This window comes from Eulemur rufifrons, chromosome 17 (genome assembly GCF_041146395.1).
Source record: "Eulemur rufifrons isolate Redbay chromosome 17, OSU_ERuf_1, whole genome shotgun sequence".
Taxonomy (NCBI): Eukaryota; Metazoa; Chordata; class Mammalia; order Primates; family Lemuridae; genus Eulemur; species Eulemur rufifrons.
In genome coordinates, this window is record NC_090999.1 from 25,341,593 (window position 1) to 25,413,681 (window position 72,089).

General features: G+C 40.5%; 1 non-coding gene across 1 annotated transcript; it reads left to right on the top strand.

Moving 5' to 3' along the window:
* The first annotated feature begins 27,634 nt into the window (after positions 1–27,634).
* On the top strand, positions 27,635–27,786 carry LOC138398526 (small nucleolar RNA SNORA62/SNORA6 family). The gene has a single exon (XR_011236005.1). It is a non-coding gene; the product is annotated as a small nucleolar RNA SNORA62/SNORA6 family (small nucleolar RNA).
* Positions 27,787–72,089: the final 44,303 nt, after the last annotated feature.

Genomic DNA, 72,089 nt, shown 5'->3' on the forward strand with positions numbered 1-72,089 from the left:
TATTATGCAATCATTAAAAAAATCAGAATCTTTGCTTAAATGCTCATGACACAGTGAGAAGTAAAAAGGGGTAGATATAAGAATTGTACATATATTAGACAATATGATTTTGTTAAAAATATCTGAAAACAGAAGAAAATACATGAAACATAAATAATAGTGGACTCTAGGTGTGGAGTTGTAGGCAATTTTAATTTTATTTTCATACTTACTGTTTCATTAAATTTTTATAGTTTTAAAATTTCTAAATGAATATGTTATTTTAGTAATAAAATAAAATATTTAGAACTTCTTTATAAAATGATTTTTACCCTTGATGTTTGTCCACTTATTAAATATCTCTATTTTTGTCAAAAATAAATAAAAGGTAAATAAATATGCTTATTTTCTCATCAGGAAAAGGCACAGTAATAATTTATTTTCCCAAATTCTACAGCCTTGACTGGTGCTTGCAGCCTCACTAAAGTCACATGCCCAGCTCTTTTAAATGCTACATAAACCTTTTGAAACAAACCGAAACTGCAAATGACATGGAGCTAAACCAGTGCCATGCATTCTTGTTATTTTCGCCCTCTTGAAACACCTTTCCACCATCAAGGAAATATTCACTTACTTCAGTGTGGGTTTCAAAGGATGCAGGTCTTTGTTTTATAATCTCTAATTGGTTTCTAATTCTTCAAAAATTGATCATCTGCACGGCATATACTTGGTAATTTTCAATCAGAACACCCACTCCCTAATTATTTTTGTTAAATAGGAGAAAGGGTTAAATTTTTTTCCCCTTTGGCCATGGAAGCCCACACCCAGCTGAGGCGAATCAGTCTGCTTGTCCAGGGGTGGGTGGTGGTGGTGGGAGGGTCGTGGACTCGGAGCTGAGTTTTGCAATTTAGCAACCTTGAGAAAGTGAGCCACCTCTTTGTGCCTTGCTTTGTCTCTAGCAAACGCAAGCCCAGAGATGCGCCTGTGCTGAAGAGCTGAAGTGAGCTGCAAGGGTGTGGATCATGTATGTTTTAACAGAGGCAGACATGGAAAGAGAGCCCTGCCATGGAGTGTGCTGTGGGAGGCAGGGTTGGGGGGTGGGTCCCCAGGCGAAGAGGCCTCCCAGCAGAGAAGACGACCTTTGGGTCACAGTGGAGGGGACATGGAAGATGGGTGGTTTTTTCTTACAACTGTAGAATGCTAGGACTCAGAATTCTCAGCAACCATCTCACCCAATAAACTCATTTTAAAGATGGGGAACTTGAATACAATACAAGATAGAGACTTGGCCCTGGGAAGGATCTAGTTAGCAACAGAGGCAGGACTGGAACAGGTCTTCTATTTCCAACCCCAGTATTCTTTCTTCTCTCCATTGTCTTGGATCAGGGATCCATTCCAAATGGAATGACTCTCCAGGGGTGTCAGTGGGAAAAGCACTTCTTTCCCCCAAACCCGACACTTTATCAGGTAGCACAGCCTTTCAGCTGCTTAATCCTTGTGTTTTCTTAGGCCAGTCCCAAAGCTTTATCATATAGCCAAAGAGTAGGAGGGACTGGTTATTAAGAAATACAAGGTTTGGGGGATATTTTAAGGCTTTGGGGTTCCCTAGGAGCAGAATGTGAAATGAAGAAGTTAGAGCAAGTAGTTTATTTGGTAGGTGATTCCAGAAATCACCACCTAGGAATGGGGGTAGGGAAGTGAGACAGAGAAGAGGAGGAAGCCAATAAATGATGTGTTATAAAACCAGTTAACACTGTGGGCAACTGGACCTTAGTTCTGCTGGGGAACTCTGGGAGATCATGTAGACCGCACACCTTACAGCAGGGTTTTGAAACCTCAGGACTGTCAATATTTTGGGCTGTATAATTCTTTGTTGTAGGGGACTGTCCTGTGTGTTATCAGATGTTTAGTCACATCCTGAACTCCACTCACTAGATGTAAATAGCATCTTCTCTCGCTCCTCTCCCACCCGTTGTGACAATCCAAAAGTTCTCCAAACATTGCCAAATGTCCCCAGAGCAGAAAATTTGCCCAGGGTAGAGAAAACACTGTACTAGACTTATCCCATTCAAGGAAGCTGGAGTGTAATTATCTTCTGACTCCCTGTCTGTCTTCAATAGAGGCTGTTTCTCGGGGCACTGATTCTCTGGAACTCCTTGGCCAAGCATGCTATCTTGGTCAGGAAAAAAACATCCTCAGGCAGAGATTTGCAGGGAAACAGCTCTTACTTAGCATTTAGAGGTGAGTTCTGGGTGTATATGTGTGGGGCACAGATGACAACTGTGAGATGTGGTCATCTGGGGATCTGCTTTATCATTCATTCATCTAGCCATTATTTCTTCATTCATTCTATTAATACCAATGTTTACCGAGTACCTGCTGTGTGCTAGGCACCAGGCATGACACAGGAGATTCAATTGTTCAACGCTGAGCAAAAAACAGATACAGTTCCTGTCCTTTAGAAGTAATAGTATTGAGGAACAATGAACATTAATCGGATAACACAAATGAGTTTTTAAATTGTACCATGGTCTTCAGAGCCTTTGCACTTAATATTTCCTCTACGTGGAAACTTTTTCTTCCAGGTAGCATAGCTTGGTTCTTCTCTGCTTTTAGGGTGTGGTTAAGTGTCTCCTCTTCAGACTCTTCTTTGACCACTTTATTTAAAATAGCATTCTTCCCTTTCACCCTTTACTCTGCATATTTGCTGTTCATAGCACCTATCATACTCGACAGGGTTTATATTTATTTATTGCCCCTCTCTGCCATGTCAATTGTTTCATTGCCTTTATATTCTTAGCAACTAGATCAATGCCTAGTTGCCAGGGATATAGTCAATATTCAATAAATATTTGCTGTATGAATAATTGAGAGAGATTTACTTGGTGAGGAGGTCAAGGAAAACTTAAGGCAACGGCCATAGCCATGATCTAAAAGGAGTAGGAACTACCTGGATGATGAGGGTAGGGAAGAGCATTCCAGACAATGGGAATAGCCTGTGGAATGGCCCTGTGGGTGGAAAGAAGCACGGAGATCCTAAAGATTTAAAAGAAAGTCAGTGTACCTGGAATAGGGAGAGCGTGGAGCTCTTACTTAGGATTTTAACCTTTAGAGTAAAAACAATGGGGAGCTATTGATGTGTTTCAACCAATGGAAAGCTGTACATGGGAAGGTGGAAGAAGGGTGGGCAAACAAAACAAGATTTTTGTTTTAAAAGATCATCTGGTTCCAGGATCCGGAATGCTGGAGGGAGCAGGAGCAGGAGCAGACGCCATCTTGGTGATGTGTTTCATTTTTAGGATATGAGACCCATCTGGTCAAATATTTGTGTATATATAGAAAATTTTGGCTCATTCGTTAAAAGGAGCTCATGAATATTTGTCCTTGAATTCCTAGGCATGGAAAAAACATTTTTCTCCCCTAAAGAACTTCCACTGAGCTCTTCTGGTCTGTGTTCCTCTTGGGTGTCCATGTCTTCCGTATGTCTCTGGTTTTGCTTGAGAAATGAGAAGCTGTGGTTGTTGACTTCTTTTATTGGATGATTTGTTTGCTGGGGTCTTTACTCCTTAGCTAATCGGGGTGAAACCAAGCTTTGTCCTGGGCCTGGGATTTTGTGGAGGACTGTCTTACTGTTTATAAATATTCTACCTTTTCCATGGAGGTAATCCATCACTGTCTGTCGAAATTGGGCATGACCAGTGAGTTGCTTGGTTGTCTAATGAAATGTGAGTAGAAAGGATGTGTGTCATCTCTGGGCCAGAAGCTTTCAGGTTGGCTGTGTTTTCTTTTGCCTTTGCAGACACGCAATAAATGTTTGTTGAAAAAAGAAGAATGAAAGGAAAGAGCCCCGAGTAGGAGTTGGGATAGCCAAAGCCTATTCCTGGAGTTTCCACCAACTAGCTGCAGCATAATCGTTTTGCTATTCTAGTGGCCATAAACATTTCTTAAGATTTGTTTTATTTATAACCCCCATACATGACATTGTAGAAGTAAAGTGATGATTTTTGGATGCTTATTGGAAGTGTTGCTCCTGCTGGCTAATGGAGAAAAGACTTGGGTTGGGGGGAGCACTGATTGGCAAGTTATTTTGTGTTTCTAAAACAAAAATGCTCTTCAGGGTGGTACACTAGTCCCAGGTTTCTTCTGGAACCTGTGTTCCATCACCTTTCTCAGACTCCTCTATACTCCCCTCAGGAGATGAGGGAAAGGGCCAGCGAATCCAATCTGCAGAGAAGAACCTCAGGACTCTTTCCTGAGACCAGGAAATGAGGGAACTGTTCCTACAAATTGCTGTCAAAATTTATTCTTAATATGTGTTCTCTGGAGTCACTGCTTTGGTGACCTCAGCCCCTGGAGGCGCCTCCCGGGGGCGATAGGATGCCTTCAGCCAGGAGTTGACAGGCCTGGGTTGTGTCTGAAGCTTGTAGGGGGCCGTCGCTATCTCCACTGGAGCCAGATGTTTTCCCAGCCCTTCAGCTGCTGTGGCTTCTTAGCGCAACATCTCCCACCAGAGTGTCCAGCAACACCCAGGGCCATCTTGCAGCCGCGCCGACGCTTCCGCCCGTGGTTGCCCCTCCGGGAAGAGTGTTCTAGGCAGAAGAGGAAGTAAACTTCGCACTTAATTCATCAGCTTAAAACTGAGCTGTGGTGAAAGGCACAGGGTGGAGTGAAAGGATCACACACGCGCCCCAGAAGACCCCAGTGCCTTGCTGCTTTTCAGCTTCTCCTGCGCTTTCTGCAGCGCGTGTCAGATTCCAGGGACGCTCAGCTCCGCGCACGTGCGCCGGGGGCCTCCGCGGTGGGGTGCCTGTTACCCAAAACCAGGCGCTGCCCCTGAGGTCAGGAACTCCTGAGTTTTTAATCTCTCGGCTGTTCATGGCTAGCTGGGTGGCCTCTGAAATATTATTTAATGTCTCAGGGTTCTGATTTCCTCAACTGTGTGGTACCCGGTGACCTCATGGTGACATTTCACTACCTATGAAAAATGGCGCCATCTGAATGTTTAGTCTTTACTTAGGAGCATGTAAGGAGGGGTTTCTTGCCTGGGGATGATCCTGTGAACCTGGGGTCACAGTTTATCTCCTCGACTAAGGCAGGGATTATAACCACAGAAAGTGACTCCTCAAGAAAAAGAAAAGCTCCCTTTTCAAAAATGAAAGTTGTGAAACTTCTATGTCATACTTTTCCGTGATTGCTCAGAACCAAATACAAATTTAATTGGCAAGTATGTTATGGTAGCGCTTAATATTAGCATATTTTCATTTTCCTTTTATACCTTGGTCATAATTTTTTATTTTATTAACAGTATTGATTTGACAGTAAGGGTGTAAATAAATTCAGTAGCAAAATAAATTTCTGCATAGCTTGAAAGGACCTTGCAGATTGTTAAATTCAACTGTGCAGCTTACAGATCAAGCAGTTAAGATCCGGAGGGGGCACTGGACCAAGTGCCCTCAGCTCACTAGTTCCTGAGCTGGGCCTGAGAAGCAGGGCTTCTGATTCTTAGACCCCTACTCATCCCTCCCTTCCATGACGGCTGTTCTTCTTAGAGTGGACCTTACCTGTCACAATGGGGGCAAAGCAAAACAATTTGTCTTTGGCTTCAGGAACAGACTTTTTAGAATTAAATAGTTTTTGGTACTTGTTACAGGGAATCCAGTTCGTTTGTGCTGGTTAGAAAGCATTTTGGTCACACCTGTGCTTGTGACTAGGTTTTGAGTTCTTCTGGAGTCTCCTGAACCTGGTGGACATTTCTGCCTGGATGAAAATTATTAACAGTCTATTTTTATCATGATGAAAATTAGTAACAGTTCATCTTAGTTTAATTGACACAGTGTGCAGCTATGATAGTACATATATTTTCATTCATCTACTTGAAATATTTCTGGAGTCCTTATTACATATCTAATACTAGGGGTTCAGTAAATGTACCCATATGTTATATATGTGTTAATTATATATTAGTAAGCTTAATATATATCTAATGTTATAATAATGTGGGCAAATGTAGTACATATTATGTTTATGTAGGTAAATGTAATATATTTTGTATATAGATCTACAATGTAGAATATATAACACAGACATATTATCTGTGTAAACATAGCTTTTGTAGGCATTCCATTGCCTGGCTTCTTCATATTTCCATACATCCTCAATTCCCATATTCTCTTTTCCTCTAGTATGAAAGTAGAGTAAAGGCAGCCATATATGATGGAGCAGGTGGTAACAGCGTAATTTTCAAGGGCTCGTTTATACCTGTACAGCCATAAGCAGCAGCCTTGCAGTTCAAATCATGAAATTACCATCCTCCTGGTGATATCTTGCCATCCTAAACTGAAGGCACAGTTTTAGATGAAATAAACCATCTTTTGAGTGCTTAGTTTGCAAATATATATAAAAAATAACAATTTGGAGTCACAAAAATGAATCGAACTAATTGGTAATGTTTTTCCTCTTCTCTAAGTAATATTGTAAATATTTAAGTATGGTTAGCATACTTAAGTATGGTTAACCATATTTAAGTATAATTAACATGACGGTAATACCATATATTTATATATCACCCTATTTCCAAGGAACGCTAAGTAATTTACAAATTATTTTTGATCTTGTTATAACTCCCAGATTCTCTGGAAAGCAAGCAGGGACAGGTTCTATCAGTACCGTTTACATCAAGGAATTTGAGATTCATTGAGCGGCAAATCCAGACTCATCCAGTATGTTAACATCTGAGTTAGACACTCTTGGCACCCACATCCTTCCTGTTTTGTTATTTTTAGTGAGGGCCTAGAGCCTTCATTCTTATTTGACCAATCTCTTCCTTTAGCTTGCTTCCTAAACACTATCACATCACTCTCTACTGCATGAAGTTCAAGGCAGAACAGAATCTGTACTGTTTTAGTCAGGGATTGAGACTTCCTTCTACACTTCCAGAAAATGTTGCCAGCAATCATAAATAACTGTTCTGGGTGAATCTATTTTAAATATTTGGTGGATAGCAAAGAATAATGTTTCACTGGATTTTCGGATTTTACCAATGGAAGGGAGGTGATGGGGTGCAGTGGGCTGAACATGCACCTGAAATTCAGGGATCTAGGTTCTAGTCTTTAGCCCAGAGGCACTTAGGCAAGTGTGACCTTTGCCAGAGGCCTGTGAGCTGAGCTGGGGGCTGAGGACCTTCCCCAGGAGACGGGGCTTCAGGAAGTGATCTTGACTTATAAGGGCCCTTTTGTGCCAGATCCTTTCTGTAAATGCACAGTCTTTTCCTCTTCGCCTGTCACTATCACAGACTTTTGGAAATCTAAAATATAAGAACAGACCTAGTAATAATTGCTACCATTCTTAAGGTCTTTACTTGTGTATAGTCATTGTTGCCTTTCATCTTATGATCTAGGTTTTAGCTGTGTGACTTTGAGCAAGTGACATAAGCACTCTGAGTCTTGGTTTCATCGAATGTACAAATGGAGGGGCTTGACTAGATCTAGTGGTTTTCAAACTGGGCCCTGTGAATCTAAGAATTAAGAGAGAGCCCTTAGGTTCATCAAAGCAGCAGCTATGTGAGCAGGTCTCCTCAGGCTAATAATCCTTTCCCCCACGTTCAACCATAGCAGTGTTGCTTTTTATCTGTGTTAAATAGTGGCATTATTTGAAAAAAAGCTTCTCACACTAAAAAAGAAGTTTAGCTTTACTCCTGTTAAGATGGTGTAAAAGAGACTGGCTTTACCCTCCTTCCTGAAAGAAACACATAATATATGAAATACAGTCACGTGCTGCATAATGGCATTTTGGTCAATGATGGGCTGCATAGACAATGATGAACTCATAAGTTTATAATGGAGCTGAAAAGTTCCTGTCCTCTAGTGGTGTTGTAGCTGTTGTAATATAGCGCAATGCATGATTCACGTGTTTGTGTGATTCTGGCGTAAAAAAACCTACTACACTGCCAGTCATAGAAAACTAGAGCTCATACAATTATGTACAGTACATAATACTTGATAATAATAATAAGTGACTATGTTTCTGGTTTATGTATTTACTATACTTTTTAGAGTGTACTCCTTCTACTTATTAAAAAAAGTTAACTCTAAAGCAGCCTTAGTTTGATCCTTCAGGAGTTAGTCCAGAAGAAGGCATTGTTATCATAGGAGATGACAGCTCCATGCGTGTTATTGCCCCTGAAGACCTTCCAGTGGGACAAGATGTAGAGGTAGAAGACAGTGATATTGATGATCCTGACCCTGTGTAGGCCTAAGCTAATGTATTTGTGTCTTAGTTTTTAACAAAAAAGCTTAAAAACTACAAACAGAAAAAAATTAAAAATAAAGCTTATAGAATAAGGATATAAAGAAAATATTTCTGTACAGCTGTACAATGTGTTTGTGTTTTATGCTATGTGTTATTATAAAAGAGTCAACAAGTTGAAAAATTAAAAAGTTCATAAAGTAAAAAAGTTACAGTAAGCTAAAGGTAATTTATTATTGAAGAAGGAAAATTGTTTTTGAATAAATATAATGTAGCCTAAGTGTACGGTGTTATATAAGCACTATGGTAGTGTACGGAAATGTCCTAGGTGCTCATAATTTACTCACCACTCACTCACTGACTCACCCAGAGCAACTTTCTGTCTGCAAGCTCCATTCATGGTAAGTGCCCTGTACAGGTGTGCCATTTTTTATCTTTTATACTATATTTTTGCTGTACCTTTTCTGTATTTAGATATATAAATACTTATCATTGTGTTATAATCACTTACAGTACAGTAACATACTGTACAGGTTTGTAGCCTAGGAGCAATAGACTATACAGCCTAGGTGTATAGTAGGCTACCATCTAGGTTTGTACACTATGATGTTTGCACAATGACAAAATTGCCTAATGGCACATTCCTCAGAACATATGTCTGTTGTTAAGCATGCATGACTATAACAGTTCTCAAGACAGTGGACATTAGCCCATGCCTAGGAGGAAACTACCAGAGGCCAGGAAAAGAACCACCCCAAAAATTAGAAAGAATGACATCTGGTGTTCACACTGGGCCAAGAATACTGCCTGTTCCCATCAGTCAGACTGAAAAACCTTACGATTTATGAAGCATTGAGTAGAGTACTCAGAAAAGTCTTGTCTCAGTGGTGGGAAATAATTAGCCCTGGGATAAACACTGCTCTGGTCCAGACTAACAAGACTTGAAAGCAAGAACAAAAAGAACCAAACTATTTCTTTGTAATTTAATTGTATATTAGAATAAAACTGAAAAATATTAGAATAAAAAACTATCCAATACTAAATAAGGTGCAATTTATAATGACTGAAATTCAATAAGAAATTATGAGGCATGCAAAAAAAAAAAACAAAAAAAAACAAGGAAATATAACCCATAATGAGAAAAAAATAAAAATCAACCTAGGATTGATGCAAATGTTAGAATTAGTGAACATGAACATTTATCATAACTGTATTTCACATGTTCAAAAAACAGAGACACAGAAGATACTAAAAAAAGAGAAAAAAGTCCAAATTAAACTTTTAGAGGTGAAAGCTACAATCTCAAAGGTGAAAATTACATTAGATGGGATTAATGGCAGATTAGACATTGCAGAGGAAAAGATTAATGAATTTGAAGACATTGCTGTAGAAACTATCAAAAATGAAACACACAGAGAAAAAAATTTAAAAAAATAAAGAGAGCATCAGTGAGCTATGCGGCAACTTCAAGAGGCCTAATATATATGTAATTGGAGTTCCTGAAGGAGAGGAAAGGGACGTACAAAAATATTGGAAGAAACAATAACTAAAAAATTTCTATATTTGATGAAAACTATAAACATACATGTATTAGTTTCTTATTGTCACTATAACAAATTACCACAAATTTAGTGGCTTAAAACAACACAAATTTGCTATCTTATAGTTCTGGAAGTCAGAAGTCTGAAATGGATGGGTCTTAAAGGCTAAAATCAAGGTGTCAGAATAGTTGTATACCTTTTAGAGGCTCTAGTGGAGAATGCATTCCTTGTCTGTTCTAGCTTTTAGAGGCTGCTTGTATTCGTTGGCTTGCATCACTCTAATTTCTTCTTCTATTGTCACATCTCCTTTTCTGACTCTGACCTATTGCTGCCCTCTTATAAGAACTCCTGTGATTATACTGGGCCTGCATAGATAAGCCAGGATAATCTTCTCATTTCAAGATCCTTAACCTAATCACATGTTTAGAGTTCCTTTTGCAATGTTAGATAACATATTCATAGGTGTGATAGGTTGAAGTATGTTCCACAAAAGCATATGTTGAAGTCCTAACCTGTGGTACTTATGAATGTGACTTTATTTGGAAATAAGGTGTTTGTAGATAATGTGTAAATTAAGATGAGGTCAAACTGGAATAAGGTGGGTCTTAATCCAATATGACTGGTGTCTTTATGAGGGAGGAGAAGAGAGACACAAAGAGAGGAGGAAACCATGTGAAAACACAGACACAGAGAGAAAATGGCAACATGAAGACAGAGGTAGAAGTTGGAGTTATACTACCATAAGCCAAAGGATACCTGGGGCCACCAGAAGCTGGAAGAGGCAAGGAAGGATCCTCCCTTAGAGGTTTCATAGGAGCACAGCCCTGCCAGCACTTTGATTTTGGTATTCTAGCCTCCAGAACTGTGAGAGAATAAATTTATGTTGTTTTAAGCCACCCAGTGGCTTTGTGGTGATTTGTTATAGCAGCTATAGGAAACTAATAGAATAGGCATTAGGAATTAGGATGTGGAAATTATTGGGGGATGATTATTCTGCCAACTATTTTTTTCTTTTTTATTTCAGCATATTTTGGGGGTACAAATGTTTAGGTTACATATATTGCCTTTGCCCCACCTGAGTCAGAGCTTCAAGTGTCTCCATCCCCCAGATGGTGCACACCACACCTATTAGGTGTGTATATACCCATCCCCTCCTTCCCCCTCCCACCTGCTCGACACCCAGTGAATGTTATTACTATATGTGCACTTAACTGTGGATCAGTTAAAACCAGTTTGATGGTGAGTACATGTGGTGCTTGTTTTTCCATTCTTGGGATACTTCACTTAGTAGAATGGGTTCCAGCTCTATCCAGGATAATATAAGAAGTGCTATATCACCATTGTTTTTTATGGCTGAATAGAACTCCATGGTATGCATACATCACATTTTATTAATCCACTCATGTATTGATGGGCACTTGGGTTGTTTCCACATCTTTGCAATTGTGAATTGTGCTGCTATAAAACATTCTAGTGCAGATGTCTTTGTTATAGAATGTCTTTTGTTCTTTTGGGTAGATGCCCAGTAATGGGATTGCTGGATCAAATGGTAGTTCTACTTGTAACTCTTTGAGGTATCTCCATATTGCTTTCCACAGAGGTTGTCCTAGTTTGCAGGCCCATATTCTGCCTACTATAACACAGATCCAAGAAACTCAAGAAACCCCAAGCCCAAGAAACTTGAAGAAAATATCACTAAGGTACATCAGAATTAAATTGTCAAAAATCACTGATAAAGAGAAAAATCATAAAAGCAGCCAGAGAAAACAGACACCTTATATACAGAGGAAAACAAACAAACAAACAAACAAACAAAAAAAACCTTTTAACAACAGATTTATAGTAAGAAACAATGCAAATGAGAAGACAGTGGAACAACATCTTTAAAGTACTGAAAGAGAAAAAAACAAAAGCACCCTCTCAACCTTGAATTCTATACCTAGTACACATATACTTTGAAATCGAAAGCAAATAGCTATATTCAGACATACAGAAACTGAAAGCATTCATTACCAGCTGAACTTCACTGCCAGAAATGTTAAAGGAAGTCCTTCAGGCAGAGAGAAAAGGATGCCAGATGGAAATCTGGATCTACCCTAAGGATTGAAGAGCACCAGAAATGGCAACTACATGGATAAATATGGAAGACTTTACCCCTTATTATTAATCTTTTCAAAAGAAATTGACTGTTAACAACAATGATAACAAAGTTGTTATTACATTGTAAAATACGTAAACGTAAGATGTGTGACAGCAGTAGCACAAAGGCCAGGATGGGAGAAATGACAGTATGCCATTGTTAAGGTTCTTATGCAATATATAAAATGGCATAATATCACCTGAAGGTAGGTTGTGGTAAGTTAAGGTTGGGTACTATGTCTTCGAGCAACCACTAATATAACAAAACAAAGACGTATAACTAAAAGTCTAATAAAGAAGATAAAACAGAATCATAAAAAATAATTAATCCACAGGATGGCTGTACAATATTGTGTGGGAATATGACTTTATTCTTAGAAGATACTGATGAAGTGTTTGGGAGTGATACTTAAGAGTGTATGAAACTTACTCTTAAATAGTTAAGGAAAAAATATATGTCGAGAGAACACATAAATTATAAAACAAATTAAGCAAAATGTTTACAGCGTGTCAATCTGGGCAAAGGATATATGGGTGTTTTTTGTCCATTCCTATGACTTCTCTGTGTAAATTTGAAATTCTTTTTTAAAAAAAAAATTAAAAAAATTATCCATTCTTGGCAAAGGACTTGGATAGACATTTCTCCAAAGATGATATGCAAATAACCCACAAGCATATGAAAAGATACTCACCATCACTAATCATCAGAGAAACAAACCACAGTGGGCTATTACCTCGTACCAATTAGGAGACTTCTGTCAAAAAGACAGAAAATAACAAATGTTGGTGGGGATGTGGAGAAATTGGCATGTTTGTGCTTTGTTGGTGGGATTGTAAAATGATGTGACCACTATGGAAAACAGTATAGAGATTTCTCAAAAAATTAAAGGTAGAACTACCTTATGATCTGTCAATTCCTCTTCTGAGTATATATTCAAAAAAAATTGACAGCAGGGTCTTGAAGAGATATTTGTACATTATGTTCATGACAGTATTATTTACAATAGCCAAGAGGTAAAGCAACCCAAATGTCCTTCGATGAATAGATGGATAAACTAAATCTGTCATATACATTCATGAAAATATTATTCAGCCTTAAAAAGGAAAGAAATTCTGACACGTGGTACAACATGGATGAACCTTGAGGACATTGTTCCAAGTGAAATAAGCCAGTCACAAAAGGAAAATACTGTGTGATTCCATGTATATGAGGTATCTAAAATAGTCAAATTCATAGAAATAGAAAGTAAAATGGTGGTTACATGGGGCTGAGGGCAAAAGGGGAATTGTTGTTTAATGGATATAGAATTTCAAATTTGCAAGATGAAAAAGTTCTGGAGATGTGTTTTACCACAGTGTGAATCTACTGAGCTGTATATGTAAAAATAGCAAATTTTATATTATGTGATTTTTACCACAATAAACTTTTTAAAATAAAAAAATTAATCTCAGAAAAAGAAGAGTGAATAGATAGATTGTAGTATATTCTTACAGTGAAATACTATTCAGCAATAAACAGGGATATACTATTGATATATGCAACAAGATGGATAAATCTCAAAATAATTATGCTGACTGAAAGACCAGAAAAATAGTGTAAGTACTATCTGATTCCATTTATATAACATTCTGGAAAGTGCAAATTATTCAACAGTGACAGAAATTAGATCAGTGGTTACCTGGGGATGAGAGAGTGAGGCAGACTGGGGTGGAGAGAGGAACTGTAAAAGGATAGAAGGAAACTTTTGGGGTTGCTGGGTATGTTTACTGTTTTGATTGTGGTGACGGTTTCACAGGCGTATATGTACGTTAAAACTTAGCAAATGATACACTGTATGTACAATTTATTGTGTGTTAATTATACCATTATAAAGCTGTTAAAGTTTACCAATAGACTACTTGATCTCTAACTTTTCTTTTTGTTCTAAACGATGAGTAAAAGAACTGCTGATGGTGGTATAAATTATTATAATCCTTCTAGAAAGCAATTTGTCAATATATATCAAGTTCCGTGAAAATGTTTATATACTTTGCACTAGAATTTCATTTTTGGCAATCTGGCCTAAAGAAATAACTGAAAAAATGGAACAAGTATTGTAGAAATCCTTGCAACCTCTCCCTCTGTGTTAGTCCACTTTGCATTGCTATAAAGGAAATACCTGACACTGAGTAATTTATAAAGAAAAGAGGTTTATTTGGCTCATGGGTCTGTAGGCTGTACAAAAAGCATGGTGCTGGCATCTGCTTCTGGTGAGGGCTTCAGGGAGCTTCCAGTCAAGGCGAAAGGTAAAAGGGGAGCAGGACTGTCACACGGTGCGAGAGAGAGCAAGAGAGGGAGGAGGAAGTGCTAGGCTCTTTTAAACAACTAGCTCTTGCGTGAACTAATAGAATGAGAACTCGCTCATTACCACGGGGAGGCCACCAAGCTATTCATGAGGTATCTACCCCCATGACCCCAACACCTTCCACTCGGCCTTGCCTCTAACATAGGAGATTGAATTCCAACATGAGCTTTGAAGGGGAAAAAATATCCAAACTATATCACCCTCCCACCCCAAATCCCTAGAAATGGCAAAAATATTTCCAGCATGTCTAAAATCATGCTGGAAAATAATAAAAGAGTCTTCAGTTGGCCATAAATTTGATGCACTTCAAATTCAACAGATTTCACATTTGATGAATTCCAGAAAGATGGAAGATGGTTGGGATCAGGCTGGAGAAGGAAATCACAACTCAAAACCCATGCAGGAGAGAACGTCTGCAAAGGTGGACGTGGCTCCCAGGATGCTTCCAGCCCAGAGAGGTCTGGCAAGATGTCCCCTGGGGCCACTGACAAGGTGATTAGTTGGGATTCTGCAGGAGAGAATCTAGATCTGTGGACCACATGCACCCTCCCCCTCCTCTGCCTCTTCCACCTCAGGCAATGAGCTGCTGATGTGTCGTGTCTGCCTTTAGGCAGGAACAGTCAGGGAGGAGAGGCTGGGTGGGGCCTTTGGTGGCCCTGACACGCAGGTGAACCAGTGAGCCCCCACATCAGGGGACTGACTGAAGGTCTGCCCTGAGGAATAGCACATTCTGTTCCTCACTCAAATTACAGGGGACAGGCTAGAGATCACACTGCCCAGAACGGCATGTCCTGCTCTCTCCCACAAGCAGGCTGAAGCCACACAAAAGTTAAATGAAAGGAATGGGAAAAAACATAAAACAAATATGCTAACCAAAAATAGAGCAAATTTGGTAATACTATTAATAATATCAGACAAGAGAATTCAAGGAAAAAGAGGAGTGTTTCAGAGTGATAGGAAAGTACATCAGTCAAACCTTTATGACACTGACAACGTAGCTCCTAAACATATAAGGCAAAAACAAAGAGAAAATATAAGGATAAATGGATAGGTCCACAATCACAGTGAACTTTAGCATACATTTTTTTTAGAAATCAATGAATCAAGTACACTAAAAATAAGTACAGATAGGATTTGAACAGCACAACTGATAAATTTGACATATGTAGCCAACAAACATGTACTTTTTTTTAAAAAAAGCACATTAAGCATTCAGAAAAAAATTGATTACATGTTAGAAAATTTTAACAAATTTTAAAAAAGAAATTACATAGGTTATGTTCACTGCTCATGATTAACTAAAATTAGGAACTGAGAGGGAAAAAAACAGCAAAGACAAAACAAAAACTAACTATACTCCTAGAAATTTAAAAAAAAGCCCACTTCTTTGTAACACTTGGGTTAAAGAGGAAATAAAAAACTATTTAGAAAGTACAATAGATTAAGACCAATGATATGGCCAAGACAGTACTTGGAGAAATATTTTTTATCGTAATTGTACTTATTAGGAAAAACAAGATTGAACACCCAGGCAATGAGCAAAAAATAAATGAACTAATCTCTGAAATGAAGACACTGGATACATCTGAGAAAAATAAACTCAAAGAACAGGGAGTGATGAAATTAATAAAGATAAAATTAAAAATTAATTGCACAGAAATTTAAAAATAAGTTAAGAAACAGTAGAATTGTTCTGTAAAATTAAAATCTGGTTCTTTGCAAAGGTCTGTGCATTCTGGTTTCATATTCTAGGGCCTTCTCCACCTGTGTCCCAACCTTCCTCCTTCCACCCTGAACAGTCTCAGGTAGCAATGGGGAAGCCCAGCGGATATCCTGTTACATCTCTATTACTCAGAGGCCTTGACTATGAATTTAACATACTTAATGTGCTTGTGGCAGGTGGCGTGTATCGGTTTGTTTTATGGAAGTGTACACATGACATGTTAGGAAATTTGAATGCAGCCTGTAGAACCGTACACACCAGGGATGGTGTACTAACCCCAGCAATCTGGACGCTTTCTGAATATATTGTCAAAAATCTCGTGCTTAACAAAAAAAAAAATCTTGTGCTTGTAAACCCATGGATTTCTTCCCCATTTCTTCTGTGAGTGAGGCTTGAGAAAAGAAGGTGCATTTACGTCAGAGTCCATGAATCCTGCCCATGTGGTCAAACGTGTTTAGCTGAGTGGGCACTCCTGCTTTTATTTGCGTTCTAGGTGCTTTGCGTCGTACCTCCACTTCATGCTCTGTGAAGCAGCAGGCCCTAGGAAAATCTGTGAAGGTCACTATTGCATATATGGTCCCATTCCCTGCCCTTTTCAGCACCACCAAAGTATTAAATACCTAGCATTTCCCGCCCGCTTTGATCCCACTGATCCAGAATGGGACCCTAAATTCCAACCACTTCCTCCACCATTGGAATTATTAGTCCCATGACCTTATATATCCAATGTGCTGATAACTGATTAGCTAAAATGACTTGAATGTAGAATTCCTGGATCTAAAAAGAGTCTGAGAAATCATCAAATTCACTGTCCTCAACTACTTTAAACCTTTACATTTTATACAGGGGCCTTTCTCACTTTCATCTTTGGAGTATTACCACCAGCCAAATGGCTTTTGTTCAATTTATGAATAAAACAGTAAGAATGTTGGATTGCCCTGAGCCTGATTCTGATGCACTTTTCTTATGGAGGTGTGTTCTCCTGGGGAGAATCAATGACACACGATGCAAGATTTGGGATTGCATTTAGTTGTGTGTAAGAAGCACAAATGCAGTGGCGAAATCAAATAAGTCTTTGCTATTAATATTCAGGTAATAAGTAGTCCAGAGGCAGAGAGTCAGGCTGGAGCAGCTGCTCAGACAAGTCAGGCTTCTCACCTGGGTACATTGCCCCCCTAAACTAAGTGGGAGTTCTGCTAGTATGGAAGATGAAAGGGATAGGTACCTGGGTAGGAATTAGCATAGTCCGAACTGCCCATTTCATAGTCAAAGAAACTGGGATCCATACCATTTCAGTGACTTGCCCAAGATCGTGAAGCTGTTCAGTAACAATGCGGAGATGAGAACTCAACACCCCAAACCTGGTGTTCTTGCAGTTCCCTAAACTTGACATGTAGCACATGCCTCTTTGCATTTTGCACATGCCGTTCCTTTTACTTGGAACCTCAGGCCAATGTGCCTTCTAACCATCTGGAAGCCTCCTGTCCCTGCTTAACACTACTCATCCCATCTGAAGCTTTTCTTGACCTCTCCCCAGGCTCCAGTCTAGGTGATCACTGCCTACTTGGGGTTACATCCTGTATCTCGAACACATCTATTATTGTGGTAATTCTTCTGTAATGCAATGATTCATTTCTGGTCAATCTTCCCAACCAGATTGCATGAGATTATATAGATAGAGCATCTAGGGAACTTGATCAGACTTTTATGAAGTGGCAGCAGTTGTTTACACAGTTCTTATTAGATTCTACCATTATTTGACTGTGCCCTCCTTGAAAACTGAGGCTGGATCTTGTTCATCTTTTTTATCTTCGGGTCCTAGCAGCATAGTTCAGGGGCATTGTTTAGACTTGCCTGTAATTTAAAAAAAAAGGCCCCTTATTGCCTGTATTTGCAATAGACCCCCCACCACACCTTGGTGCAATGCTGCTGTGGCATATGTTGAAGAAATTGATCAGATCTGGCCCATGAGCCCTCTGTCTGCCTCCACATCATTAATATTCCTAAAGGACTGACTTGAGTGCAGCAGTTTCAAAAACTTGGTGAGAGTGGTGTTGGGGGGTTGTGTTTGGTCTGAGGCTGAATTTGAATCACGTAATTCTTAAGCTTCTTCACGATCTGCATTAACCTGGTGATATTTCTCCCCACCCACCTCATTCTCTCCTCTATCCAGTCACCATTTCCTTCCCGCTGCTCACCAGGACCTGCTTTGCTTCTTGAGCTGCATGAGATAGCACTGCCTTTGGAACCCAACTATCCCTACTGTGCCTCTGTCCTTGTACCTCAGCCCCCGACAGGTGAATTAGAGAAGATTTTGGGCTCATTATTCTTGTGGGATTCACAAATCCTTCATGGGATTTAAAGGTCACCAGGACACGGCCCCTTGTGTTTTTTGTCTTTGCATTCCCCATAGCACGTCACTCAGGTATTCACATGTAGTAACTCCTCAATAAATATTTGTTGGATCATGGCCTCCTCAGAGGTTCTGGATGTGATGTCTTAGGGTTTGCAGAGATGTGCCTTGTCTAGTCTGGTACTTAGTAAGCCCCTTAGTCTGATGTGTGCAACTTTCAAACATTTCAACATCAGCAGTGTCAAATTATCTAAGCAGTGGTTTAAGCGGCAATCTAGAAATGATCAGCTGCTCTGATCAGGAATATACTAGGAGCACTTTTAGTCAGAAAAAGTCACACTTGAAAGGCACCTTCAATAAGCCATCTCCCATCAGTACCAGAAGCTTTTCTAATTCACATAATGACTGTTATGTTAGTAAAGATAGTGGTGTTGCAGATAAGTGGGTGGCTTAAATATATTTTTGAGACATTTCCCACTGTTGTGTGAATAGGCTATGAGAAGCCAGTAGGTTCTCAGAGATGGTGCCATTGGTGTGCTGGTAAATGTTTAACAACAGGCTCTCTGGGGAAACCTGAAGTATTTGCTAATTTCTGTGGTATGAATACTCTTACCATGGCCAAACTGTCAACATGAAGCCATTGAAAAAGGAGCTGGGAAGAGATGCACACCATTGGCTCTGGTCACCAGGTAGAAGCCTGAATGAACCGGCCCCAACTCACCTAATCCGTGTGTTCCTAAAGGGTCCTGTGTCCAGCCACTATGCCCAGGCTTGCTGCCGCCTCACACCAATCAAGGTTAACTGAATCCCACTATGGAATGTCATCCCATTAGTCTCAGGTGAATGTTTCTTGCCAGGGGAGGGCAATGCTCTAAAAAGCACAGATAGCTGGGGCATGTTCAAGCTTACAATCCTACTTGTTTGACAGTTTTCTGCCTATTTGCTAATAAATGTGTGTGTGGCCAAATTTGGTCTGAGATTTTAGTTCACTAAAACTAAAGAAGTTGGGGGTGGGCAACTAACCTTCCCTTCTAACTGTGGGCTACTACTGAGATCTACCAAAAAGAACCTAATAGTTGTGCATGAAAAATGGTGTAGGACAATTTACAATGCCCTTGGTAAATATTTGTTTAATGAATACATACTTCCTATCCTTGGAAATCAGCACTATGGTTAGAGGTGATCTCTCAGACCTCAATAGGTCACTATGCTGCTGTTACTTGCGGAGCATTTTACCATGTGATTGTGTGTGAGCTGGACACCAGATACTCACCCTGAGTAACTTTATGTAACATGGAGTTGCTTAGAGCAGGTGTTTTAGTTTAGATTCCCCTGCAAAACAGACTCTGAGACAAGGATTTGGGTGTTAGATTATTTGGGAGGTGATCCCAAGAGGATAGGGAGTGATAAGAGACAAAGAAGGGAGAAGAGCCACTAGAAGGAACATTAATGGGTGCATTACTACTGTGGGCAGTTAGTCCTGCAGCAGACCTTCTGAGAGACTGGGGAGAACATACTTAAGAGTTGTTCTACCGAGGGGAAAGAAAGCTGAGGTGTTCATTTACCAACTTCCGTGCCTCTTGGTTGGCAGAGCCAAGCATGCTCCTGAGTCCAGAGAGAGATGCAGGTGCTCAAGGGAGGAAGGCTTTGGCATGTGTGGGAACTGTCTATGAAGCAGATGGCCTTCAAATGGGCTGAAGAAATATGGGTGGGGCCAGACCTACAGCAAGAATGACTGGCCTGCTTGGGGCGAAAGAGCCTCCCCAGTATCATGGCAGGCCCAAGGGCTCCACTCCTGCCAGGGCTGTATGGGAGGCAGTGAACTCTTTGGTCTATGATGACCAGCCTTGCATTGGGGGTAGGGGGCTGGACCCCAAGGTGTAGGGGGACTGAAGGGAAGTAGTTATGAGCCTCTTGGCTAGCTCGTCCTTTCTGACTATACTCCCAGTGCATTTGGGAGAGAATGTCTGCCTCTGGGTCCTCACCATCACCACTTTTTCCTATGGAAAAGAGCAATCCAGTTGTGGTCCCAGAAACTTCCCCAAGATTCCGAACCCCAATGGCTCTACTGAATCCCAAGTGCCGCCACCGTAACTTCCTCCTCATGCCTCAGCCACAGTGAAGATCATCACACTTCATGGAGAGCAGCTATGCACTCCATGTATTCAGGCTTTTGTCTCTTCAAATAATATTTGTGAGTTCTTTATCTTAGCTGGTGGTGCCCCTAGGCTATCGAAGGGGAAGACACCATCCTTAAAAACTGCAAAATAAAAAGAAATACCTCAGCAAACCCAAAAAGCTTTAGCAGTTGGCTGAGGTCAAATTATTTAAATGAACATCAGCTTCTCTACCATGAGGAAGAACTGAAAATTAAATCAGCCTAATAACAACCATTTGTTTTTCCCTCTTCACATGCTGGTTGGCAAAAGTGCCGTCTGCTTCCAACCAGTACATTTTATTCATTTGTTGTTGCATTCTTGTCATCCCAGTTCAGTATGGAGATTTTTGTCCTGGAGCTAATTAGTTTCAGCTGATATTTGCTCAGCATCAAACTCTTTGGAAATAAATTTCAGTAAAATGTCACTTAGTGTGATAGAGTCTCATTTTTTTGGTGCCATCTTTTTTCTTTTTCCACATTTTTCTGAAGAAGATGATAAAGAAAACCCAAATCTTATAAAATGTGTCAGCATAAAAGAACAAGAGCTTCACAGGAAATATAAAAGAAAAAAAAAATCATTTGCCAACCCTAGCAGCAGGTTCTTGAGGAAATATACAGCCTTGTTTCTATTGCAGGACTATGTTGGCTGATGAAAAAAAAGATCCTACGCTGGCATAATGGGCCCTGTTTGCAGCTTATAGCTGGAGGTTTTTGCACCGGGGTCCTGAAAAGTTGTCAGTGTTAATAAAAAGGAGTTTTCTTGATAATGGTTTTGGTACACTGTGTGCAAGCGTGTGCTATTCCTAGTGTCTGGTTAAAAAGAGACTTTAATATGGATTGCATTATACAGAAGAGCCAAAAATAACATCTGTCTCGCAAATAAGGGGAACGATCTCATTTCATATCTCTTCTTATTTGACAGAATCTTTTTTTCTTCTTTACTGGAAAATTACAGTTTTGTATAGTTTACAGAAATAACATTTAAACATTGCATGTGATTTTAGACTCAAATGGGATCTACTTAATAAAACACACAAGCAATTAGAGAACTTCGTTGTAATCACTTCTGAAACCCCAGAAGGTTCACGTCGACTGTGCTTAGTCGCTGCCTTCCCAGCCACTCCCGTTTCGGAAGCTTAGCAAAGGAAATCACCACTGCCCACATTGTGTATACAGATCATCTTTACCTAGCAGGACAGATGTTTCTGAACTTTGTGCTGCTACTGCTTGGGCAGAGGTCTCATTTCTCCAATGAAAATTATATTCACCAGGGATTAGACTTTGGTGGACACAGATGTTAAGCACGTTTGGCAGCTCATCCTAGAGATCGTAGGGAAGAAAGAATGATTAGGAAAGAAACCCCAGTATTCTGTTTTAAATTTTATGTAACAGAGGAGTTACCTGTTTCAGCTGTAAGCTAAGCCCACCTACTTATATTTTTTACCCTTGTAAAAATATGAACTCTTCTACAAGTCCAAATGTGGTTATGTGAATGTGGCTATTTTGGCACATGTCTGCTGACAAGTAGGTTATTTTCATTCAAATTTGTCTTGCTCTTGGATCTTATTCTATGCTTCAGCTGTTTTGATCAAATAAATGGGTCTTCATATTTCAGAAGGAGCTGGGGTTCCCTGCTGTTATAACTGTGCTTGAGGAACTGTCAACCTTCAGTTATTATAATTGTTGTTTGGTTAGAGGTCACAGTCTTTGATTTTAGTGCTCTTATCCATTGGTTGAATCATCTCTTGGATGCCAAGGAAGAGTCTATTTGGATAAATAAATGATCTATCATTTAAGTAATTCTAATGGTCTGCAATGGGCAATATTGAGGTGGTAGAGATGGTAGTGGTGTTAGTGGTGTTAATAATGATGCTGGTGTTGGAGATGTTGGTGGTAGTGGTGATGATGGTGATGATGGAAGTGTTGACAGAGGCAATGATAGGAGTGGTAGTGATGGAGATGGTAGTGATAGAGGTGATGGTGGTGGTGGAGAAGGTGGTGATGGTGTAGTGAGACTATTTTGTCAAGCTCAGTTTTTGGAGGAGTTACATATAAGAGGCACTGAAAGCCTACTATTAATGATGGTGGTCAAATCCCTGCTATTTAAAATCGGGTGTATAGACCAGTAGCATTGGCCACCACCCATGATTTGGTTAGAAATGTAAAAGCTCAGGTTCCATCTCAGACCAACTGAATCAGATATGTAGTTTAACAATATTCCCAGGTGATTTGTATGCCCATTAAGGTTCCAAGTACTGGTCCAAAGGAGAAATAGCCACAAACACCTGGCACCTTTGTGGCCCCATCTTCCTGCCCTGTATTCTTCCCATGAGGAAATCTCAGCCCTTCTCTGCACATAAGATAAGGGAGGTGAGAATTTAGCTGACCGTTAGATGGTTATGTGGTCCAAACTCCAGGGTATTGAGTCAGGTTTAAGTATGGATCGAAAAGAAAGCTGTTTATGTTATGGTTTGAGACATGAAAAATGACCACCTAAAGACCGAATTGAGCCAAATCAGAAGTTTTTATTAGCTGGCCAGTGAGTACCCTTTTCCTGGTGGGGAAAGCTTGTCTCTGCTCCATGCAGCTTCAGCTGGCTTGGCCCCACAGAGACTGGAGAATAAGCTTCCAACAGGGCTCGTTCACATGGCTGGAGGATTGGCGCTCAGCTGGGGCTGTCCACCAAGTCCTTGGTTTTTCTCCATTTGGGCCCTTTGGCTTGGGCTTCCTCCCACCGTGGTATTGGAGTTCCAAGAATAAGTATTTCAAGAAACTTGTGCAGAAGTTGTAAAGCTTCTCATGGTCTAGCTTTTGAAGTCCCAGATGTCACTTCTTTGTGATTATCATTATTATTATTATTTTTAGGGCCAGAGTCTCACTCTGTCACCTACGCTGGAGTGCAGTGGCACGATCACAGCCTCCTGGAAACTTGAACTTCTGATTCAAGTGATCCTCCTGCCTCAGCCTGTCAAATAGCTAGGACTATGGGCATGTGCCGACATGCTTGGCTAATTACAAAAATTTTTTTGTGTGGAGACGGGGTCTCACTATCATGCCCAGGCTGGTCTCAAACTCCTGGCCGCAAGAAATTCTCCTGCCTTGGCCTCCCAAAGTGCTGGGATTACAGCTGTGAGCCACTGCTTCCAGCTCTGATTATCATTATTTTGTGTAGCTGTCTCTTTTATATCTATATCTAAGTGGCTGTCATGTAGTTTTGGACAGCACTAGTGTGGCACTACCTAAACAATCTTCTTCAGCAGTGATGCTATATGAGAATTTTTGACCTGGACTTCACCAGCTTGCTCAGGTACTATAAAATGAAGGAACAAAAAGCACTGTGCAAGTAGTGAATGAATAAGCTAAACTGTAGAGGACTGGACTGTGAGGAACAAGTTCATCTGAGGTCAAGAAGAGAAAGGTCAAGGTGGTCTCTAGCTCAGGCTGAGATCACAAAGATCAGGACTCTGATTGATCAAGCTACACTTGATCTCACAAGGAAACTGCACATAGAAATAATTAGCAGTGTTGGAAGTTAAGTAGCTGTTCCCCATGGTGAGAGTAGTCCCCGAATAGCACTTTCATCAGGGACTTTCCCAGCATGACAATCTATAATGGCCTCCTGCTCCCGTGGCTGGCTTTCAAAGTTCCCCAGAAACGGACTTCACAATAACTACCCCATGCTATTTCCCACAGTTTTCCAACATTCTTGGTCTAAGGCAGCTCCACCCTCTTCAAGACCTTGACTTATCAAACTCCATCAAGCTTCCTTGTCTTGCTGATGCTGTTCCCCCAGACAGAAAAGCTCTCTCTGAATTTTCCACTTAATCAAATCACATTCCTTCAAGGTATAGCTTCAGTGTTCCTCCTTTCACAAAGCCTTTTCTGGCCATTGTAGCATGGTTTTCTACTATACTCAAACATGTGAGAATTCCAACAACTTTCCATGTTCAACTCTAACCTAGTATTCTACCATTAGTTGGGCTACTTCTGGCAGCAACTGGTAAATCTAGCCACCAAAGAGCAACTTGTTCTCTGAACTCTGATAGCCCTACAAGCAATGTAAATAGGAGTCCTAATTGCTCTTGACTTTCCACTTCCCCCAGTCAACGAGAGGTTCCCTTTTTCTCCAACTCCTCTTCTCAGTACCGAGTTTTCCTTTTGGTCTTCTCTCTATTAGTCCTATTGCAAATGCCACAACAAGGAGAACCATTGAGGTGAAAGGCTCATGGTATTATCTTTCTCAGGGACGTGCACCTTTTAACGAGTGACTATAGCCTTTTTTGACCTAAATCAAATCAACATATATTTATTCAGCACCTGTTACATGCAAGGCAGTGTGTGAGGCTGTAGACATGCCAAAGCAGCATTAGACCTGACTTGTCCCCAAGGAACTTAAATTTTAGCTGGAGAGAGGAACCTGATATATATTAAGAATAATAAAGTACAAGTTTAATACTATTGATTTTGAACATAAGGTATCTTATGAAGAAATGTCTTAGGAAGAAATATAAGAAGCACCTGGTAGGTTATTCTTCTGTCACCAGGCTAGGCTGTTGTGGTTCTACTTGTACAGTAGGAATGGTTGTGAGGTCTCAGGGAAGCTGCGGCTAAGAGATGTTTAGGGTGGAGGTGGATGAAGAAGACGGTGGAAATTCTAACTCATAATGGCTGCAGGTGCAGTCAGGTGACTGAAGAAATTATAAAGGAGGTGTGAGGACATGGGAGATGTCATTGTGCTCTGTTTTAGTTAAACGGCCAGGTTTCTCAGGTTTCTTTGCCATGGTAATGTACCTCATCTCCAAATAGTGCTGTTGGTGTTTGGAGGATACAACCATTTCCATTTTCAGAGAATGGCAATCTAGATTGAGCCACGCTGAGAAACTGCTAGCAGGCATATCTTCCCTTGGGCTCTAGAGTGCAACAGAGGATATTGTGGTAGGTCAGGAACTGAGGAAAGAAAAATAGTAGCATGGGGAATGGAAATAAGGGAAAACAGATTTATAGAAAATGCAAAAGAGTTAATAAGTGGGGGAGGCATGTGGCATACATTTAAGTGAGACAGTTTTATATCTTTTAAAGCAAATTCTACCAACTCTTCATGTATATAGGGAGACCACACAGTGTTTGTTATAAAATTCAACTACAGTATATTTCTGGAGTTCCCCACTTCCCCTGTTCCCACCCTCTCAAAGAAACAAAAAACAGGCAAATTTGAGGGGCTGGTAGGCAAAATGAGTACAGAAGAATAATTCCACTAACTTAACATAGAATTGGAGCTGCGACATTTAATTCCAGGCCAGGCTTGCCGCCAAGTCCCACAGAAAGCAATCGCATGGCCAATGTTTAGCCACAAGTTAACACTGAAACGGAGTCCATCAGGATTTGCAAATCTGTATTCCTATCGGTATGGTTAACTACTGCATCTGGAGCTAAGTAGAGGCTATTTTAAAAGAGCTTAAAGCAATAGCTAACTGCTGATTCATTCATTCATTTCTTCAGTCGTAGTCTTTTCTTTGTGCTGGACTAACACTCTGTGCTTATTTCTCTTATAGTATTTATCACATTGTGTTGTTAGCATCACCAAATCTCATTTCTTTTCTTCGTGAGGACACACAGCTAGACTAACATTCCTTCCCTCTTTTGCTATTAGATATAGTCATGTTAATGACTTCTGTCAAAAGGAAAGTGAATGGATGTAGTGGATCCCATATACAGCCTGGACCAAGAGAAAACGTCTCCTGTAAAATCGTATGTACTCTTTTCTTCTTCCAGATGGCTGGAATGGAGACAATGCCCAGTGAAATTTTGTAATTTTCTATTTTTTTAAATGTCTTTATTTAGTTTTGGCATTAAGGTTATGCTGGTCTCATAAAGTGAGTTGGAAAGTGTTCCCTCCTCTATTTTCTAAAAGAGTTTGTGTAAGACTAGAGTTATTTCTTCCATAAATATTTGATAGAATTCACCAGTGAAACCATCTGGGCCTGGAGTTTTGTTTGTGGGAAGGTTTTAAATAATAAATTCAATTTACTTAATAGCGATAGGATTATTCAAATTTTTTACTTCATTTTGCATCTGTATTGGTAAGGTATATTTTTTCAAGAATTTGTTCCTTTCATCTAAGTTGTGGAATTTGTTGGCATATAGTTTTTCATAATGTTTACTTATTATTATACTTTTGATGTTTGTAGAATCTGTGGTAGTAACCCTTCTTTCATTCTTGATACTGGTTATTTGTGTTCTTACTGTGACTTTGGAAACCAAATGTTGAAAATGTTGAAGCCACAAGACCAGAAGCACCTGCTTCATATTGTTACACAAGAAATAAACATTTGTTATATTAAGTCACTGAGATTTGGGGAGGTTGGTTGTTATAGCAACCGGCATAATCTTACTTAATGCAGATTGTCATTATTGGTTTATATGTTTATATTCCTCACTCTACTGTGGGCTCCTGGAGGCCAGGGGCCATGATAATACTGATTTTGGCATTTGCTTCAATGCTTAGTACAATACTTGGTGAATATTAGATTTTTGATAAATGTTTCTTGACAATACATGAATGACTGAAATTGTTCCTATATATTTGTAGTTTAGACGTTTTCTTTCCCTGAGATGAGTGACTCAACTCCAACCAGGGGATTCAATCCCAACCAGATTGCTTTATTTTTTTCTTCCTCCCTTTCTTTTCCCCACTTTTCTCCTCCCTTCTTCTCACTGCTTTCTTTGTTCTGCCTTTATTCAGAACCACACCTGTGGATTACTCTAAGAGACCTTTTACTAAGGTAAAATCTCTTCAATTCTGATCTGCTAAAAGGGAATTCTGAATAATACAGACATGGGCTGGGCTTACCTTTGCTTTTGCTTTCTTATCCAAACATACAAACAAACAAACAAAGTCAACCAACTAAAGCACAACAGACTTTCAGAACTCTATGCAAATGACTATGTAAAAATGGATCCCAGGAAGGAATATTGAGATTACCTGGAAGAACAAACTTTTAAAGGATTCTTTTAGTGATATCAGGTTTAATCCCTTTGCATATAAATGATAGACTAATTACAAATTATATTTACTTAAAGTAGGTATCAGGTTCATATTTTGGTACATTTTAGCATATTTTCCTATAAAATAATTTCATCAAAAACATTTTGTGTGTACATTGTTAGAGCTTGGAGTGAGGTCACTGACTGGCTGGTGAGCTCACAAGGTTAGACAGTGTGCTACATGAGCCGCAAGATTTTGCTAACACCACAAGGGTATCTGGCCCAATGAGTGGAGTTTGACAGTAATCCTTGCTACAAATATAATGTTAACAAAACATTTTCTAATGCAGACTTTCACCAAATTGGATTAGTCCTCTTAAATAACAAGACAGCATTGGTGAGGGGCTCACTACGCTAAGTGAGATGTTAACAAATGTGGTACCCGTTGGACTCCATCTCTTGTCACCATTGCTTCTTCACCATAACCTTGAACACATGACCAACCTAGCCTCTAAACGACTGTGAAAGACACATGGAAAAGATTCAGGTCCTCTGAGGCCTTCCAAGACGAGTCAGCTTCCAGCCAACCTGCCAGCTGACCTCAGGCACACAGGTGAGCCAAAGCCAAGATCAACTGAGCATGACCCAGGTCAGCAGAACTACTCAGCTGACCCACAGAACAGTGAGAAATATTAGATTATTGTTTTACGCCATTATGCTTTGGGATGTCTTGTTATACAGCAATAGCTGACTGATGTAACCTCAATTGCAACAATGATGTTTACTACTCACGAATCCCCATTTGAGTGCATATCAAGGCTTTCCCTCATAGTGGTTTAGGCTCTAGGCTCTGGAGCCAAACTGCCTGGGGTTCGAATCCCAGTTTTTTTAACTTATTTAACTTTTCCTAGTGCCTAGCAACTAGTGCTAGGCATGTTAAATAAAATGCTATGTTGCCAGCTCTGTGGCAAGTGGCACTTGGGATCTCCTTCTAGTCCTTCAATAATTCTGTGACTTAGATCATATGACCTCTGTTTAGTAGATGTGGATACCAAGGTTCAGAGAATTTGCACAATATCAGAGTTAGTAAGCTACAGAGCCAAGATTATGAACTCAGATCTGACTATACTTATAATCATTCTATTATTAATACCTGGCCACAGCAGCATAGCTAGTTTGGCCTTCTTTTGGATATTTGGTCCCAGCTTCAGCTTTTTCCTCCAGTAGGATTTTCAAAAAGAAATTTAGAAATCTAAGTAGTATTACCAGAGCAGGAGAGGATGTAATGGAGAAAAATGTGAGCTGTGCCAAGCACTGGGTTTCCCCTTATACTTGCCTAAAGTTACCTTGAAATTAAAATCCTGTTTATATACATCAGTTTTGGTCATGAGAAATGGACACAAAGGAAAACCATAATGGCTAAATCTCATTTGTTTAGTGCATTAAACATGTCCTTAAACCAGGCTTCCTGGTTGGACATGAGGATAGAGGCAGGAATGAACTCAGCTGAACTTGTAGCATGTGAGTTATGGATTTTTCAAAGAAATGCAGTTTTATTTGGATAAATAATATTTCCATGGAAAAACTGGTGTTTGGAAATCCTATATTTAGCCATCACCACTTCTCCATTTCCTGCTGAAGTATATGGAATTATAAATTGAATAAATTGCTTAAGCAACACCTTATAGGCTTTTTTCATTATTAATTTCGTTGGAAAGACAACAATGATAGAACAATCCTAAATTCTGGATTCCAGGATCTCTATGAGTGAGATTTTATAATCCCTTCATTCATCTGGATTTTCCCTTCCAAGTTTTGATTGTTTTCACTGACAGACAACAACATGAACATGCTCAGCTTGTCCCTTTCTTGTACACATGCTAACAAGTCATTTAAAAAAAAAACAAAACTCAAACCAATGGGAGTTAATTCTATGGGAGTAGACTTTGGAAAAAGCCTGCATAACCCACAGCCTGGATAACAGGCCTCTGCACTCTGGATTCTGTTCTGAATGTACTTTTCAAAATGTTCAGTTCCTGTTTTCCTTTACTCTATCCAGTAAAGGAGAACCAAACTGCCATTTAACAGTTCATGCCTGGAACCAATCATAAATGACCCAGGTTTTTCTGTCTTTTATGTGTACATCAGAATCCTACAGTGCCTCCTCCAAACATTTGGGAGCTGTAATTCGCCACAGGAGTGCAAGACTAGTAACTTCATGTATATGGTGATGAATGTCTCCGCTAAAATTGATGGACAGCATTCCATGTTGGGAGCTTCCTTGCTGAGAATCAGCCATTGTTGCATGCACCCAAACCCCCATTCCCAAGGATAGGCCAGTGCCAAGTCCAGACTCATGGACAGATAATTATTATCATAGTAAAGTAACTTCAAAGAAAGACTGGAATTCTGTGGCCATGAGATCACGGTAGATCTGAATGAAACTTTTGCAGTGTTTCATTAGTTTTTCCCTGGAATAGTGCAGGAAGTGGCATGCATGAGGCTTTCTGGCTCACAGATTTGCTGTGCTTCTGGCTGAAAAAAATATTGAAATCTTAAGAAATATGTTTATTGTGCCCATATCTTAAGAAGCTTTTACTTGATCTTGGCAGGGCAAGCCGCTGTTTGAACAATTGAAAACATCTTTTTTAACTGTTTCCAGAAAGCATTTGCAAACACCCTGAAGTAAGGTTACATACTTACAATTCAGCTCTAAGCCTCAATTAAGGCTGTTGTTGTATAGTGTTTGCTGCCTCTAACAGCCTGACACCATAATAATATTACACAGTATCCCGAGATAATGAGAAGAATGCCTCACATCTGCTTATACTCAGAGAACAAAAGGGAATTGGAAGGATGTGTCCTGTAACACTTGCAAAGCGCTGCCTTTGCTTGTGGGAGACACAGGGTGGATTTTCCCAGGAATTATTTTGCTGCCATCCGGGGACAATGGCATAATGTTCTAGAGAAGTTGGAAAAAGCTTAACATAGAGATAGACCACTCAGGCTGGGGGCTTGGCAAGAGTGACCTCATTAAGGGAACCATTTCTAAATAAAGAATGATTTTTTTAAGTTAGTTTATTAAAATAAGAAGAACTGGTTTCAAGTGGATGGTGGAGAATACTCCAGAGATAATGAGTCTTTCTGACTTGGATCTTTGCTCTAATCTGCTCTGATCTCCAATGCTGTCCTCTGGAACCAACCGATGGGGAATGATGTTGACTATGCCCTTCTAATACTTTTAGCAATAGACTCTTGAAAAGAGGTGTGAGATGAATTGTCCTTATGCAATATTCTGCTTTCTTGGGGTCATACTCTTCAGGGACAAGGATCATCCTTCTAAGTCTTCATTAAGTAAGGACTTGAGACATGACAAGGAGAAATAACCCACAAATAGAACACAGCAGGTAGGAGAAGGCATAGCAAAAACAGAACCCAATGTGCATGCTTCCGGGCTGCGAGGCAATGCTGTGCTTTTGCCTGTTTAATATCACTGTAGGAAAAAATATGATTGGGTTATTAATTAACTGAAAAAGAGGAAACAGTAATTGACCATGGTAGACACTCATTGGTTGACTTTCCAGTACTTTCTAGTCTTACCCTTTCTCTCTTCCAACAGAACTCTAAATTTCCTCCCTTGCAATTTATTAGGTATTGTCCTGATTTGGATACCCCTGGAAGCAAACCCGACAGAAATACTTAAGTAAAAGTGGTTTATTTGGTAGAAATAATGGTAGGAGGGGTGGGGAAGTGAGACAGGGAAGAGAGAAAGTCAATAAAGGGTATGTGCTACAGTCTCAATATTTGTGTCCCCCCGAATCCATATGTTAAAATCCTAACCCTTAAGGTGTTGGTATTAGGAGGTGAGGACTTTGGGAGGTGATTAGGTCATGAGGGTGGAGCCCTCATGAATGGGGTAGTGCCCTGATGAAAGAGACCCAGAGAGCTCTCTTGCCCACTTTACCATGTGTGGAGGCAGCAAAAGGACGGTTGTCTATGGAGAAGATGGCCCTCACCAGACACTGAATCTGCTGGTTCCTTGATCTTGGAATTCCCAGACTCCAGAGCTGTGAGAAATAAAATTCTATTTTTTATAAGGAACCCAGTCTATGATATTTTGGTATAGCAGCCCAAACAGACTAAGTGTGCTAACCAACCACTGTGAGCAGCTGGAGCTCGAAACCCCTGGGAAACTCTGGAATGGTGTGTAGAATATATCTCAGAGTTATTCCAACCAAAGAGAGAGGTTGCTCAGACAAATCTGCCAATTCCCTGCTAATCGTTAGCTGGGGGGGCTGCTTCTGAGGGCATTGACTTTGGATCTTCTAGCTTGCCCTGTGCATGGGCCAAACATGTTCCTGGAGTCAGAAGGGGGAAAAAAGGGGAGGGGGTGCTTCAAGCAGAGAGTAGCAGGTGTTTGCAGGAAGCAACGTTGGCTGAGTAGGTTGAGTACTGTGTGGTGTGTGTGGGCACCAATAGCACTGCTTCAGGGCTTGATCCAGCCCCTCCCCTCCCCCTGCCATCTCAAGGGATAGATTTTGATTGGCTTAAAGGAATCTGCATAGTCCATTCACTTGGACACTGCTATTGAATTGCTATTTGGGCACATGACTCAAATCAGTCTATGTCGGGAATGAGATTCAAATCTCAGACTTCAGTTGGCTGTTGCAAAACTCAACTCTCTCGTCCCCATTAGATATGAAGAGGCACGAAGACTTGGAAATTGCTAGCAGCCGTCTTGGGAGTACATGAGGAGAACCAGCTGAGTCTGCAGTCTCATAGCCAAGGCTGGAGGTAGACAAATGGTCCCAATCATAGAATTTGAGCCCAGAAGTAAGGCTTATATAAAGCTGCATCAGTTTTCCAGGGCTGCTGCGACACAGTACCAAAAACCAAGTGGCTTAAAACAACAGACATTTATTGTCTCACAGTTATGGAGGCAAGCAGTTGGCAGGGCCATGTTTTCTCTGATGGCCCTAGGGGAGAATCCCTCCTTGTCTCTTCTAGCTTCTGGTGCTTTCTGGCAATCCTTGGTGTTCTTTGGCTTGTAGATGCATCACTCTGATCACATGGCTATCTTTTCCCTGTGTGTCTTCACATTGTCTTCCCTCTAGGCATGTCTGTCTCCGTGTCAATATTTTCCCTTTTTATAAGGACACCAGTCAGATTGAATTAGGGCCCACCCTAATGATCTCATTTTAACTTGATTACCTGTATAAAGACTCTGCTTCCAAATAAGGTCACATCCAGAGATCTTGGAAGTCAGGACATCAAGAAATCTATTCTGAAGACAAAACTCAACCTATAACAGAAGCCAAACCTACTTAACTATGATAGAAAAGCAATTTTTTTTTTTTTTTTTTTTGGTTTAAGGGCATTTGGGTTGAGGCTTTCCATCGCCCTCAATGACATCTTACATACTGATTCCTTGACCTGTGTTTATGAATGAAAAAAAACCAAAAACCCCAAATCAAGTGAGGGACTTTGCTCCTGAGAGTTAACGTGGCTGGCATCACCAGAGCTTGTGAGCAGGCACCAGCGTGACTGTATGCATAGCCGAGGTACTCAATACAAAAGTGTACAAAGGGCCTCCTTTCATTCATTGATTTAACAAGTATTTCCTGAAATCCTGTCTTCTCTTCTCTCTGTGCCAGGTACTATTCTAGGCACTAGGAATATAATACGAAGCAAAAAGGACACACTTCCCTGTCCTCATGGAGCTTACATTCTAGTAGGGGAGACAGAGAAATCAGTAAAATGTGGAGCATATTGGATAATACTATAGGCATAGGAAGTGTCAGGGAAACTTGGAATTTTAGCTCATATGGGTAGAGTAGGCCTCTCTGGGAAGATGACATTTGCTTAAAAATGTCACACCCAAAGGAAGTGACGTAGTTATCCATATAGATGAGTTCTGATGGGAACATGGTATCCATTCTGGGTGTAATTGGAAGCATAAATGGGTTAAAAGCAGGAAAAGCTTATCCGCAGAGGAGAGGCTCTCTATCTCCTCCAGGGCACTATAGGTAGCAACTTTTGCATTTTGAAGGGAATTTGGTTTATTTCTACCTGGCCTGCCTGAGACACCTGGAGAACTGTGCAAACCATTAAGTTTGTAGAAAATTGGTCGTGGCGTAGGTTGAGTCCATGGGCCATGACAGGCTAAATGTGGCTTTAGGAGCTTTATTTTTTTTTTTTTTTTTTTTGAGACAGAGTCTCACTCTGTTGCCCAGGCTAGAGTGAGTGCCGTGGCGTCAGCCTAGCTCACAGCAACCTCAAACTCCTGGGCTCAAGCGATCCTCCTGTCTCAGCCTCCCGAGTAGCTGGGACTACAGGCATGCACCACCATGCCCGGCTAATTTTTTCTATATATATTTTTAGCTGTCCATATAATTTCTTTCTATTTTTAGTAGAGATGGGGTCTCGCTCTTGCTCAGGCTGGTCTCGAACTCCTGAGCTCAAACGATCCGCCCACCTCGGCCTCCCAGAGTGCTAGGATTACAGGCGTGAGCCACCGCGCCCGGCCTTTAGGAGCTTTAGAGGCTGAGACAGCACTTACCAGCCATTGTGAGTATTCTCTCTGACTTGAAGGTTTCAGTACTACGAAAAGGATTAAGAAGGACCAAGTCTGTTGTAATGTCCCCTGTGGTCTATTATATTTAACAGCAAAATATTGGCTTTCTAAAACACCCAGACATACAAAGTGTGGCTATGTGAAGTGTGCAAAGGCCCAAGACTGATCCTGTGAGCACCCCATGAAAATAAGTGGTATCCCTCTGGCTGTAGTCTCACAAGCTCTTCGGGATGGATGAGATAATGTACAATGTTTTAGACTTAGTTGACTGTACTATTTACATGAAAGACTCTTCATGTTCCAAAATAATGTTGAGAAGGATAATTTGTCACTTTGCCAGTTTGTACCACTTAGCATAACACTTTTTTAACAACTCCAAATTAAGACAGCAACCATCAGTTAAGTAAATAAGGATTTACTCTAATGCAGTTGGTAAAAATAGTTATACTCTACTACATTATTTATTGCTGCTGGATAGTAGCTACATGAATAGTAAATGATTGTGAGTTTCCTGTGTAATGGTAATAGTAATGATGAATGCTTGCATACTTGGATAGGAAACTTCAAAAATGTCTCCTCTGTAGGCAAAATTAAGTTATTGAAATTTGCAATTGATATGTTGTTAGTTAAGGTTTAAGTTAACATGCTAAAAAAATAAAAATAAAAGCAAGAGAGCATCCCAAAATTCAGAGGCATTAACAAGAAATAAGCTTGTTTCTTTCTGCTGTAGCAGTCTAGAGATAGATGAGCAGTCCAGGGTGGGCAGGTGGTTCTGTTCTCTAAGGTTACCCGGAGCTAGGTTTCTTCTGTCTTGTTCTGCCATCCTTTAGGTTGTTGTCCTCAGCTCCTTAGTTGAAGCTGACTTACTATCACTGTGTTTGCTTTCCATAATTTAAGAAGGGTAAAAGAGTATTTAGAGAAGAATCTTCCTTTTTAATGACACAACCTGGAAGTTGCACATATCTCTTCAACTCACACCAAGTTGGCCAGAGCCTACCTGCAAAAAAAAAAAAAAGAAAGAAAGAAAAAGCCAGAGACATCCCTAGCTGTGTGGTCATGTTCTGTGTTTAAACTCCTGGGATTCAAATATAAAAATAATGAAAGTTAGAATGGATGTCAGGAGACAATTAGCTTAAGTAAAAGTGCTGTGGCTTCCAGCATGTGAAGGAATGATATTTGGACTATAAGGCTGATAAAATTTTGGAAGGTTTACTTAAGAACCACCAGGTAGTGATAGTATGATGTTTTCCTCATGGTCTTACAGTTCGGTTGGAAAGATATGCAATTCAATAGAAATTAATGATCAGGTGTGAAGATGTATTGGGGAGACATCGAGTACTGTAAGAACACAGGGCAGGAGAACCTAACCTAGTCTTGGGACAAAGGGAACAGTGATGGCTTCCTGGGGGGATTGATGCTGGGCTGAGACTTCTGTGGAAGGTATTGGTTGGGTGGAAAGTGGAAACTGTTCCAAGGGTGGGGATCAGAGACGCGGTGTAACTTTATCTAAGGAATCTTCCAAAGACAGAAGTCGTTTAACAAGACTGCTGCAAAGAATCTTACCCCCAAGGCAGGAGCAAAGGGAAAGCTATGTAGAATTTATCCAGAAAGGAAGTAGGATTACTGAGCTGGAAGGAAATTTTCTTGGCACCAGTCTTGTAGCAAAGTATAGAGTCTTGATGAGCCCCAGATTCTGGGTCATCTGCAGTGATTTGAAACATGGACCTGGTTATTGTTTGGCTGCAAGCACCAATAAATCGATCAAGCTTTTCAACAAGAATTAGAATATTCCTATAATTCTTCATTAATCATGTCTTTTGGAAAGGTAGGAAGTGGTAGAAACCACATCTGTTTGGTTGTTTGGCACCAAAGTATTAGCTCTCCTAGTGTTTATCTGGTGTTTCTTTACTAAAAAATGTTGTAAGTTTGAATCATGATGAAATCTATTTTATTTGGAGAGGTGCTTTTGAGAATGAATAGCAAATTGTCTTGGATAAAACAAAAGTCAGGAAAAAATATTGTAAGATAATGATTGGGTAGAAATGGAGGAACTTACTTGAATGTTTTTGCTAGTTTGGAACAAAACATCTCAATTTTTCCTACCTCAGAACAAGCTATCTCCTTTTTTTTGTATGTATATTTTTATTAGGTTTTGGTTAAAGTGAAGATTCTGAGCTACTGCATGCTTTTAGTTTGATCTTTCTTAAGATTATTTATCTATAAGCACTTACTGAGTGCATACTATGATTAAGCGCTGCTAGGTATGCCGGGGGTTGCAGGCTCTAGGTGGTACTAGACACTAGGTGTTAAGGCTCTGACAATGCAAAGGCAAACCCATTTCATGCCACCATGAAGCACAGCGCTGGACTTGAAGCATACCACACTCAAGTTTTACTTGTGAAATGCCGTATGTCTTTGGCTGGTTATTCAACCTCTCTTCCCTCGTGTTACCCTTCCCCCTTTCCTGCTTCATTCCCACCCTATGGCCAAATCCTACCATTTCCAGTTCTTTCACTGTGGCTAGGATATGATTCTTGTTTGACACACCAGGAGTTTCTTTTCCAAGACTGTTTTGAGAAGGGTGATTCTGAAAGTATTTCCTGGAAGGAGGGATAGCTTCTCCATCGTAGTCCCTCCATGTTTTTCCTCCTAAGATACCAACTTAGGTATCTCTTGGAATTCACTGTCAAACTGAGGCCACTTCCATTGCCCGCTGCACATCAGAGACATGCTAGGTAGAAGAACGAAATATAGTGAGGTAATTTCTCCCAGCATCTTACAGGATAGTGGCGTGGAGCAGGCCCTATTATTGCTATATGCTAGGCACTGTGTCTCATATATTACCCCACTCCACATAAGGAACCACCCAACAGTCACGCATTATTATTCCCATTACATGGATGAGGAGGTTGAGGGCCAGAGAGGCTATGTAACAGCTGTTCCCATGGAGCAGGATCCAAACCCACCTCTCTCACACTCCAGCGTCCATGCTGCTTCCCCTTAAAATGTTTTTCCTTGAACTGGTGAAATCCAGACACCTAACTAGCCTGGTTGGGTGAGTCCTGGTCCTTTTAGGAATTCAGGTGAATCCCAGCCGTCTGGGAGAGTAAACTCCTCCAAGACTGGAGCAAAAAGGGACAAACTGAACTGAGAAAGGAAGTTGGCTAGAATATTATTGCTTAAGCTGCCGTCTCACTGGCAAGAATAGATCATTTTTGTTTAGCAAAATAATTGGAATTCATCACCCCATCCTCCCTTCAGTTGGACCTTAAAGACACTAATAAAACATTTCCTTTTTAAAAAATTTCTGGGGTTTTGAAAACTTGTTCCAAATTTATGTCCAGACCAGGTGTGCAGAGAATGCATGTGATCACCTTACACATAGCAGACGTGTTCTTGCCCTGCACGTTGTGTTGCAATTGTCCCCCATTGACTGGGCTTCTGGAAGGTAGGGGGACAACTTATTCATTGTGGAATCCCTAGCACCCAGTGTAGCGCCTGGCATATGGCTAAGTGAATGTTCATCGAAATTAACCAGGAATCCAGTTTAAATTTAAATAGACAAATGTCGATCAAGTCATTTCAAACTTCCTCTGTTCCTGGGGAAAGTGTGAGCTTAGTTTACTTTTAGTTTTACCGGTACAGCTGGCATTGGCTTTGTGCCATATCCCACCTTCTTTAGGGGAAAGCCCATTAGCTGTGACAAACGGATTTGAGGGGCTACAACTCCTGGTGGTCCATTGAAGAACCTGACAAGTGGATAGTAACATTTGTAACATGTCCATCCTATCTATGAATGTAACTGTCAACCTTTCCAAGCAAAAAATGAAATTTGGAGGGAAATTAGGGGAAGCCTGTAATAATCTTGAAATATATTAAGTTTGGAGAGCTGCTTGGAAAATGATTAACTTTTCACTAGCACAGGAAGAGCAGAAAGCACATGAATGAGGACAGCTGCTCTGTGGTCTGAGCGGGTCTATTTGCATTTTCGCTGTTAGGATAGCTATGGCCTTTTTATTTATGTTGGGAGTGCTCTGGTGGTTAAATTCAATGATTTTCTTTATTGTGACTTGCAGATCAATCTCCTCCATGGTTGTTCCATTTAACCTGTATTCCCTGGGTTATTTCTTAAAGCAATTTATTGAACATTATCCTAAATTGAACTGCATTTACTATCCCCTGACCCAATTACTTAAGTGATGCACATCCATTTGATTTTGATCATCTGCTCTCTTGCTATTTGCTTTCCCTCTAATTTTACTATTAGTTGCAAAAGAGACTATTTAGTTCTGGACTTCCTTCGTTTCCAAACCACTCTCTGTTTGAGCAGTAAAACTCATCAAGGCAGCTCTTCTAATTTGAAAAATCCCAGTTCTTCCATCTGAGCATGGTTTCTGTCAACAATTCCATTCTACAAAGATTTATGGAGTGCCTACCTTCTGATAGAACTCAGCTAAGAGCTATTGGCTTGCCCCCTTTCTCCTTTGGAGTGAGTTTGCTAGGCAAATTGTCTCTGATCTCTGAGTAGGGTATCTTAGCTCTGGATCCTGTCAGATGGTTTTCCAATACCAGTGTCAACTCCTCTGGGTTCCTTTCAACACTCTTGTCACAGTGCACAGCAAATGTCCAGCAGGTTAGTTGGCTGCAGTCATTTGTGTGTTCATGTGTTTGTAACTTCCAATTCATGAACAAGCTCTGTTCCTCCAGATGTTCCCCTATCCTTACAATGGTTTCTACTCTTTGTCTACTAACATTTGTATAATATGCTTGGTCCTGGTTCATGTCTTGAACCATTAAAAAAAATTGAGTGTCAATACAATTTGTCATTTCCCATCCTTAGGATTTTCACTTTAAACTTCTGAACTTAAGAAAGATTCACCATCTTCCTTCATTTCACGTAACCCTTGTAAACCAGCACTATGTTTTTATTGGCCTTCAAACAGAAGTAGAGCTAGCGGTGGGAATGGAAATGATTTTCTCTGGGAAACCTGATTATTTATACTACATGAGTGAAGACATCTTTAAACAGGTCTCCCTTCTGGTCTTTTCCAATTTCTACCCGGGAGTGAAAGCGACATTTTGTTCAGCTTACCCATTATTTGCTAATTCCCACCTCCATCTTGTGAGGTCAATGCTGCTGTCACCAATTTGCTGCTTAAATCCCATTAGGACCAGTTCCCCACGTAACCCACAGAGAGCCCAGTTGCAGGTGGAGTTCTCCTTGCTTGAGGTGTCCGACCCTGCAGAGTCCCAGTCAGTACTAACAGGATTTGAGCTGTTCTCATGAGGCGGAGGAAAGATCTTGTCTAAAGCCACTTAGTAATTCAGTGGCTGAAAACCCAGAAATTCCATATTTGTGGATATTTGCCCTGATCACTCAACCATACCATAGTTCAAGCTGCAGGTTATATTTTGAGTGACAGCGATTTGATTCAACCATGACATTGAACAGGAGATTGAATTACCAGGGTGTCGAGTTTACCGATGAGAAAGACAAAACAAATAGAAGAACTGGTAGCAATAGAGAGAGGCAGAATTTGGTGGCAAATGGAAGGAAATGGAATCAGTCTGTGATGGGAAAGAGCTGAGACTGTGGCGATTATGCTCATGAGCCTATGAAGCATTTTTTAAAGCCATGTATAGTTCGGGTCCTCTGCGAAATGCTTTCTATGTTATAGCAAAAATAGGGCCCTGCTTCTTAGCAAAATTAAAATTAAAATTAAAAAAAGAACACTAAAATTAAAAAACAGAAACAAACCTATATGTTTGAAAACATGACCTTTGGCCTTAGAAATGCTTCTCCTTTTCTTTGTTTTTGGATTTATTCTATGGCAAATGGAGAAGGGTTTGATTACTCTCATTTTATCCCTGGCCCCTTTCCTGGTAGTGTCTGGATTCTCTTAGTGGTGTGAGGATATGGTCATTTGACAAATAACTGGAGGAAATATGACAATTTTTTTTGTTTGCAGTTGTATTGTATTCCAAAAGGAAATGTGGTTCTTCTACAAGTTTACTATGATCTTAAATATCTGGGCTCTGATACAACTGTGCACTCATAAAAGGGGGAGTCCAGGCACAGCCTTTTGAATATTAGGTGCTAAATATTCTTTTTATGGAATATGCTGATTTTCTCCATTTGAGATTCAAAACTTTGTGTAAAAATATTCTTCTCCACTGAGGAATAGCTTTTTTTTTTTCCCCTCTAAAGAATTAAAGAGGAATATCTAATGTAAACACTTAGTCTGGTGTGAATAATTTCATTCTTGGCTGTAAGAAGCTTTTGAAATAGGTTCATTTAAAGGTTTGAAGTTTTGCATGCAAAATATAATGTTTCAGAACTTCTCAACTCTCACATTGGGTACAGCATATTTGACAATAAGAGATCAATGTTCTCTGTTCACTGTCAGCTATATACATTTCCCTTTCAATTTATTTGTTTCAGTAGAATGAGACTGGCTACTTTTGGCATTTGGCATTCGTTATAGTAGCTTGTATTTTTTCCAGATGACTTTAGTGTATATGTCAGCACTATGTACATAGAACTCTATTTTTTTTTTTTTTGAAAAAAGCGAAATTCAAGCTAACTCTTTTATATAGAAGAAAATAAAGCCATATGGAAAGATTTCATTTTTCAAGTGTAGTTTTAGAGGACAGAAAATTTAAATTCTGCTTTTGTAGAAAGCAGGTTGAGCTTGTTTTGTGTCATTGTCACTATTGACGCTAAGTTTGCACTCGGAGCATTGCCCTGACTCTTGGCTTCATCATGCTCAACATATCTTCTGCCCTTGTGTTTAGACAGATGTGAGGGGTAAGCAGGACTCGGGCAGGTATTTTGGACGGCCCAGCAAAGTCAGTCATTCTTGGAAACTGATGCAATCTAGGTTTCAGAAGAGACTGTAAAGCCCCAAAGACCTTTATCTGTTCCACAATGATGCATTGGTGGAGGGGGGCCTCCATCCAAACAATGGCATCTGTGGCCCCTGGTGGATTGACACTTGTAGGCCAGCTAAAGTGGAAAACACTTTCCCAAGATAGCTGGACCGCCTGCATTTGGGGATCTTACCACTTTGTAGAATTTAAAGAAAACTCTCATGGAATCACGGAATAAAGATGTCAGCCAAGAAACGTCCTGAAAGACATCTGCCCTGTATATGTGTGTAACAATCTGCTGTTTAAAAAATAAAAATCATATGCAATGTAGCTTGTGAACAATATTTTGCTTGAGAAAGATAATGATTATGAGGAGAAATACATCTGGGTCTGTTTAAAATACCAAGCACCACACTCACTCATGAATGTGTAAATGCTGATTGCAATTAGACATGATTGGTGGCATCTCTTCTCACCACCAAAATGGGCTGGAGCAGGCTGGAGTTTTTGAGGACACCTTGTGATAGATGGAAGACCCAATGAGAAAAACAGATTCCCATAGGAAAGGCCAATTGAAAAGATACAGCCATAAAGGGGAGATTTAGGGGCCATTTTCTTTACCAGTAAGCTGCTCCTGGCATTTCAGTAAGAGGAGATTGGTGGCTTGGACACTATGGAAAAATCTGGGTAAGCATATTCAAAATTGCGTGTTTCTTAACAAAGTGATTGGCAGCAAGTATAGATTAATATGAAAGATTCAATAAAAATTTGAATTGAAAACAGCTGTAAAGTTATTAAAAATCAAGTATGAAGGGACAGTATATTCTTATTTTTAGCTGTTTCATTTTTTTCTGGATTCCTTTTATTTTGGTGGTGTCTAATATCTCTGAAATAAGACTTTTGAGCTGTCTATTTCATTGTTGTAAATAAAATTTAAATATTTTGATATGTCATGGTATATCTTCCCTTGGTGTTTTTAATATCTAATGTAATATATTTCAAGTTGCAGGTTGCAAATGATTAGTGAGTAGAAGAATCTAATTTCATGGCTTGTGACCAGTATCTTTTTTTCTTAACCTTTTATCAAAGTATAATGTACATACAGAAGAGTGCATATACAGTTTGATATATTTTCACAAATTGAACATACCCATGTAACCAACATCCAGATCAAGAAGTGCTAGTTCCCTTAAAGCTCCCCTCATGAATCCTTTAAATCACCATCCCTCCAAAAATAACTCACTGGCCTGACTTCTAAAAGGATAGCTAGTTTTGGCTGCTTTTGAACTTTATATAAATAGAATCATACGGTATGAACTCCTTTGTGTCTAACATTTTGCATGGGATTCATTCCTATTACAACAAACAATTGTAGCGCTCCATTGTATGACTATACCAACATTTAACCAGTCTACTGTTGACGAGCCTTTGGGTAGTTTCCAATTATTTGGCCTTATGAACATTGTTTCTGTTCATATCGCTTCTGTAAGCATTCTAAAAAAGTCCAGTGGTGGATGCATGCGCTCATTTCTCTTGAGTATGTGCCTAAGAGTAAAATGTTGGGTCCTAGGATATGGTATGTTCAGCTTTAGTAGATCCTGCCAAAGAGTTCTCCAAAATGATTGCACCAATTCAGCATCAAATATAAGAGAATAAATATGAATAGAACAGATTAGAATAGAATGGAAAGAAAATGGAAGCCTATATCACATGCTGTGGTGATAATTATTGTTTCTTCAAACCTTTGTTTCAATTATAGATATTTCTGTTTATCCTAGATTTCAGTATGAAATATACTACTTTTTCTGAGTTATCATTAAAACAACTTAAGAAATACTTGTCTAATCTGAAGGCTCAAGTCCATACAATTATATTGACTGCATTGCTTTAATGAGAAAATTGTCCTGGTGTCAGTGAGTAACAGAAAAGGCATAGTCTAGAGCGGGGAAGTCATATTTTAGGATCTGGACCAACTTTTGATAATAATAACATTTAAAAACATGCTTTGATAAGAGCTACACAGAGAAATGAAGGCATAAGTTTGAATAATCTTTTGAGATTTTGTGACAGTCAAAACAACACCCTGGATAACTTCATGCTGTCATTTCTGGTCCTTGGTCCTGAGAACGCCTGTGAAGGGTCCTTTATAAAGCCTTTCCTCATATACACTGCACTTCCAGCTCACCTAGTTCCTCAACCAGAGACACCAACCACTCCTCATGTCAGGGAAAAGAGCAAATTCCATCATAATAAGGAAAATGGATAGTTCACATACAAAACATATTTGCCTGAGTTTCCTCATTGATCATCCAGAGTGGTTGAGACTCAATTAAAAATGTAACAGGCATCATAAGAGAGAGTATAGTTAGTTGACTGCCTGAGGTCACATTGTGGCTCTGTTACTACCTACCTACATTTTCTCATTCTTCCCCTTCCCTCCTGTCTCTTCTTCTTTTCCTTCCTTCCTTTCTCCCTCCCTCCCTTCCTTTCCTTCTTCTCTTTCCTCCCCATCTCTCCTTCCTTCTTTTTTCCTTCCTTCCTTTCTTATTTCTTATTCCTTCTTTTTTTCTTAAGTTCTGATTATAAGGGTGGCACTTACTGTATAGTGTGGTTCTATCATTAGGCTTATAATTCTCTTAAAAGTGTAAATCAGATCATGTTGTTCACTTCCTCAATATTCTTCAATGTTCCCTTTGATTTCATAGAAACTTCTTCCGGTGGCTTACATGGCCCTTTGCCCTCTGGCCCCTCCTTAGCTCTCCGGGCCTGTTGACCGCTATTTCTCCTTGCTTTTAGCCATATTGAACTCTCTTTTGTTCTTTGAATGTGCCAGCCTTTCTCTAACTTTATGGACTTACCATGGGATGTTCCCTTTCCCTATTTTGTGCCTGGCCAATTTCCACTCATCTTTTGAGGTCGTATGTTCTCCAGGAGGCTTTCTCACAGTGGGAATCATTTGCTCTTGCTCCTGTTGATTCTTGTTCTTTTCTAAATATGCTGTATTATATTTGCTCATTTAACTTTCTTCCTCACTGGATATAGTCTTTTCAGGAGCAAGGACAATGTCTTTCTCACTCATCTGTGAATCTTTAAAACAATGCTCATCAAGTCAGTTATGAAACACGGGTATTCTCTGAAGAGTAGAATTGCAGATGATTTTATTTTTGTATTTCTACTTATCTGTTGTTACTAATTTTTCTACGATGAACATGCATTATTTGTGTTGTAAAATTATGAAAGTTTAAAATGAGTTGAATATGGAAAAGTAAAATTAAAAAGTCAGATAACTATAGGAAAAGCATAAAGGGTGGTAACACATTAGTGAATCTGTTATCCGTGGCTGGTGTTTAAAGGGTGATAGAATTCAGGGCCCCTGGCTGCCCTTATCTTCAAACCCATATTTGTTAGTAGGATTTAGGGTGTGGAAATTGTAGGGTCCAGCCCATTAAATGCAGGTGTAATCAAAGAGGAAATGAGTATAGTTAAAGAGGAGGAAGATCATTTAGAGGAGACAGATGGGACCAGCTGTGAAAGTTCTTTGGAAAACTGGGCGAAAACAAAAGGTTCCAAGTGGAGGAAATATAAGAGCTGCAGAACCAGGAAATATGAGAAAAGGCAGGAGTACTAAAAAACACAAAGTGTATTAGAGAGAAAAAAGAGGGAAAAAGGAAAGCCAAATAAAGGAAGAAAGCAATAAGGAAAAGTAGGGGAAAATATATATCAGAAAGATATTTTAGGGTAGGGGTCAAGAAGGAATGGAAACTAAGAATGTTGATCTGTCCTACTCGGCACAAGGTATCTGATCTTCTACTGGAAGTAGATCTGCCTAATTCAGCCCTGCAGGTGCAGCCTTCATAGCCACAGGGTCTTGTAGAGATCTCTGAAAAGTCCCCTTTGGGCCACTCTTTTCTTTGGGAGGTTTTGTCTTCCCAACTTAAGTGCACTGGGGCTCTGGTGTGAGCCATTTATTTACATTTTGAAACATGAGCATTCGATGTGAACTTTCCCTACCCTGCTGTATCTGTGTGCCTGGGACAAAAGACATGACCGAGCTGTCAGTGCACTGAAGTATGCAGCCTGCCTGGAGGTCAGGTCACAAAGCAAAGCAGCTTAAAAAGCATGGGGCTCCTCTTGGGATACAGCTGTGAGTCCATGCAGCATTTATCAGCTGTGCTAGAGATGGAACTGAGGACAGAAAGGAACATCCAGAAGAACACTATATGATGGAAGAGCGCCATTAAGTGTTTTAAACTGGTGTGAAGGCAGGTTTGAAGTGTGGAGGTCAGAGGGGAAGTTCTCTTTCCCCAGGAGCCCAAGTCATTCTCTGGTACATTTTCAGAAAACTAGTTATGGTAGGTACAAAATGGCTGCAATGAGATTCATTGGCCATGTGTTTTCCTGCTAGTTTACCAGGGTGAAGACTTACACATGTGGATTTGCAGGTTGGTTTTAACTCAAATACTGACTCTGACTGATTGACAGAGGCTCTCTGGGGCACTGTTTTGAGAACAATTCTAGGCCGCAGTCCAGTAGCGATCATGTTTCTTTGGGCTTAAGAGGGGGTAATGGTCATACTGTATCACTTATTTTCTAATCCTGCTATAGATTCCACTTTTAACCGTGGACAAATGGTCTTAGAAATGCATAATCTTGGCCACTGTCTAGTGAGTCCACCTAATAAAATTGATCTTCAAGTTGAAAGGGCTAAGGCAGGTGGTTAAATTGCCTCCATCATTCCTAAGGAAGAACTTTACCTTCATGAGATGATGAAATTCTATATATGGAACAACATGAGCTGAGTGATGTGAAACTAGCTTTACATTGTGGACTTAAATTTATTTATGAGGCTGTAGAGATTATTGTCGAGGTTGGATGTTAAATTTGCAAATAATCACAGAAAGAAGGGTTGGACAGCTAGGTTGGCCCACGGGCTCCAGAAACTCATCCTTTCCTGTCTTTGGCATGGATTTCAGGCAAAGTTCCACTTTTGATGTTGCTCTCCCATGGGAATGATTCACATCTCATGTTATGTACTGAAGTTTAGAGTTTGAGTATAATATTTTATGATCCATTGTAGACGCTCCTCTGTTTGTAGATGCTAATGCTTATATGGAAAATACAGAGGGCCATTCATTTCTCTGTCTTTGGGAAACTGTTATGATATTGTAGAAATTACATGGGAGTGAGGTAGTCCTAGCTTCAAATATGGACTTTGCCACTTATTCACTGGAAAATCTTCAACAAATTATTTAACCTCACAGCTTCTGTTTCCTTACCTAGAAAATGAGGATAATAGGACCTTCTCATGCACTTGTGAATGTTAAGAAAATGTGAATCTGTTAGAGTTCTTGGTTGCAGAAAACAGAATTTACTTTAGCTCATTTAAGCAGAAAGGTATCTTTTAAGGGATACCAACTCACAGAATCCTTGGGAATGCAGAAGGAATGGCCTCTAGGCTGGGCTTCCAAAAATCACCTTGCAGATTTGGCCTGCTAAAGAAGTTGCTGCCACTATGAACCCCAGAGCAGGCTGCCTCTGCCCTGATCAGAAATTGATAAATCAAACACTGTCATTGCTGTTACCAGTCCTAGAAGAACCTAATGCCTCCAGCTTTGTGCTTACCAAAAAATCTGGACTCACCTGAGTGGTCTCCACATCTCACTGTGCCCTTTCTTTCTTCTCCCACCTCCTCTTCAAACGGTGATGGTCATTTCTACTAAGATGACTTCCAGATGCTTTGCTTTTGGCCCTTGGTTCTTTTGTTGTTAACTTGCTTGCCTCTTGCTCTCCACTCATCAAAAGTTTTGTAACCCTAAAGATACAACTCAAATTCTTCTATTCCAAACTTCACAGAATTAAGTCATCTCTTTATCCTTCAAATGTTAAAATGATTTCTGTCTGATTGCCTTCATTTCTTCTGGTATTGTCTTTGCCTGTTAAGTCTTAAAATTTTATTGTGTGATTTTTTAAAAATGCATTTAATGCAGAGTCCAGATTTGAAGCTAGTGTCTCCTCAACTAAACTGTAAGTTTCTTGATAGCATATATATATATATGTGTGTGTGTGTATATATGTATATATATATATATATATAATTTGGTGGTGCCTATAGTACGTAACACATAGTATGTACTCAACAAATACTGATTGGTAACAAGCCAACTGGGATGTTAGCATACTTAGAACTGGCTCCATTTGGAACTACAGTGGATGCTGTAATGAGCTACCCAGATCTCCCGTTGGGATTGAAGGATTGATTCCTCCAGCTACTGTACCTCAAGTTGGGACAACTCTGACAGGGCCATCCCAGACCCAGAGGTCCCTATGGGGTTGGCTGAGGCAGCTCAACTTCTTCCTCTTGTCAGTCCTGCTTCTGACCCTTCCCTTCCTTAGGTGCTGATCTCATGAACCCTTCCTAGTAAACTTCTACATGATAATCTCGGGTGCTTTCTTGGGAATTCAACCTGCAACAGGAACCTTGTGATAACATAGAAAGCAATGAACAATTTCAAGGTTCTGAGTTTGGCTAGATGTGTTTGAGATAAAAGGAAGTGGTTCATGTTCTAGCAAGGTTTTCTAAGCCTCATATTTAAAATCAGAGCCCTGTAATTTTTATTATCATTTGCAAATGAGGATCCTAAACAAAATTAATGACTGAGGTGTGTCTTAGCATTCATGTAGGATGTATCACCTTATTCACAGAGTGATGCATGAATCCACAAATAGGACAGTGTTAAAATGTATTTGTTGTTTATTAATTGCAGAAACTTTATCTGAATGATTGCTGATCTGTCCTGCGTGATGGAAAATGAATATATCATAATGTTAATAAAATACTGTTACTTATCTGAGTTTTCCAAATGAGTAAGAAAATAACTAAGGTAAACTAAAAAATTTATTTAAAAATTGAACTTTTATGGACTTTCCATCAATTTAATGTAAATTGTGGTTTATTAAGTTCATGGTTTCACAGTGAAAATTAAGCATTTGGGAGGATATTAACTGTTACTTTATAATGGTTCTATTTACAAGTGGTACTGCATTTTGTATGGAATTTGTAGTTATACTACATGTGTAAGTGGCTATCTTTCCTTCTTCCCTCCCCTACTAGTCAGAGTCATATAGTTAGATGCAATTTTAGGTTTTATCCAGTGAGTCTGTCTCCTAGTTTACATATAAGGATAAGGGAGATGAAAAAACATGTCCAGAGTCCAGATGCATCTAATAGCCAAGTCAGGCACCTAATCGAGGATCTTCAAATTCCATCCACGTGTGTGGCAGTCCCTCCCCTGTGTCTGTCTTGTAGGGATTAACTATGTAAATCATCTCTCACTCAGGGCTGAAGGATGATTTTTCTTACATTGTTTTACACCATGCCAAGCAATTTGGAGCATTCACAGATCAGAGCATCTGAATTACATAAAATAACAAAACCCCAAACAAGTTTAATTCAGTCAAGAGGTTGATTTTTTTTTTTTTTTTTTTTGGCCTCCCTGACAGCTGACGAGTTGACAGAAATATTAATATTTACTTTTCAGATTATTGTTGTACCTGCTAGGATGACCCATGGTTGCTTGATATGAACAAATACATATAAGATGGGGGCAGGGCCATATCCTCATCTACATTAAACATAATTAAGTCCATTGCAAAGGCTCAGGAATAAAAGGAGGTACATTTTTAAAGTGTCTCACAGTCCACCACCCCGGTAAATCAGCTTTGCACACCAACCCTTCTTGCTCATAGAAATCTATGAACCTTTGGCTTATTCCTTTCATTTGAGGTTGGGAAAATGTTAATTGGCCTTGGGTTTGTGGGGCTGTGTTTCCATATTTATTTGCAAACTTGAAATCATTCTTTAGTTTTCCAGTAGAAGAGAAGAGGGTCTATCAAGTTAGCCTGGAAGCAAAGACTGAGTCCGTGTTAAGTACTGTAACTGGTGATTTACCTTCTATCAGGCTAATTTGCTTCTCTAAGATAACCAAATGATCATATACAGCAGAGTAAATGTTTTAGTTATATTTGGTTGTCTTCATGAATTAAATCTACCAGGACAGAAGTAACCTATTCTGCTACTTCTAGAGAGGTGAGAGCTAGCCAGAACTGTTTTCTCATAATCTGTGTAACAAAACAAAACATAAAACAGACAAACCTGATTTATAACCACTAAAAGAAAAGCAAAAATGGAAGCAATGATTGTACACACCTGTTATAAGAATAAACCCTAAATCCAACTTCAGTGAAGTTTAAGGTATCAGTACCTAAATTCCTTTGTTGGGGTCATAATCCATTTTGAAAAAGTGGTTTTTGGTCTCTCTATGACCTCCTCAACTCTGAACAGATCTTGCTTATAATTGTTATGCATCAGATGATAGAAGTTTGGTTTCCAGATCCTGATTCTCTAGTGATAACTACCTTATTAAGCACAATTATTTCTTTTAGGTGAAATAAAATGTCAGCTTGAAATTGTGCAGTTGCAACCGGTCTTGGGAAAAACTCATTCCCTAGTTCTCACGCAATGATGTTTACAGTTACTCATTTCCTAACACTGTGGTTCCCAACCCCCGGGCTGTGGACTGGTACTGGTCAGTGGCCTGTTAGGGACCAGGCCACAGAGCTCTGCCGCCACCCCCATGCCACCCCCCTTTGTCCATGGAAAAATTGTCTTCCATGAAACTGGTCCCTGGTGCCAAAAAGGTTGAGGCCTGCTGTCCTAATAGACATTGATCACTGGCAGATTGATTATCCCTGACATGCCAGCCAGAGTGTACATGGGTCTATATAGTCTTTCTGCCAAATGCAGTCTTCAAAGTTCTTACTTTTACCAATAATCCTCCATTATATTCAAGGGTTATCATTATATATAATGAGGTTTCATACTTGTAGTTGTGAATCTCAATTTATACAAATCCCTTTTTCATTGAGGCCAATTCTATATTATTACCACTAATATTATTCCAATGGCCACTTCAGGACTATCAACCATGGTGCTAGAAATTGTGTTGGAGGCTTTGCATGTGCTACATTTGATCCTTTCTGTAACATTGCAAGTTAGGTGTTATTATATCCATTTTATGTATCAACAAACCGAGGCTGAGAGAAGTGAAATAACTTATCTGGTGTCCTGTAGCTGGCTTGTAACAGACTTGCGACTCAAAGCTAGTTCTTTCTAGTTCAAAGCTACTGATTTTTCCCTTTTTCACTAGGAAAATAATATCTATGTGATGCAAATAATTTGGGGATGGATTAACGTGCTCACTTTCCATATAATAGTTTGATACAGAAAGATTCTGCTTTCTTTCCTTTTTTTATAAATGCTGATTATCCTTCTACAAAGGGGATCCCTTTGTAGAATGTAACACAAATTCAAATGGGGACTGTGGGGGAAGGCTTCCTGGCAGTGGGGGCATTTCAGCTAAGCCCTAAAGGACAAATATCAGTGAGATTTTAAGATCAGAAAGAAAGAGGAGGGCCCTTCAGATTGAGGGGACAGCATGAGCAAATACTGTGAGAAATAAAGAATGTAGTTTGATCAGGGGCTAATGGATATTCCACTGGTTGCCTGGGGTACCTTGGTGGGTCACGGTCCGGAGAAGCAGGGCCTTGGTGCTGTGCTGATGTTTCCACTGGGGCAGCGCTGTCCATAGGGAGCAGGTTCTGTAGTGCAGTGCTGTTAGCACAGGGTGTCCCCTCCTTTCCTTGAAAGTATGTCCTCCTGAGTGACTATAACAGGAGGTTCCAATGGAAGTTTCTACTGAGGCCCAGTGACAAGAGAAATAACATTCTAAAGACAAGTGTAAGACCAAGACTTTCAAAGCACAGTCGAAAACTGAAAGCCTTGACTCTTTCATCTACCCTGAAGGTATAAAAGGGTTGAGGAGAAGAGTACTTGTGAAGAGGATTTGTGAAGAGCATTTTTGGGGAGAGTAGGTTCCAACCCAAAGGAGTCTTCTAGAGGAGTTGTTTCCTGTTCTCTTCAAATGAAGAGAAAGGGGCTTCCAGGACCCTCCTTGGAAAGCTGTGTGTCCCTTTGAGCTTAGGGGATACAATGGCATTGTGTCTGATCCCAAAAGTCCGAATTGCAAGTGATGGACTAGCTAGTTGCTCTGTGCTGGGATGTGATGGGGAGGTTGCTGGGGCAGTGGGTTGCCCAGCACTTCCAGGGCTGTGGGCCAGGTGATGGGTGTTGCAGCAGGGAGAGCTGGCACAGGTCTCCTTGAATCATATCTGAAAGGGCCCCATGGAGAGCCAACCACTTAGACCTCTGCAGAGGGAAGCTGCAGGTATTGTGGGGTTTCTCAGGACTGAGGAAGGAGTAGGCCACCAGCTGGAATAGAAATGTATCCTCTAGTGGCAGATGTGTAGTTATGGACCATTCCCAAAGAACCCAGAAAGAGATTCATCCTTAGACATCTTCCAGGTCCAGAGAGTGGCACTGCTAAAGCTTCACAATAATATCAGTCAAGTAAAAATGTACCTGCACTCTTTCCTTTACTTTTTGCAGGAGTTCTAGTTCAGAGGGTTCAGGAAGCACATTTAGCAAGCTGAGGAGGGAGGAATGAAAGTCCTGGGCTATGGAAGAGGTAATCAATTCTCTTTAGCCCACTTCCTGACCATAGGCCTCTTGCCTATAGTAGGTCCTAGCTTGGGGTAGGGGTGAAGGGTAGAAGAAGTCTTAATTTTGTAGCATAACTGAAGTTTACATGGATGGGATTGGACATTTGAAATAATGGATTGCATGTACTTGTATTTCCTACACATTATCAGAAAAGTCATGAGACTGCCCAAGTTTTCATCCAGGAGTATACACCAATTAAACCTCACTGAGTAAGTTGTTTTACTTAAGCATAAATCCCATAAGTTATGCTTGTTTAATGTAATAGTTACATTACTAATTATTTTTAAAATTGTTTCCATGGGAAAAACTCGTCCAGTTCCCGAAGATGGAATGCAGCACATGGACACTCCCTTATTTGCCCATGTTAGGTAATACCATGATGGTTATAAGCATGCCAGCCAATGAACTAATGATTCTGATTTAAGAACCAAGTAAGTGATTTCCAGGCTCCTAGGATCACACCTAATGTAGAGTGAAATGAGATATTGTTGTAGTGATCTGCTTAAAGTGACACTAGCATCAGATATGTGGAATCGTGTCCCCAGGGCCCAGCCCCTCACTGCACTGATCCCACAGGGATCTCATTCCAAGGAAAGGAGACATGCTTTTTTTCCCCAGTGGGGTTTTACTAGGCCTCCAAGCCTTAAATAAAAAGCAACCCAGATGCTAACGTTCAGGGAATAACTGCATTGTTTGAGCTCTTCAAAGAGCTATGTGCTAAGCATTTCTCAAAGAACCTGCACATTCTATTAAATTGTGCTTAAGTTTTGTGGAGCAAGTTTTCTTTTGAACTGAGGTTGATAAACTTCAGTCCGTGGGCCAAATCCAGCTATCTGCCTAGTCTTCTGTGGCCTGTGAGCTAGTAGTGGTTTATTACGCTTTTAAATGTATTAGGGGGTGGAGAAATCAAAAGAATAATATTTTGTGGCATGTGAAAATTATATGAAATTCACATTTCAGAGTCCATGAATAAAGTTTTATTGGAACACAGCCACACTCATTTGTTTACATGTTGTCTGTGGCTACAATGAGAGTTGAATACTGGTGACAGAAACCGAATGGCCTGAAAGCATAAACTATTTACTCTCTGGCTGTTTATGGAAAAAAGTTTGCCAGTTCCTGATCTAAACTATTACAATACCTCCTATTTATCATTTTATCTTCATTCAAGAAAGTTCTCTTTTCCATACATTAACCATTTTACTGTTGACTCATACAATGCAGTAGTGATGGGCTTGATTTAGTTTACTCTTCCCTTGCTAGATTGCAGTGTAATGTAATGGGCAAAGTACTCGACACAGAGTCAGGACCCCTGGGGTTTGGGCTGGGTTCTGTCATTAGCTGAGAGACCTTAGACAAACCATTTCACCTTTTTGGGCTTTGAGGAATGACCTATTTCACAGGTTTTCAACTGTGCTTTGAGAAGCTCTATAAGTCTTTGGGTTATTCCAGAATCAAGTAGACAGGGGCCTCCCACTATCCCACAACTTGATCTTCAACCAGGATGCCCCCAGAGAGTGTGGGTTTTACATAGTGGGCATTTGCATAAGCTTTTGATGGAAAGAAAGGATTGGCTGCCAAGCAGTGTTTGAGAAGCCACAGAGCCAGATCATCCCAAAAGTCTCTCACAGTCCCCCGAGACTCAGAGGAAGGAAGAGCTTTTGGGATATGATACTTCTCAGAGGTTCAGCCATGGGCAGGAGATGCTGACCTTCACATTCTAAATTCAGCTTGTTGGCATATTATGTAAGAGTCCACCTGTTTTGCTTTTCCCATCTGGATAACAGAAGTGGCACATAACTGGGTTCTCTAAAACATATGGTAGCTATGGCAATATACACTATTTGACGAAGAAATGGATGCCTAGCGAACTTATTCCAATTTTCAGCTTACAGAAAACTCACGGATGTAGATTCCACGAAGAAAGCTGAGAGATGAGGAGCATTTATTTCTTCCATGTCAAGCCTGGAGATTGACAGAGCTTTAATAAGTAATTCTCTAAAAACAATTTAAACTCAGTGTTGATTTTATATGCTCAAGGGCAGAGCATTATGGTTATGCTGGTGAAGTTCATTAGAGAGCCTAAAAAGGGTGAATATAACAAGCCACCATTTTCCTCACTCCCTAATGTAGACATAGCTGGATATTTTTAGATGCATTATCTTTGGGTTGATAAACATTTTCAGTTATTATCTTAAGAAGGAAAGCTTAAGGGAATTTGCGGTCCACATTCCCTGTGTTCTGCACCCATTTGCAAATGACCATTCATCCGCCCACTTGAAGTGATTAATGATAGAGCATAAGCAAATTGCTTAAGATACAGATTTGATTTATTTTTACTAAAGATTGCTTAATGGCGGGCACATTGGGGAGATGGTGCTGATAATTTTTCTACAGTCAAATTCTGGATGTACAAGTGAGTGAGAAGAGGTAGAAGGGATGTTCAAAGGAACAATAGAAGAGTCTATTAACTTTTATCTAGTTAGCCACACTCAATTTATTCAATAAAACTTTAGTGACCACCACATGCCAAGTACTATGGTGGATATGAAAATGAATTAGACAGAGACCTGTTTTCAAAGGACCTACTGTCTAGAGAGGAATTCAGAGGCAAAGAGGGGATCCTCTCTGCTTAACTCAGACAAGCCCACCCTTCTCTGGCCCACTGACTGTTAGTGACTTGGAGCCCAGCTGGTAGGGAGGGCTTAGCTTGATGAAAACATTGCATGAAGTGGATAATTCTCTCACATCTTTCCCAATCCTCTTCCCCAGCTTTAAGTTTTGACAGCATTGATTTATGTTTCAAATCATCTTCAGAAAGGAGATTTAAAGAGGCTACATGGGCCTGCAGTCCCATTTGTTCAGCATGAGGTTTGGAGCAGTGTCTGCTATGGAACATTTGGGAATAGAATCCTGGAAGCTCTGAATCCAGATCTTCCAACTGTGATGTTTTACCATGAAGATTCTCAGAGAAAGCCTGGGATCTCACCGTGGGTTTGCAGTTGAAACTGAATTGTTGGCTCTGCCCTCAAGCACTTTGTCACTCCTGGCCAATCACTCCATTTCCTTTTAGATTCCCGGAGGGGGCCTGGGAGCTAGCCCTCCCCTCTGCACTCTTCCTCACAGCACTGTTGTGGTAATTCCCTGGAAGATAGCTCTTAACCACTTGGCTTTCAGTAGAAGCCTCCGTGAATGAAGTGATCAAGACTGAGAAGTCATGGTGGAATGAAGTATCCCAAGATTTACAGTCACACTGGGGTGGCTGGAGGGATAGAGGGTGTATTTCAAAGCCTGGTTCCATCTCCTGGATTGGGAACTTTGAAAGGAACTTGGACTTTGTAGGGTTTGAATATGTTAGTTCTTGGCCAAGCACAACTTTCCATTCCTAAAGAATAAGTCTATAAAAAGGCCATTTGGACTTCAAAGAGATGATATTTTGATGCATTAAGTGTACATATGGATCAGAAACATGTGGATTAAATTTCCCGTTCACACACGTGGCCTTGAAAATTTCAGGGGAAAGTGTTTGGCAAAGTGTGCCTGGGATTTGGCTAAAGATGGAGCTTTTTTATGTTTGGGAAGTTTTATCTTCATCCACATGCCCCCCTGTGATGTGACTGGCCTAGCCCTCATGTAAACTCAGAGGGTGGCAGGGGGAAATGGCCTTCTGACAAATACATATTGAGTTTACTAAAGGAGAGGAGGATATGGACCTTCATTAAAAGGGTCACTGCAGTTTACAAAAACCCCAAACCCAACCAAACAATTTTTTTCCTGGAATAGGTCATGGGAAAGCAAGACACCAATTACACTGGCGACAAGTGCTGTGGGACAGTTGGCTCTGTTTTAATAACTAGTGTCCTGCCCTTTCAGTCTGAGGCCACCATCAATATTGGTGGGACCTTTGCTTAGGCAGCCTTTAAAAAGTTCAAGAGGAAAACCAGCCCTTCTGAGCTTGGCACTGGTCTCTGCAAAAAATTTGGTTGGAGTGTTCGCCTATAGCTCACTGTCTATCGTATCAATAGTATGCCTTCCTGGGTTCATCGGGAAGAGATTGTCTGTGCGCAAGAGGAGCTAGAACACCGCACTAATGTCAGCTTCAATGCAGCTCTCCAATACGAATGGATGATGATCTTCCATTCAAATACAAAAGCATCTTCCCTCCATCCTTGAGAAGAATATGGAGCCCAAATCATTATTTGGTTGAAGGTTAAATGCAACATTTTTTCTTTCTTTTTGCTCTGTAATAATGTATTTTTTTCTGAATACAAATAATTCTTGCTAATAGTAGAAAATTTGAAAAACACAGACAACTATGTAAAAATCACCATAATCCAATAATTCAGTCACCTTTAACATGGACATTTTTCCATGCCATAAGGTATTTTTCAAAACATGGCTTTTAACAGCCCTTTTGAATTCCACAATACAGATGTCTCAGAATCTATTTAACTGATCTCCTATTGTTGATACTTAGTTTGTTTTCTTTTCTTTTTTGCTATGATAATGTAGTGATAAACATTCCTGAATATAAATCTATGTTCCCATCTCTGATTATTTCCTTAAGGTAGATTCCCAGCAGGGAAATTTCTCATTTAGTGTGTGTGAACATTTTAATACATTTGGGTACATTATGCCAAATAGGGTTCCAGGAAGGTTGCATTAATTTACACTCCCACCAGCAGTGTACTTCAGGGTCTCATTCATTCTTTGAAGCCAGTACAGTGTTAGAGGGCACCCTCCTTATTCAAGAACAGCCTTTTGTCCTGCTGAGCCCTCCAGCAAGAATGGCTGACCATGGATGCTAACCATTGAGCTATGGTTGGGGTGAGAGCCCTGCAGAGCTAGAAGGATCTTGCTGGCTTTAGAGTATATTGGCTAAATTTTTCTTCTCCAGAAACACAGAGGACTCTAATTATCCCCTCTTCCAGTTTGTCTAAGAATCTGTATGGCTGATTCCCTGGCGAGGGGGGGGGGGTCCCTGCAAACCAGCTCTAGGTTGGATGCATGGTGGAGATTCTCTTCTAAGCCTATTGTTTATAGAGCTTATCTCCCAAAGACAATGAGAACCATCCCCATTGACTTCCCAATACGAAGGGGAACCAAATGGGAGCTGGGATCTGGGACAATTAGGCACTGTATGACCAAAAGCCAGGATGTTGTTCTCTGCTTTGGCCAGGGAGGGTTACCCACTCTTTGACTGCTAGCCTAGAGTTGCCCGAACTGTATTATGTTATCAGTCTTCTCTGGCTGCAAACGCCAGTGGGTCTGAGCATCAGGGAGATGGTGCTCCAAATGTGTAATCCTGTCTCTGTAAATAAGTGGGGGATGCCTTCCAGCATTTGTGATCCCAACACTCCAGTTCTCTCCCTGCACCATTCAGGCTCTTGTGTCATCTCCTCGCTTCCCCCATGGTTACTGTACATCAGGAATGCAAATTAGCATTAATATTAGGGTAAGTAACACATACTTTGAGAAAGTAAATTTTCTGTTAAGCAAGCCAATAATTAACAAGTTCCAAAGTAAAAAACAGAGATTTTGCAGTTATGTTGTTGAATTACGCATAACAAAAAAATCCTCCCTTCATTAGTGAAGTACTTATTGCAGAGACTGTAGAAATATGAAAACAATATTTTAAAAGCACTTTTAAAACTAAAAACAAAACAGAAAAAAACACTTCAAGAAATTTTCATTTATTTTAGGCCACATAGCATCCTGACAGGCACAATTAATGATATAATTTCCTGAGTGTCCATAGGACCTATTTAAAAAAAAAAAACATATAACACATATGACAAAAAACCAAACAGGTAATTAAAGTGCTTCCCATTTTTAACGAATAAACCCTTCAGGAACCTGGCAGGCAGCATCCGGGCCTCACCTCCCACTCTTTATTAACTGACATGTCAAAGGAAAAAGCCATATCATTTTTATGTTCCCATGGCGCAGAAACTAATTTTGGGTATTTTAGGCCAGGGAGATTTATAGATCAGCATCAGAAACTTCTCTTGGGTTCCTGAGAGAGTAGTAACATTCCAGAGTTGGATGGATTTAGTATCCGCCCTGTTTAAAATACAGGCTCCTGTCAAACGTATGGGTATCCCTGAGTAACCTTCTATTATGGCCCAGCTGTTCCTTAAAAGAAGCCATGGAAAATGTCAGGGCACAGTGGCGGGTCACCCCCCTTTGTGGGGTGACCGTGGGGAAGATGGCTTGGAGCAGTAAGTCTGCAGGAGGGTCCTGAGGCTCTCAGGAGCATCGCCTGCTAGATGCTGTTGGTGGTGGCCCTTGATGTTGAGCATTTAGTGGAAAGGGAGAGATGGGGTACCCAGGAATCAACATTTTGTAGCAAACATCAGCTCTTTCTCTAGATCAGCCTTTTTAGGGACCCTCAGGAGGGAGGAAGCTGATGTTTCAGAGCACAAATGAAAAAGCCATATAAGGTTAAACATGGAATTTGTTTCTTTAAATTTTTGGTGTTAAAAAGAACAAGTATTTGCTGTTCATTTATTGGCCAAGGCATAATTGTCATTTGGCTGGGTTAACTACTTTTTGATAGTTACAAAACGAAGCTTCTAAAACCTTATATCCACCAGCACCATTTTCTTCTTTATCCTAATGGACATGATAACAGAATGCTTGTTCCTTAAAGGCCTTCAGCTGTACAACTAGATTTTTAAGGAATACTTCATAGAGTCATTGTGTTTGGAATCTGAGGAGTTTGCATCGGAATCCATCCAAACTGTAAGTTGGGTAAAAGTTTAACCTCTCTGGGCCTGATCCCTAAGCTCGAAATGAAGATAAGCACACTGAGTTTATACTGTTCGTTCAAAGATTCGTGAGATAATGCATGTGAGGTTTTTAGCACTGTCTTGCATATGGTAAGCCTTTAATAAACGGGAGTGTTTAGGAAGGTCACTGGGGAAGCGCCCGCCAGGAGGAGTGGACGCAGATGACTGGCTGGGTGGAGCGTACAAAGGCAGAGAGCAAGGATGCAGGAACTGCCCCCTTGGCTGTATAAGGAAATGTGATGGAAGTCTGGGCGTCTCTTGGCTGGTAAGCTCCACAAAAACAGGTACAGGACCTTGTTTTGCTCAGCACCATGAATTCTAGTGCCTGGCACATTGTGGAGCATAGGATGGGACTATTTGGTGAATGAATGAATGAATGAATGAACAATAAGTTCCAGCTGAAGTCTCTATTCTCTGTGGAGATTTCTCCAGTCCCTTCTGCTTTCTCTCCTGTGTGTGTGTGTGGGTGGGCGTGCGTCAGACTATTAGGAGACTGTAAACTCTGGAAGGCAGGAGTTGTGCCTCACGCTTCTCCGGCGTCTTCCCTTGGCCTCCCCTCACCACTTCATGCACTTCAAACACACACCACCCTTCTGCTCACATCAGTGACTAAATATATACGCGTTGAATTTAACTGAAATACCGCAGTGCCTTAGTGGACGGGAATAAGTACATGGAGTCTTAGATTCATGGAAATACACCCTCTCCAGAAGCTGGGCTGAATTTTCTACGCTCCCCTCATCACTTCGGAAGTCTCAGGGCTTGGCATGTGCTGGCCTGTCCTCTTCTGAACATCTCCGCCAGCCTAAGCAGGGCTGTCATGTGGTTAAAGTTCCCTTGATGTCATCCATGAAACATATTCTCAGAAAGTCCCCGCTTTAACTTTGGTTGATACCAGTTTACAAATCTATGCCAAAAGAAAAAATCCTCTACAGTCATTTACCTTTTGAATAGGCAACCTAAGGGTAAATTCATTTATTTCTCCAGGACTTGTGTTTTCAAAGTTGAACAGGTATAAGGAATCTGACTCCCATCTGATCATATTTCATGGCCACCACAAGTGGCTGCTAAGAGATTTTGCTTAAGGCTGCAGCTGGGGTGAGTTGGGTGCCTGCCAAGAACAAGGGCATGATATATTTGTGTGGTGTATGTGGATGTCTGTTTTCATAGGTATAATATTCGTATATATTGCTTTGGGGATCGAGGGAAGGGTGTGCATACCCTGTTCTCCCCACAGCCGTCTGCATGGTCTGTAAGTTTATTCTCCTTTCTGTCTGTTTGGTTTCCAACTGGGTCCTAAAGATGACAAGTCCTCAGAAAAGGCCAGTACTCAATAGTGATGTCTTCAAAGAGGAAAATTATGCATGCTCTTCAGGAGGCTAGGGCAGGTGTTAGGCATAGTGGTATTAAGATTTGTCGATACACAGTTAAGTCACAAATAACCATAAATGTTCTTACATTTCTCTATGAGCTTTGAGTTCTATTTTCACCCCTCCCCTCATTTATCGTATGGACTAAAGCCTCAGACTGGCTATCTGCACTGAGAAAATGGCTCATGGGAGATTTCCAACACCACTCGCTCCCCTTCCTATTTAAGGAAGCTTCTATAGAGAAGATAGGATTTCAGGAACTGCTTGAATAAAGGAAAAGAGAGGTCTTTGTAACTTAAATTTTATATCCAACTCTATTCCCCAATTCTTTGATATAAACTTTGAATCCATCTTTAAAGCACCTGGCATAGTATCTAGCTCAGTACTTTGTGTATATTGAGCACTTGTTAAATATTTTGGTCTTCATAGGTTTTACTAATAAAGAATGCCCTATATTGTACATAATTAAGAATTTGCATTTTTCAAACAACTTGGGGTTAGAGGAGAGAGGAAGGAGATTCTATGTGTGTATACGTGTGTGTGTGTGAGGGAGAGAGACTTAGATTTTGAGAAAACTCTGTGGATAAAAAGGGCAATATTAACCTTGCAGCATTGAGCACTTACTGTGTGACCGGCCCTGTTCCATGCGTGGGTTTTTCCAGCTAATCTGCTTCTCAAATGGTTGCAATAGCCACAAGGCAGGCACTATTATGACTCTCATTCTGCGGATGAGGAACTCTATGGGAAAGATAACTTGTTTAAGGTCAAGCAGCTAGTAAGTGGCAACATGCAGATCTGAACTCAGGTTTCTCTGACTCTAGAGTTCTAGCTCTTCCTAAAGTTCCGCCGCCTTAACGCCCCCAATAGATTAGAAACACACATAAACAACAACTACCATTACTCTGAGGATTCAGGACCTTTCTCTGAGCTGTGAAAATGTTCAATGAGCAGAAGCTCCTTGCACTGAAAGCCCAAGTGAAACACAATAGAGGACTCAACTGGGAGGTTCAGGCTTTGTCAGTGGGGTGAACTCATGAGTCCCACCAGCCACTGGCCAGTGTGCTGTTTCTCAGGCTGTTGGGAGTGACTTATGACGGGGTCTGTGAGCCCAAGAGCCATGTGATTTTCTGGTGCTGCTTTCCTGACCCATCTGCAGGGACCAGTCTCATATCAGACTTGTGGAGCTGGCCGGGGGGCCCCGCTCTAAGCCTGGGCTTCCTGGGTAGCTCCTTGTCTGTGGACCTGCCTCATTCTGAAGCTGCTCTAATTCCTTGTGGATGGAGTGGCTGTTTACTGTTGAACACTCCATTGGCAAGATGCCTCCTGAGTGTTTTGGAAGGAGGCATCTCATCTGTTGTGGTTAAGGGGCTATTTGCTTGACAGGGTTTGTACTCTTTTTCATCCTGTCCCTATCACTTTTCCCTCACAATGTCTACAGGGGCAATGTCTGTCTTTGAAGATTGGGTCTGTAGCCCTTGGACCCCTAACCATAACTACCTCTGGCCCTCATCATTTTAGAAATGGACCTGGGATTTAGTTCTAATGTTCAGCGTAGGAGCGGGAAGCCAGTTTAAATATCTCAAAGCATGGCTAATCAAGTGATTAAAGAAACACTTTGCCACTGAGATCGATATCCTAAGCTCAACTCTCACTTAAGGTTGGACCACCAATACAATCAATTTCAGGAGGCATTATCTTGCTCCATCAAGGAGAATCGAGCCATGTTATCTTCATGTGGGCTGCATACATGATGCATAATAGGGACTTAAGTGAGTGAAAGCTCAAAGAGAGGAAGAATTCCATGAATAGCTCATCAGTCAAAGATGACAATAAAATGTCGACCGGCTTAATGGAGTTGGTCACCTGCTGCTTCCAGGAAGCTGGTTAATTCAATTTGTCTGCTCCAGGCAGACGCTAGGGCCCCCTGCTTACGCTCAGAACTCACAAGGAACTATATTGAATTCTGATGTCTTTAGTTTCACACTTCCTTTCAGCAGCATGTACAACAGGATACATTGGCCCCAAAGTATTATGAGGAGGCTTCTCTGAACTGGCAAAGAATAAACTTAGTGCTGAAGAAAATTGGCTAAATTGTAACCCGACATGCAGTCCCCCTCCTACACTCCTGGAGCACCTTGCTTGCTGCTAGAACTTTGAGATGTCTCTGTATGATGGAGCCACCAAGGAGTGACATCAGACCCTGATGTTTGCTTTCTCATATAGGACTAAAGATTCATCTTGCCCCAAATTGAAACACACTTTCTTTTGTGTGTATCTAAATTCTTTATTAAGTCTTCCTTGATCGTGGAAGTAGTAAATTCCCCTTGAACTTGCCCATTCTCAACAAATAATAACTGCGCTGGATCTGCCTTGAACATACCATCCCATGATAATGTTCACTTAGACATTTGCCTCTGCAGGATGTTGAGCTTGTATGAATATTGTCCAGAGACATTTAGAAGATGCAGAAATAAAAAATCAGGTGATAGTGCTCAATTTGGCACTTAGATATAAGAACTGTAGTATAAGTGTTGGTTCCCTTTTTAGGGGAAGATACCAGTGTTAATGTAGGCATGGCCTGACTTTCCAACCAAAAAAGCGTAAGTTCAGGACAACACGGTTTACTTTTGGAAATGCCCAAATCATTTGAGAGTACCTGCCTTTTGTGAATGACCTAATTAGCATTCTTGGGGCTGCAGAGCCAAAAGCAATGGTGCCCAAAAGGCAGCTTTGAGTGCTTAGAGCAAGCAGGGTGATTTAAGAACTTTTCTGGGGCCCTGTGGCACTATTGAATATCAACAGCCAGTTCCAGCTTGGGAATGAGGGCAGTGTACAGTTACAGAGGACTGAGCATGGACATTTTTCATGCCTGGCCTGCCATCCCAGCAAGTTGCTTGGGTAAACAACATCTAAATCTTCTAGGCTTGGAACATGTGGCACTCCACATATATTGTAGGACATTTGAATTGACCGGTAATTTTGAATAAGCAGGATTTCTTGTTCAGTTCGCTAAAATTTCCTGGTCATATGTTTTAGATTTTCAAAGCAGTGAACCAGGAGGCCTAGAGCTTCCAGTATTAGGGAACTGAATCTGAACAATGCCAAAGACCAAGATCTTAGAAAATTAAATAATCTTTGTAACACGGATAATGCTTATCACTTTAGAAGGCAAACGTCTTACTGGGAGACTTGTGCAAAGCTAATTGGATTCAGCTGCTGTTCTCCTCCATCTGGATTTGACTCGATCCTGATAGCAGTTTCGTTTCTTACCGTTCTGAGCAAGATTTTTTATCTGGTCTTAGAAAAACCTGTTTTGTTGTTATCTTGTCTGTATGCTCATGCTTGCCATTCTCAAGGAAAGAAAGAGAGAAAGAGAGAGAGAGAAAGAAAGAAAGAGAGAACGAAAGAAAGAGAGAGAGAAATAAAGAAAGAAAAAGAAAAAGAAAGAAAGAAAGAAAGAAAGAAGAAAGAAATCCCCAATCCCGTCTAGATTAGCATAATGGGCTCCCTGTAGGTTTGACTTTATTTGGAGTTGGCATTGGTCAAATTAGAAGGTGAATCCAAAGGTCTGGAGACCAGGTCAACGGAAATGTGGAGGAATCAGAATTTTCCTACAGTAAATGAAATGAACAATTAGCTTAAACAGCTCCCACAGGCGCTGTAGGATAAACATCGTGCAAGTGGGCCTACAAGTCTTTGCACACAAAACACATCCTAGACTGCCCGGCCAAGTACCTTTCCCCACATCCCCTTTCCTTACACAACTTCGTTTACTAGCTATTCCAGTGCTCTCCTCTGGATTCAAGTAGTGCTTCTGTGGTCCATACGGTTTAAAATTTACACAATCCCTGCCTTGTTTTATCCATGTTAGTCTTTGTTCTTCATCAGAAATATAAGCTCTTCTCTGGGGCTAGTTGTCTGGAGTGAGGAAGGCACCACTTCTTAGTCTACTTTTCTAAACTCCACACTGCTGAGCACATAATCATGCACAATAAATATTGATGAATTCAATTTTCATTGTATAGAGTGGAAAGGGACTAGGACCCAAAGGCAAAAGGGTTCTGGTCCTCATGGTTCAGTTTTCTCATCAGTAGGCTAAGGGAGATAGACCAGATTCAATGGTTTTCAAACTTATTTTTAACATTGGATTTTTTTTCCAGTAAAGTCTTATTTTATCTAAAGCACCAATAGGCAAGAATTTATTAAAAATTCTGTTTTGAAAGTTTCCATTCATCCTGGTTACCTGTCAATCAATTGGAGGCTTTCTTCACGAACACAAACATTGAAAATCAGGAGTTATGATGGTGCCCGGTGTCTTAGATCAGCCTCAGCACCGGACTTAGTGATGCATTTTGTTTAGGTCAGACAATATTGAGAAAACCCTGACTCACACAGAGGCCATTTGCAAGTAAAGGAGTAGTTTTTCTTTTTTAACCAGATCACCTTGTTGTTTCAGGAAACCCACCAGTCAAACCTATCCAGAGATTAGAAGAAGGATAGAAGACATCTTTGAGTCACATTTTAATCACTATTGACTTCTAACACTGGACAACATTTATTATCTCATAAAAGTCAGATGAAAAAGCACCCACGTTTTAAGATGCAAAAACCATAAGATGCTATTAATACATCTCATTGTGTTACCTGCTTACTTCTTGTTGTACAACTGACAATGACACTGCAGCCAGGTGTACTTAGGACATACTAATTAATGTTAATTGTATTAAAATACAAATGTAAGTAGAAGGTAATTAGAAACTCACAGAATGGTACACTTAAGATGATTTGTACATTTTATTCAAATGTGCTGATCCCACTCTGCTCCTTGATTAGTGTATCTGCCTCTTGACCCTGCCATGGTTTTATGTGACAGGGAAATTCCACACTCCCGGCATGAATGCTTGGCCTGACAAGGCCATGCCAGGGGCTGCTGCGGCGTGTGTGCCTGCTTTTGTCCTCAGGGTGGTGAGGGCCAAACTTTGTCCCTCAAAGCCGACTCTAGCAAATCAGCACTGGGGCTCTTTTGTGCAACAAGTACATTTAGAAGCATAATTGAGGAACTTCCCCCCTCTGCAGAAAACTTGACATTTCCCTATCACGGTTAGAGGAAAAGTATTTGAAGCTTGACAGCGTGAAGAGACAAGCCACCAACTTTAAATTGAAGGGGTTGATGGGGAAGAGGGGAGGCTGGTTGTGACTTTCGAAGCGCAAACTCTCTTTTATTCAGCAAAATCCTGTGCACAGCTCCTCATTCACACTCCTGCAGCCAGGGATGCTGAGAAGCCCTGGGGAGGCTTAATGGGCACATTAACCTGTGCGCTGCTTCGGATTGGGCTGAGCACAGGGGAGATTCTGAGAGCAAGGTTCATGAGTTAGTCACTTGGAATGTTTTATTTCAAGATGGGAGAGATGATGTTTGAAAATTAATCATTCCCTTCCCTGTAATGAAGTCCAAAATAAAGACCTTATATTCTGTTACACAAAACCCCATTCTCAAGGAAAGTTGCTTCTTCTCATTTCTTTCCTTTCCAAACTCATAGTTAGTCCGGCCACCCCATATTAATTACTTGGCTCCTGGGAACCGGAGACACTCGTAGAGCTGCTTTGCATATGCTCACTTGTATGACTATCTCACATCTAACGAGCCTTAGTGTCAAGTTCACTACATGATACATGGAAAATGACCATTTCCTTCTTATCATTTTGCTCTGAATTGAAAATCCTCGCATCACCACTAGATTGAAGGTGAGAGATTTTAAAAACCTTTTATTTCAGGGGCCATTTTAAAGCATTTGGGAGAGACTTTGAAAATACTGCAATCTGGTTGAAGTTGACACATACTAAAACGTTCTCTTTTCTTCTGAGAGACAGGTGAACCCTAGTTGATAAGCTGGGGTTCAGAGGCCCCTGGTTGGCAGTGGCCTGAATGGTGTCGATTTCACTTCTGTTTTCAGTAACATTTTTTGAGAGATCTGCAAAGCCAACAGTACAGCTTTATGGGGCCACAGTAGAAGCTAATGTTTGCCCTGCCAATGCCATTTCCTATCAATCTTACAAAGACCCTTGACACATTGTTTACAAAGATGCAGCAGCCCAGAGCCTGAGTGAGGATCTGATTCCATTTTGGAAATTTTATTAAGTTGTAACAAAAGCCCAAGTGCAACTTTTGTCCTTCTCCCATGAAGAATTATTGCAAAAAGGGAAAACTCTACTGCACGTGGCTAAAGAAGGGAGCAGTAGAGAGTATGTGTGTTCCTGAGCCCAAGACAGTAGCCTTCCATTTGCCAAGTTGACAGTCATTCAGGCTCCCAAAGAAACACAATATCTCAGCACCAAATCCTCATCATTTCTTCCCTAAAAATTTCCATTAAAATATTAAATGAATATACATTTGTCTCAACTATTAAAAAACAACAACAAACAACCTCAATTTTTCTTCCCCCAGGAAATCTCCCACTGGAACTTGGGGTGAGGCAGGGACAATGTCCAAAGCTGAGAATTTTCTGGTTCCTGGCCACACCTGCTTGGTGGATGGGGTAGCAGAGAGGAGAGTTGGGTTATTATTCTGCTACCACATGGGAGATAAGAAGAAGAGAAAGTGGCCAAGTTACTCTTCCATTCCCAGCTGAACAGCCTCCCTGCCAGCCTATCCAATTCCTCAGGCTTCTGTGTGTGTGTGTGGGGGGGGGGAAGACAATTAAAATAGTCCCTTGAAGATTTAAGAAACTCTTAGGGGATTTGCAAGTGCTTCAATCCTTGCTGTCCTCTGAGAGATGGGAGCAGAAGAGACCTTCCTGTGGGTCTCCTGGGGGAGGGACAGGTACAGACAGTGGAGACGAGTCTATGCCAAGTGAAGCTGAAGTGATTTTCTGCAGTCTTGATGGGGAGCAGACTAGTGGGTGTGGTCCTGGGAGACAAAGCTGGGGCCCAGTTCTGGCACTCCTCAAAGCTGCAGGTGATGGATGGATGACTTACTCATTTGTCCTCGTCTCTTGGTCTGGAAAATAGGAATGACACCATCGAACCACTCAGGATTTCCACCACAGATGACTACCTAGGAATTTGCCAATGGGAAATGTTGACTGTTCTGACTGTTCATGAGCTTGGCTTCCCAGATTTGGGGGCTCACCCAGACATCTCCATTTACAAAGCCTTTGCCAGGCCTTATAGCCTAAATCCTGACAATGTCCTGACAAGACTTTTTGCAGGCTCGGCTAGTTTATTAGCTCTCGTGGGACTGTGAACGTACAAGGTGAAGGCCAATTGTATATTTGCAGCTTTGCTCCTTGTAAAGAAGCCTGGGGTATTAACTAGGAGAGAAATGTAAGAAATGTTTTAACTTTTTAGAAACTCAGATTTCTCCCTGGGTATTTCTTTCCTTTGGGTGTTAGTTGCCTTTTGACTTTGTCAGCCAAAAGAAAAGATTTAGTGTGTTAATTTGAAAAATCTTAAGAAGACAATTTTTATATGCTGTTATTTGCCTGTGGGTCAGATATGATCTCTTGGCTTATGGCATTATTTACCATTTCTTCAGCAAATGTGCTGCAACCTGGATGACTCAGCTAGAAACAGCCTTCCAATTTATTTGAGCATATTTTTTTGCTGTTCATTAACCATTGTCGTAAGAATCAGGCCCTTTACTTGTCATTTGCAGTTTGGAGCACATTCTCTATGGGTATGTGCTGCCGCCTTCTTTTGTTCTCAGGATTTCTGCTGATCCCTCCTCATTTGACTTATAGGGCAAAAACCAACCTCATAAAAGAAATCAACAGCAATTAATGTAACACTTTTATGATGCTTGGAGCAGGATTAACATCTGCTATATAGATAGCTGAACAGTGGTTTTTCAGAAACGTATTTCCTGTAGCTATTGTTCCAGTCTGCATGGCTTCATATGCTGTGAGGGGCATCTGCATCCTAACAAGCTCCTGCTGCATTTCTGGAAGTTTCCTCTCCTTCTGCTCAGTCTACTTCTCGAAATGATGCCTTTGCTGCCACTGCCATTCCACCTCCAAGTCATTAGGGAGAGTTAGATGGGAGTTCAGGGTAAGAAAATGTCTCATTGTGGCAACTTCCTGTCTTGTGTCCCTCCAAATAACAGCGTGCCAAAAAGGTGGCCATTCCCAGAAGTCAGAGTATGGAAATGATGCTCTGAGGCTTCTTGATTTCTCTCATTTATCCAACCACTGTTTCCCTACTGCCACCAATTCCCAATCCTGGCATATCGAGGCTGAATTATAGGGTGGCGGGACAGATTCCTATGGAACTGGCTACAAGGCTGGTCACTACCCTGGATACTAAACATGGATCTAACCCAAGTGAGTTCTCATTTTCAGTCTCAAGTAATTTATTTCTTAGAGCCATAGAACCATGGATTCAGGTACCAGAAACCATAGACTCTTGGAAACTCTGTGATTCATAAGCTTTGTGGCTGTGTACCTCTAAGTAGAATGTACTGAGAGTTCTCTAACAGTTATGCAGTGAATTTTACTTTCTTTGGCATTTCATATACCATGCTATTAAAATAGATATTCTTTTTCAGTTTTACAGATGAAGAAAACTAATTAGATATCAAGCCTGAACTGGACTTCTTAGTGCAAGGAAAACATTGAGAGATTGTCTAGTAAATTTTACTGACGAGAAAATGAGCTCTGAGGCAGTTGAATGGCTTATCCAGGGTAGACACAGTCAGTTGTAGGCAGTGCTGGGCCCATTCAACTCCCAGGCTTGTGTTCTTTTTTGTACCAACCTGCCTAAGTGAGGCTCTGTGCAACAGTTACCATGTGGCAGATTCAATTCCAGTTGAGGGAAGTCCATTTTATTTGGGTACCAGCAAAATTGTTGATATTACAAAGAGCCTAAAGATGTAAGTCTGCATTTAAAGTGCTAAGTAATATTGACACTGCTAAGGAGCTCTATGGGGCTCTTTTGCTCATTATCACCATCTGTAGGCCTTGTATTTCGTGCCTTACGGTGTTGGAACTTTGTGTCTCTGTTCCTCTAAAAGAATGTACTGAGATTTGGGGGCCTTACTGGGATAAAGTTGAAAGCTTTCTATTCCATACCTCTTTTTCTTTCAGATATTATGGCATCTGTCCTTCCTTTCTTCCTTCTTTCCTTCCTTTCTCCTTTTATCTCTCTTTCCATATCTTCCTTCTCCTCCTTCTCTATCTCTTTTACTTGTTATTTCCTGCTTTTCTTTCTGTGCTTCTCTTTCACTGATAAAAGAATGATTGAAAGTGAATTGTCAGGAGGAAACAATAGGGTATGATTCAATCAATGCCAACTGCCCTCAAAACACTATTTGCTGATCCTGTAGACTAAAAAACAAACAAAAAATCCCAAGCTTAGAAAAAGAAGGTATGTAACAAAGATACAAAAGACATTTACCTAAGATTATGAACTTCTCAGTTCTTTTCTTAATTTTTAATTATTATGGGTACATAATAGTATATCTTTATAGGGCACATGTGATGTTTTGATACAGGCATACAATGTGAATTAATCAAATCAGGGTAGTTGGTGTATCGTATCCATCACCTCAGGCATTTGTCATTTCTTTGTGTTAGGAACATTCCTGAAATTCTCGGTTCTTAAAGCCATTCTTATGAAGAAAGCATGATGTTGGATGACATGATCATGAAGTAGACAAGATTTATGTCTCAAGTTTATTCCCACATCCTCTCAATTTTGCATCTGGATCTGGGACTCCCAAGGGTATAGAAAGGTGCAACAGAGTTATCTAGCTTCCCAAAGTTCAAAACACGCAACAGCCAATCAAGGGCGACATCTTCCCTAACTTTCCTTGAGAGTCTAGATATGGTCTCTAGGAGTGATACCAACTGTTATAGGCCAGAGGGCAAAGCCTCATTTGCATTTCATTGCTAAGACTCCTCAGAGCAGAATTAGTCCTGGTCAGACTGCAGTAAGAAAAGGAATTACTACAAATGAGTTGAAAGTATATAACTAAGCTTGCATCTAAAGAAAACAAATACATTCCTAGAGCTTAAATGACATGAATTTTCTTCATGAAAGGAGAGGTTGAACCTAATCCCCTTTTCAACTATGTTTAGCACATTGAGGTGGAGTGTGTGTGTGTCCACACGTGCTCGCGCGTGTGTGTTTTATCTTCTCTAGATACTTGTTTTTTTTATTTCAGCATATTATGGGGGTACAAAAGTTTAGGTTATGTATATTGCTCTTGCCCTCCCCCCCCCTAGTCAGAGCTTCAAGCGTGTCCATTCCCTAGATGGTGCGCATCTCACTCATTTTGTATGTATACAGCCATCCCGTCCCCTCCCCCGACATCTGCCCGACACCTGATTAATGTTATTCCTAAATGTGTGCTTAGGTGATTACCAGTGAAACCAATCTGATGGTGAGTACATGTGGTGCTTATTTTTCCATTCTTGAGATACTTCACTTAGTAGAATGGATTCCAGGAAAATATAAGAGGTGCTGTATCCCCATTATTTCTTATAGCTGAGTAGTACTCCATGGTATACATATACCACATTTTATTAATCAACTCATGTATTGATGGGCACTTGGGTTGTTTCCACATCCTTGTAATTGTGAATTGTGCTGCTATAAACATTCGGGTGCAGATGTCTTTGTTATAGAATGTCTTTTATTCTTTTGGGTAGATGCCCAATAAAGGGATTGCTATTGCAAACCATATTTGATAATATGCAAGTAGTTGCAACCGTGTTGGTGTTCAACAATTAACGGCCTTTCACGTATTCCCCTGGCGCTACAGGGATTAAAGGTGTCATGATCACCCTAAGCCATTTGGAAATCGTGGTGACAAATTGTGTGGTAAGTGCTTCCTTGGGAACTTATGGTTCTCATTAGATCTGGGAACGTGCTGATTGCAGAGGTGAGGGAGGGCTCCGAGCCTGACCGCTTCACTGCTCATCCGTAGCTTCCTTTCATCTCTCTTTCCAGTCCAGGAGTTCCACAGAGTGTTTCAAAGCACATTAGACCGCCCAATAGCATTCCTGAAAGTAGAAGGAAGAGTGTTTGTTTAGCTGAATTAGGGGAAGTCTCTTGTGGCCAGTGAAGTTTTTATTGAGCCATTTCTGGAAGGGCTAAAAAAAATCAAGTGGGTTTCTTTGTCTTGTGCTTTATAGTTTCTTTATATTCTGTGGAAAAGGTATTCCACCCTGAGGTTTGAGCCAGCTGATGTCAGTTGAGGAGTGGGACACCATTCACAGGACAAAGTGAGGAGGAGTCTGTGGGAGGGGACACCTGAAGATACTGGGATAGACGGAGCACTTGGTTGAATTGGAAAGGGCGAGTCTGAGAATTTCACAGTCAGTAATGGGCTTTGGTGACACTTGCTGGGTGTGTAATGTACCAGGTAGCGAGAGCTTGCTGGGAGGTTGAAGAAGGGATTACTGACAAAAGGTAACAGAACTGGAAGATGTGTCAGATGGAAAAAAATAGGGAGAAGATTGGGTAACCTTATCCGTGAGGAAAAGTTGAGGTACAAGAAAAGAATTATTGCACTTTATCACACAGCCAGACTATCATGGCGTTATAGATGTGCACAAAATGCACATTGTGAATTTGAGTGCACGTGCAAATGTGTACTCGCCACATATAGATAAAAAAATTTTAACCCAACACTTACTGAATGCTTACCAGGCACCAAGCACTGTTCTGGAGTAAGTGATTTAAATCTCACAAGACTTTTTGTCTTCTGAGTGGTGCTTTGCTTTATGTAACCAAGCTGGGTTCCAGACACAGGGTTCCCCTCATTTACCTACAAGGGAATTTAAAGAAACAATAAAGCACAAAGCATATAAACCCAACTGGTATAGGATTTAAGGTAAGTGTTATCATCAATATCATTGTATAGAAGCACAGAGAAGAAGTTGATACCTTTGCTCAAAGTTACACAGTTAATAAGTGGAATTGGTAGGATTTGACCCAGGAAGTGTGGAGCCAGACATGGCTGCTGAACAACTGTAGGGCTTTCCCTCTGTACAGGCACCTCTTCGTTTTCTTCTGTTTGTCAGTGTGTCAAAAATGCACGTAAAAGGATGTTCCTGGGGGTGTAAGTTATAGAGCACATTACTGGAAAATACCTAAGTGTTCCACTAGAGGGAATGGGTTAAATAAATTTTGGTATGTTCATGTGAGAGAATACTATGCAGCTATGAAAAACAGTATTTTCAAAGAAGATATATGAATGCTAGGTAAGGTTAAGTGGAAAAAGTAGGCAGCAAATCTGTATGTATAATTTGATGCCAATTTGTTTTTTTTAAACTATTAGAAAGGGAAAAAGTGGAGACAGCCTAACTGTATGAGTAAACAAACTGGCTTAGTCATACACTGGGATACCATGGCTAGTTCAGCTGAATGAAAATGATCTCCATGTGTCAGTATGGGCAAG